Source organism: Grus americana, chromosome 6, assembly GCF_028858705.1.
Source record: "Grus americana isolate bGruAme1 chromosome 6, bGruAme1.mat, whole genome shotgun sequence".
In the NCBI taxonomy this organism is placed as follows: domain Eukaryota; kingdom Metazoa; phylum Chordata; class Aves; order Gruiformes; family Gruidae; genus Grus; species Grus americana.
In genome coordinates, this window is record NC_072857.1 from 21,342,796 (window position 1) to 21,403,743 (window position 60,948).

The 60,948-nt window shown below is 37.0% G+C and overlaps 1 protein-coding gene across 1 annotated transcript; it reads left to right on the plus strand.

Moving 5' to 3' along the window:
- The first annotated feature begins 10,699 nt into the window (after positions 1-10,699).
- On the plus strand, positions 10,700-53,738 carry XIRP2 (xin actin binding repeat containing 2). Its single transcript, XM_054829413.1, has 9 exons — positions 10,700-11,011; positions 29,043-29,196; positions 34,570-34,727; positions 36,948-37,079; positions 43,305-43,412; positions 44,440-44,616; positions 51,044-51,177; positions 52,151-53,289; positions 53,644-53,738. The coding sequence occupies exons 1-9, from the start codon at positions 10,700-10,702 to the stop codon at positions 53,736-53,738; spliced, it is 2,409 nt and encodes an 802-aa protein (XP_054685388.1).
- The last annotated feature ends 7,210 nt before the right edge of the window (positions 53,739-60,948 follow it).

Here is a 60,948-nt window from a genome sequence, read left to right on the forward strand (position 1 = left end):
AGCCAATAAAAATGACAATCTCTTCAACCATTCTGTCCTTATTAAAAGGTCTAATCCCCCTCTCTGCTGGGACAAGAAATGAAAACATTGCAGTAGAAGAGTGCCACAAACTGTTCAAAGCAAGCTGAGAATATTTAATTTCTTCTTTTTATTGTTGGATTTGTAATTTTATGTTTCTGGGCAAAACATAGATTAAGAAAGAGATATAAATAAAAATGCAAGTTACGTTTTATTTCCCAGTGCTACTCTTTACCACTTACCTATATCTCATCCATAAAAGTAGAAGCTTTATGGGAAGAGAGAGAGAAAGCTAAATAAAACCCACCAGCAACAACAACAGAACAAATTAGTGATTTGTATGTGTGTTACTCAGCATTGCTTGATCTATGCTTTTCATTGGCTCTAAATGTCAGGATTTTAACTCTGTTTCCAGAAGCTCGTCACTGTAGGCCGATAAAGTCCTAGTGAACAAGGGTTCTTCAGAGCTGATTTAGCTATGGCTTTTTCTCTTTAGTTATGTAATGTCATGTTCACTCCTTAGTAGAACTCCTCCAGGTTAAAACCTACTCATATTGTTGTTATCTTCATTGATAATGGTATTTGAAATGTTTTCCTTCCTTCAATTTTTCCTTCTAAAATCCCTATTACATATGCTTATTACTCTGACCTGTAGAACTTGTCATAATGACTCCCTGAAAACTTCTTGCCAAGTTTCTTTCACGAGATTCAGTAATTTCCTACAACCTACTGACTCTCTGTGCACATAACTGAAAACTGAACAGTACAATATGGATGTATCTGAATGCAAATATAACAATCTGAAAAAGAATATTGTGTTTCACTCTAGCTTAATTTTTACTTCAGGTGCTTCACAAAAACCATCTGGAAAGATGATGTCTCCTGGTTTTTTCCCTGCTTACTCAGCAGTACATCTGAGAAAGTATCAAGAAATGCTTTGTTCTCTCTTCAGAGTTTTAGACAGTATTAGCACTATCTCTCTCCAGGAGAAAAACAATTTATTTCTGCTACTATTAGTAATGAAATCTCTTCCACTGTCAGGATGAGAAGTGTAGCCCAAAGACAAAATAATGACAGAAGCAAGCAGTCAAGCTCAGTTCTTGATGCAGAGGAAAAGAGATTTATTTATATGAGAGACTAAATGCTCTCATCTCCTTCTGATAGTGCTCTTGCAAATTCAATGGAGACAAAGGACAGAGAGAGGTTCCTTGCAGAACACCCTGGCAGCAGATAAAGGCAGCCTGCAGTGCTGTTTCAAGTAGACCACAGAAACTGCATTCGTAAGACTAAAAAAGAAGTAAAGCAATAGACCAAAGCTGTTCCAGGCTACTGTAAAACCTAAAAGCTGTCAGCAATCCTGAATACTTAAATCTTTTAAATAACAGCTGTTTTTCCAAGTCAATTTGCCAATCCTGAGGCTACAAACCTGTCCCTTGAACTAAGTATCCTAATTCTTGCCTCTAGTCTCTATGGTAAGGCTTATCTTTGTTAAGCTTATTACTTTGGAAAAGGGCTGTAGTTTTCTGATACATCTGGTAAAACAGAAAGCAAGTACTAAACTACAGGGATAACAAATGCAAGATGCCTGTACTTCCAGGAGATACTCCTAACTTCATAATAATAATGTGATATAATATTTAAAAATATTCATATAGTCACAATAATCATAACTGTGCCACTGAAACCTTTGTTTTCCTATATGAAGACATATGGCAAACACTACTATTAGAAGAACAGAAATAATTTAAACAATATACTCTAATTAAATACTGTCTTTCTTGTGGAAAACCTGACCAGAAGTCCTTCTCATGATAGTCTCAGAAAGATGGTAGACATAACTGAAATATTCTTGTTTCGTGATCCCTCAAGTATGAAGCTCCATGCTGGCTTAGATACAGCAGTATAATGCAAAAATCCATCATGCTGAAAAGGATGTCATATGGATATTCACTAGTCATTCTTGAGAGACATAAAGAGCAAGATTAAGGCATCCTAAATATTCGTCTGGAGGGTGAGTGATTAAGCACACTGATCTTTGCTCTCTAGAGTTAGACGGGTGACCATCCGCTGTCATCAGCTGTGCTTTTAATGGATGCCACTGTCCCTTGAAATCACATAAGGATTATTTTAGGTGAATTATAATAATGGAATGATTATTAACATACTCATAACACATTCTTACCAACAAGCTAGCCAGCTGCAATTTTTCCATTTGAAAATAACCGACCAATTAAAGAGTTATCCAATTTGAATGAATCACACCATGATCCTGGGAATTTCACCCAGACATTCAATGCGTGTTGCTGAGGCTTGCTCTGTTCACATGTTAACAAACTGATACTGCTTTCTGTGCTGATTCATATAGTCCTGCCAAGATGGAGCCATAAACAGTTACATGTGGCTGCAATTCAGAGCTCCCAGAACGCTGGCTAAAGTGACAAGGTTATAAAATCCTTACTTCCATTTCACGGGCTCTATCTGTGTAGAAAAAAGCAGAATCCTATTCTGAAATACATCATCTAACTCAGCAATAATTATTTAAACTGAAGCAACAGGTATTTGGTTAAAACTCAACATTAAACCCTTTTTTCCTGCACCCTCCCCCTGCAATGTATTCCCAAGGACATTTATTAGCTGTCAGCCACATACAAATTCAGAACAGATGGTACCCCAATGTAGACAGGTAATGTGTATCTCTGGATCATCTTTTAACATATCCATGAGCACTAATTTGCTTTATTAATTCCAGTTGTGTCATTATAATTACAAACTTCTGACTTCTTTTCCTGATTCTGTCTCTCTAGGAGCAAAGAGGTCTACATAGGATTTCTCTCTGAATTTCCCATTTACAAAGAATAGGTTAACCAAAAAGAGCCACTTCCAGAGGACTCAAGTGTACATCAAATAGCCTTACAATGACTGTGCTTTAAGTAAGAGTTATCAACTATGATGATAAGCAGATAGTTATCAAATAAATTCTCATTTTAAAACATAGCTCTAACAAAACAATGTTTAGAAGAGATAAACAGATTTTCTAAAGCAAAAGCTAAATGCCATAAATTCCTCTATAGTTACAGCAGTTAGACTATTCAGTTATAAGAGATGCTTTACAAGTATATATGAACATTATGCTAGTTCACAACGACAGAACTGGGGGAGTTGGTGAGAATTATGGCAGTGTAGAAATGAGATGGATGAACCTCAGGACAGGGATTTCATGCTCAGCAGTATTTGCCATGAGCGTTCCAAACATTCAGTTTAAAACACAACATGAAGCAAAGGGCCTAATTCTCTGTTGCCTTGTAGTCATTTAGCCATGATTAAAATTGAAGGGGGGAAAAAACCTGCATGGTGATATGGCAATCCCATGTACCAACTACACAGAAATATAACTTACTGTCAAGGGCAGGATAGAGAAGATTCTGCACACAGATTTAACCACCTTTCATTAAACACTAGACTGAAGCATGGGTCATGTATAATCAACCTGCAGCATAAGTTTTATTCTAGTATAAGCTTTGTTACTATTTCAAAGGTGGTGGGGGGGTGGAAGTATTTTATAGGTACTTTAAATTACTTTGTTATTTTGTACATTTCATGGCCTGCAGTTTTTAAAGTAAGATTTCATGTCATTTTTATGAGTTACAAAACATGTGGCACAAAAGTGGATGCAAGAGGGTAGCCTTAGTGTACCCTGTACTTAGTTGAAGAGTCCTTTAGACTACTGGACAAGGAGGTTTAGCCTGAAAGTCAGAAAAGTCTCCATTATACTACAGAAAGAGAGAAAGAAAAACAAGTGTAAATCAAAGAAAACAAAGCATGGCATGCCAGAGCTGGTTGAACACTTCTGCCCAGTTGGCCATAAGAGAGAATCTGAAGTTAGCCAAGCAGTTGAGAGTAACAATGAAACGCAAGTGCTGCCTATGTTTGGGTATTTTTATTATCTACTGAATAGTCCACCCAAAAACATGTCCCTAAGAATATCAAGTCATCTGTGGAGAGGTTATAGTACAGGGTCTGGCCCTGTGTGCTCCTGGCTGGTCTCTTTGGAAAAGGAGTTCTGGGAGGCCAGGTTGTTTGTGCTGATTTGCATGTGTCCACCCATGGAGATGGTGGCCCAGCAACCCTGGAATTTGGCTGTGTCTGCCCACAGTGGTGATGGGCAGGTCAGAAGGCAGCGCCTATTGACTGCAGTCTTCACCTGCCAATGTGTGATTGTGATAGATGTGGACTGAGGACTCACTCAAAGATAATGAAAAAAACATGCACATTGGGAATAGACACAGCTGTATATGAGGGGGAAAAAAAGGAGGTAGGACTAGAGCACCTGCAGAGGTCCCTGCCAACCGAAACTATTCTGCAACTCCAAACTGGGCCACAAAAAGAGTTTGTAAGCATTCACTCTTGCTGTTCATATATCTGGTGTCAGAAGTGCCGAGTGTTGCTTAAAGGCATTTTGAAGCACCAGTGAGAATTGAATAAAGGGCTAAATACTAGAAATACATGTTAGTTTATTTATGGTTTGTAATACAAAGGCTGGTGTGTTGTGACCATCCAATTTTCCTAGCACTTAAGACTAGCTGAAAGAGGACTTTTTAAGTGGAAGCTATATGCCTGCAAGTGTTTGTGTCCGACTTTCCATGAACATATAACAAGGGATGGAAATGCACAGCTTGCCATTAGTGGAAAGTGATGCTTCTCAGCACATACAATGACCATTCTTCTATTAAAAGGTAAAGAGATGTCAGCATTGCCTTTATAAGATGCTTGGCTCATGCATCAGATTGTAAGGTTTGAGGGTTTTTTTTAAACTAATCCTCCTCAATTGACAAGTTACCTGCAATTAAAAAGTTTTAAGATTTAAAATTATTCATTTTATATGTATGTCTTCCTTTGAATTAATTTGTTCTAGACAATAAGCAGTATAGATTGGAATGCTAGCACCCATGCTACAGTAATTCCCTTGATGGGAAAAATAGCTAGAAAGGTCAAAAGCTTCTAGAGATTAATCTAAACACCTTGATTTGGGGACAGGGGAAGAAAAAGTAACAGCCCTGTAACACAGCAGAAGAAAACAGAATGAAGGGGAGAGGAAAATCTTCAAAAATCGTTCTACCTTTTTTTCCTGTATGATTTATAATGTGTACTTTTGGTACACAATGAAACCCTTGAAAAGCAATTATGTTTATTATTTAGAAAACCAGCTGCACTGGAATGTGGTATTGTTATGTGGTCTGAATGATACTGAATGTACACAGTACTGGCTTATCCGTTTTACTTATGACCTATCAATTGTACTTTTTCTCCAAACCTTTCCTAAGTACTTAAGAACCAACTGTTTTTTACTGGAAGGTGCTTTGTTTCCTGCCAAACAGCACTGAAACAAAAGCTGTTGCCTCCAGCCTTTGCCACTGCTAAGCAGTGTAAGGTGAGCACATGCAGGACAGCCAGAGGAATGGCAGAAAGCATATTTTACCTCCATGCCTCACTAAATAATACATTGGCAAGGCAGGCACGTAAGAGATTTGGTGTCTTGTAACTACTATCAGACGTGTGTCTATCAAGCTTCATGTTCGTTAGTCAAATGAGACCAATGAATTGGAGAACACTTAAATTTTTCTTCCTTTAAACTGGCACACAATGAGTGCAGCAGAGTCACAACCGGAAAACTTGACTGAGAACACCACAGCGGTAAGATAAGCTCAGTACAAATATGCAATTTAATGCCTTTTTTTTTTTTTTTAATAGGCTGTCTAGTGTGGGGTCTGATACTGCTCATGTAATAAATGAGCATGAGGGGATAAAGGGATAAAAGGACAAAAAAATAAACAAGTCTCATGAATACAAATAATGCACTTTCCTGTCCTCTCTTAATAGATGAGAAAACATGTTGATTTTGCTGGTAAGATATAAGAATTAGGGATTTACTTCCAAATATTGGAACCTTGCCACATTTGCTAGAATAGGGGTCTGCCATAATTCAGAGTTGAAACATTTCTTAAAGTTTTATTATTTAGCTATGTATATTCGTATCAGGAGAAAGGCTGGCATGTTAAATGACAGCCCAAATTAATCTATTTTCTGAAAATATGACTAGGAAATTGGAAGTGCTTTACATTTTGTAGTAATCAAGAACTATTTTAGCTCTTTCCATAGACTTGTCTGAGCTGCTTTTGTTAAGAAGTGTCTGAAATGTAAATGAAGAAATGTTACAGATACTTGAGGCTCTGCTTACCTGCAGAAGAAACTGCAAGCTTTTCAAGCAACAGTGTCAGATGTGTGTGCATAGCTATCATGTGGACATTTAAAGAGTCCTTAGGGAAGAAGAGATTATTTAGTAAAGTGGCCAGTGAATATTGCAGTTGGACTAGATGATTGTTGTAGATCCCTTCCAACTGAAATATTTTATTCTATTACTGACTAGAGAAGAACTTAGGCAGCTCTGGTCCTCTCTTTCATCCCCCTGCCTCCCTTCCCAGTATTCCCATAAATTAAGGACTCAGCTGCTTTTTGTTCTGTAGCCTCCTCTGGATCCTGGGGGTTGTTCTTCAGTGGTTTGGAAAACACATTGGGTTGAATGATATACAGTCTTCATTTGAAGGGTGTTAGTCCTTCTGTCATAATTTATCCCAAGATGGCCTATGGATCCTCATGTGAGGGATTCCTGACAATGCAGATTAACTGGAACCAGACATCCAGGGTGGGATAGAAGGGGAGCTGTCAGAGGCAAGAGCTGGATGAAGTAGTATGGGAGATCATGGAAAGGACTTCTCAAATCCTATCCTCAAAAGTTTTTTGGTTTCAGGTTTGGGTTTTTTTGATAGGTGGGGGGTTTTGTGGGTTTCGTTGTTGTTTTTTTTTTTAAATTGAGAAAGAAATCCAGCTCAATATGCAATGGCAAATAGCAACTGTTTGACAACAGACTGTTTTCTTCTGTCAGGAGAGGACTCACCAGTACAATATGCATGATTATATCATCCCATGGGGATACAGCTAATTGAACATAGCAACACTATTCACAAAAAGTTCTACAAATAAACTGTATCAATTTACTATTTTTACAATTTCTATTTACTTGTTTGCTAGTGAACAAAAGAGTTTACATGTGAGAAACATTTAAGATAGCAAGAATATGATGAAAATGCAGGTAGCCATTTTGGCAAAGGAATACACAGCAGAAGTGATAGATTTTTTTCCTCAACAGCTCTTTTAATTACTTGCATGAATATACTCATCTACCAATTGAATAAATAGCCTGTGAACAGTAGAAGAGGGCTTATCTCATTTACAGCACAAGAAGAGAAATACCATTTCAATGATCCTGCTGTGAAGACAGATTTATGAACAACTTCAGGTTTAAAAAAACCTCTGAAATTTACTGGATATCTGCAATTCATGAGTTTACAAAATCTACAGGCCTTCCTATAGCTTTTTGCTCAGGAAGAGTATACATTTATCAGATTTATTACATGCAATGTAGAATTAACATAGGCCTCTTATAAAATCGGTGGGACAGAGATTCCGAAGATCCCAGAGAAGAAACACAAAAAAAGTAAAACATACATTTTAATTGCAGTGTTTGAATGCTGTACTATCATTGGTGTCATAAAACAAACACATTCACAGAAAAGGTTTATAGGTCGCATTCACAAAGACCTACTCTTGAAGGATATCTAGCAATTTAGGTAGTTCCTTCACAAAATTCCACTATCAATTTCTGCCAGAATGACTGCTCACTAGCTAACTTAATTTGTTTGGTACTGCACTCTTCCTCTCTTCAACACATCACTTTTGGCCACAGAAGCACACCTGAGTCTCCCAAACCAGGGGAAATGAGAGGGCAATGCTCCTGGCAGACTTTTAACCTGGCTGAAAGGTTTATCCTATCACACTGATATTTTTTTTTGAAATATGTTTTTCATTTTTTATGGGCTGTTACTTGACTGTTATGAGTGGGGGTTTGGTGCAATGGGACTGAAAACATGAGTGTAACAGACTAAGTTCTGCCTTACCACAAGTCCCATACATGGGTGGGCTCCTATTCTGGAGCTCTTGGGAAGAGGATAGTCACAGACCCAGAGATGTGAATTTGCCTGCAATTTCAGCAAATTGGATAGTGTAATAAGTTTATTGTTGCTATGAGAGAATAAATCAAGATAAGTTTGGGGGAGAAGTGAACAGGCCAGACGACAAATATAGCTAGATTGCTGAGAGCTAAAAATAGCAGACACAAGGAAAAAAAAATATATATATATACTTGATAAAAGCAATATCTGTTCTCCCCTTCACTTAAATAAGATAATTTTACAGATTGCCAGTAAAAGTTAAAAACTAGAGTCAGCAGAGCCAGTATGAAATTATAATAGTGATTTAGGTTAATGTCCAAATCTGCGCTTTTCTTATTCCTTCTATTTTTTTCCTCCATTTTCATAATGGCTAAGGGTCTACAAAGCTCAGGAAACAAAATAACTGGCAATTTTAGATATTCAGTATTCATCAAATATTTTACTTGAAATAAATTCCCATTAGTATTCTACAGTGATTTAAACTACTAGGAACAGGTAAGGAAGGAAATTAGAAGATCAGAGACCAGTTTTGGAAATAGCAGTAATAAAAAAAAAAAAACCTCAAATGACCTCTAGGGTATATCAGATTCTGGTTTGGTTTTTTTGTTGCTGGTTTCCCCCCCCCCCCCCCCCCCAAGTTGCAGAGAGAGACTTTCATTAAAATATATCTTTAAGAAGTGACTTAAAGTCAATTTTATGCCTACATTCAAATTTATTCCTGACACAAATGCAAATGTTATAATGAAATCTCTCTTTCAGGTGGGGAAGTGCAGCAGATCACCAATTTTTAAACCATTGAATCACCACACAATTTCACCTCATACAAGCTAATTCAGGCATGTGAACTAAACAAATATGTTTGTTTTATCTGTTGTCTAACAGCCATAGGTCCCACACTAGACAAGGGTAAAAGAAACTACCATTCTTAGTTAAATCTATTTTGAGAGCTGCAAGGGAGAAGGAGGTGAGCTCCAGACTATTCTTGAATGACATCATAACACCTATCCTGAAAACCACTGAAAGCAACAAAAGGGTACACTAACAATGAAACAAAACATAGGAGAATGCAGGTATTGCATAAACACACTCACCTGAATAAGGAAAAGCCTGCCTCACAGTCTAAAGTAAATCCTTAGATATAGCATAAATCAGGAGTATTGCTAACATACAGCTATGGGTTAGGTTGAGCATTGTTGTGACTGGTGAATTTTAACCTAAAATGAAGAACAGCTGTTAAAGTCAGACCCATTTAGGATCTTTGATGGAACCAGACAGCTTAGAACAAGAGGTACATGTGGTAGGGGAAGGAAGTGTGTTACTCTTTTGCTTGCAGGAAAGGAAGAGCACGGGAGAGAGCTTGCACCAGTCCAGGGGAACTAGCAGGATGTTAGCCACGTTCACAACCTCGTACTGCCAAAACTTTAAAGGAGAGACGAGTCTTGGGCCAATTTCTGTATGGAAAGAAGGTGAAAGCTGTAAGCCAAGAAACTCTTTCCTGTTTTGTTCGAAGAAGGTGGACCTTGAGTTTCCTTTTTAAAATACTCTTGGAGTGCATCAGATACTCAGTGCTTCTCCTGTGTATTTTCCTCCTAAGCAAAATATTACAGACCACAGTAATTCTGGTTAAAAATTGACGCAAAAAGCCCCAAGCCCAACTCCCAACACTGCAGATTTAAACTCAAGCAAATGTAAGCATGTTAAAGGACAATTAAACACACAACAAACTTGCCCCTCTTGAAGGGAGAGGCTAATGAATTGAGATTTTAGCTAGTAGTTGGGTCTCAGTTCTTGTTAACATTTCTTTCTCTTTGCTGTTTTAAATGCATGTTCTTTCTACTCAAACTCATTTTGAATGAGATGCAAACATTTGAGTATTTGCTACAGGGCAGAAAAACCTCGAAATCAAACCTCTTGGGAGCTGATTTCAGGAAATGGATAGCGGATTTCAGCAAGTGGTGCAAAATGATAGAATAGCAATTTTCCTTCCCAAGCATACTGTAAGAAACATGGAATAAGCCTTTGTGAGAACACAGTCAACTGATCAGAAAGATTTGATATCAACGCTTAATAATTTACCTACCAGAAGAATTACAGTGCAATTAGGAGCACTGCACTGGGATGTATTTCCGGACTACCCAAGTACTCTCACAGCTAATGCCCTTCTGTCTCCTGGCTGCATTAAAATGCTGTACCTCACTCTACAATACTGACAGCTGTATCAAATCTAAAAGAAACCAGCAGTCACCTGTCACAACACCTTTCAGTACAGCACACACTGATTACCAGGCACTCATTCATTAGCCCCACTTTGTTTGAAATTCTCCCTAATTGTGTGCTTGCTGCTTTTCCATTCATGATAGACAGCAATTCTGCTGGCAAGCTGAAGAATAAAATCTCTGAACACCACCCCTCTTTAAGTAACATATTCCTGCTGTATGAACACACTGAACCATTTCACTGACTCTTACTGGATCTGGTTTTACTGGATCTCACTTTCCATTGGGAAGTGGCTTCTATCCCAGCCACCAGCCTGTGTCCTATGACCCACAAGGGCTCTTCAGCCACCTCACGGTGGCCTCTGCCAGCACAGTGCCGCCTGTACTGACCCCAGGTACATGTTGCGTTGGCAGGGCACGCTGGAGCTGGCAGACTTGCCCCTGCAGAAGGGCTCTGTGGAGCTCCTCAAGCAGAGATGGGAGTCCGCCAATGCTGCAAGACCTGGCTCCATGCTCCGGTGCTCGCCAGCCCCACGGTCCCTGGTGCCGGATAAGATCAGCTCCAGCAGCACTGTGAAGAAAGTGCCGGCAGACAGCAGGAGGGTGGATGTGTTCAAGGAGGAGACCCTAGGTGGCCCTCAGCAGATCGAGCACTTCCCCGTCACTGTGGAGGAGCTGCGGAGCCACTTTGAGGCCCTGGGTGGCAAGAAGGTAAGTGCCTGGGCTGGAAGGACACCTTGAGGGAATGGAGATGGGCCCGAGGGCTGCAGGGTGGTTTCCCCAGCCTCACACCGCCCCTCTCCTGTGCCCCACTAGGAATGGGCAGTGCCAGCCACAGCTCCCGTGAATGTCCTATGGACAATTTGGATCAGTATGTTAATACTAAGTGTTCTATAGCTTTCCTTATTCCATAATGTTATTGGTCTGGATGATTTTAATGGTTGCTGACTGGTGCTATCTGCCAACCTGTCAGGTAAGTTAGTGTGCAATTGTGCTTGGCCGGTGCTTTTTAGGGGGGGAGAAAAACAAGATATTATGGCCTGAGAGAATTCCCAAACAGTGCAAACACTCTAAAACTTTCTGAAGCAATTGCTTCTTATTCGTAGAACAGTATTGACACCCTTTCAACTGAGAAACCTGCTGTAGCTTCACCCATTGGCTTTCACTGGCATAACATGACAGGCCTGGAGAAATTGCAATATTTATTTGTCATCAGGTTTTTGTCTGAGAAATGTCTGTGATTTCTTTGAACTATTTGGGAGAAGCTAGGCTTTTTTAAGCTTAAAAAATGCTTCAGAGAAGTATAAGATACTGAAAAGGTTATTAGTAATCTTAATTAGGGCAACTTCATTTTTGTGGCTAAAATGTCTTTCACCATGTTTTACCTCTTGTGCCTGAAAACTAAAATGTCCCTGCAGGTTTTGGTTGCTGATGGAATATTTCATACCTTCTACATTGTGATTCCTCACTTCTTGTTCAGTTATCAAGTTAAAAAAAATACCTAAGTAAATAAAGTATCCTTTTTGAATAATTTTTACCCCACTTCTCTATCAAAGATATACTAAAACTTGATGTCACAAATCTGTGTTCTACCACCTTCTCACTGCTGCTGGATAACCCTGCTGGTTCATGTAGTCAGTCATTTACGCATTTAATTTTAATGCCCAGAGTGATTTAAACATGGCTTTCTGGTCCAGAAACTAGAGTTCAGAATAATGCATGCTGACTGTGATATAATTCATACACAAAATCCTTCTATTAAAAGATATTAGAAAGCTTTTTTATGTGAACAGTAAAATAAAAATTCATGTGATTCATGAAAAATCTTTCCATTGGCTTTAGACACAAAACACAAAAAATAGCAGGTACCAATAAAATAAAGGTTAAAACTTTATGGGATTATTGAGCACTTTAAAGACCATCTAAAATAGTCATAGACTGCTGCTAAGGGGCATACTCAAATGATTTTAAAATGCAGACCTCTTTTGGTTGATCCAACTTAGTAATTTTTTAATAATAGCAAAATAAACTTTTTTTTCCTATAAAGCAGAATACATTCAGCATTGCAGACATGATCATTCTTGTAGGAACAAATAGGTTCTTTTTTAATCTTAAGATAGGATCTTAAGATCAATAAGACCTCCTTATTGAGTGAGAAAGAATAATTTTTTGGGCTTAAACAGCATTCTTCACTTGACAGAACTGCAGACCTTTACTTAAACAATAATTACCAAGAAAGTAAAAGAACTCCTTTCTCCCAGTCTCAGAACTGTTACACCAATTAAACATTATGTTTTTAGGGTTTCTTTGCAAAATTCGCTCCTGCTGCACCTGGAAATGCTTTGAATTCATGTGCAGCTTAGAATATGACCATTAGTATTGTTATTTCACTGATATACTTTATAAAAATTATTTCCAAGTATATATCTTTTTGCTAGGTGTTCCTCCAAGTGAAAATTTATAATTTCTGATACAAAAGGGAAACAAAGGCTCAATAAAAAGAGTGGGAGGTGGGGAAAAAAGAATCAAGGAAGTGTTACTTCCTCGTCCTTATCATTTGTTTGCTAAGAGTGCTGCATATGAAAAGTATTTGAGTAGAGCTCTAGTTAAAATCCATTTTTTTCTCTGGCCAGCCAGAAGTCAAAAAAGGTGTACTCTCTACAGAGCATGCCTTCTTGCTAAGTCACTGAAACTCGTGAAGGAATTGCGACTGTTAAGATCAGTATCTTGCAAAGAACATTGAAAAGCAGATGGTGCTTGTAAACTGGGAAGTGTCAAGGGGTGGAAAAGCATGAGGAATGGGCCCTTTTTTCAGAATTCAAGTGGAAAAGCTTGAATTCTGTTATTCTGCTCAGGTAGGTGTCTTAGGAAATAAGATTTATATTGCCTTTGAGTATCTATTTCCCCAGCATTGTAAAACATCTTGAGGTTTCCAAGATATAATCAATATGAAATGTAGAAAAATGTAATCTGCATCATAGACTTTCACAGTGTAAGCATTACTTTGACATTTTTACTTAAAAAGAAAAATTTGAAAGTGAGTCTACAAAAAACATCTATGTCCAAGATGTAATAGCACAAAAAATATGTAGAAATTACTGATTCCCCCACCGGTAAGAGTGAATAAGCATTAAAAAAATAAAATCATGTAAGATAAAAATGATCCACAGCAATCTCAGGCTTTTCATGTATAAAGCCTGGACTTTGTATCGTATTTCAAATTAATATGCTGAAGGTATTAAAGTAGCATATTAAGCATTTGATGTGTATCTGGTTAATGACAAGGACCTAGATGTTAGAGGTGAAAAAGGCATTTATTAATATTAATGAATGTTAAGTATTTTAGTAGTTAAATATTACACCATGAGATAAGATACTTGTCAGGAAAAACAATAGTATGCCTTCGGAAGATACATTTTGACTATAATTATATCAAATAATCAGTAATACAAGAAAATACTTACATCACAATATAATGCAAGGCTATGCAAAGGTCTTAGCAAACTGATTGCTTAAGATTGGATCTCTTTCACCCATAGCACATTTCCATGGGCTGGAGGAGTGAAGGATGAGGAATGAACTGATGCATTTTCCTTGCATTTTTGTAGTGGTTTCACCTAGACGCGATAGAGAAGATTAGAACAAAGTTTGAAAAGGCTATATGTAAAACTGAGTCAAGGCCATAGAAATCACAATGGAATTTTTAAAAGTTAAACAAAATGTCTTTTAAGGCTCAGTGCCAGCTAACTATATTACAGTTACCTTATGCATAAATGAATGTGCTCATTAGCCTTATGCTTGGAAAAAGGCTGCCAACTGCTAGAACCATGCTTAAATGGACTATCTCTTGACTAATCAGACTTTCAAGACCATGGCATATCTTATTACATTATTCCATAGGAAGAATAGATTTTATTCTAAGAAGGCAAAATACTGCTGATTAAAAATTCTAAACCCTCTCATTCAGGTTGCATTTCCATTGCAATGCTGTTATTTGTATATGTACAAAATCAATACAGAAAAATCAGGACAATTAAATAATGTTAAACCATAAAGTGACTTCTAAACAATTAGATCAATCACACAAAGAACCCTCTGCTGGTTCAAAAGTGAAAGACATTCTTACAGGCAGCTGCAAATGTATTTAGACTTTTGGCATATTTTTCTTCCTGGTGAACTATATGGTGAACTATGCCCAATCGTTATTTGAGTGGAATGAACATTTCATATTGCAATAAGAGAATACAAAAGAAGAGTAAATAGAGTCATGGACTAAGTTTAATAATTTTGAAGCTAAATCACTTGGTGAAGTCAAAGTACTTCTGCCTGAGTTTATCCAAGTGGAACTTGGATGTATTTCCTTCTTGGGAGTGTCAATAAGTTAATTATTAAGCCTGTTGCTGGAGCCTTTTAATGAAAGCCTGTAGTATCAGGCCTGTCCATATCATTCCATTATTTAGAAATAAACTGATGCCCCATTCTGATAAAATTATAAGTATTTTCCCCTTTCCTATAGGAAAAAAACCTGTTTCTTAGGAAGTAATAATGTACTAAAACATCTATTTACTGTACTGACTTATCACTCCCATGAAACAACTACTTGATTTTATTAGCACTCAAAGGCATTGGAATGTTAAAGCAACTAAGGCATGTGTTTGCTGGGAAGTGATTATGTATGTTTTTCTTAAAATATGTTAAAGCATCCCAACAGAGAAAGTAATTTCATGCTTACTTTTCAGAGAAACCTATTCAAAGAACTCATTAAAACCATTCATTTAAATAATCTGGTATATGTTCATTAAACTGTGTCCTTTGCAGAAAACATATGAACTGCTGCCAGAAAGTAAATGAAGGGAACAGATGTTTAATGTAAAAGGTTAGACCTTCATTAAAATTGTTTAAACAAGCAACATCTTTTTTCCCTTAACACTCTCAGAAACGTTTATATTAATTTAGCAAAGCCATGTAATGCAGAAAAGAATGGAAACCCCACAACAACTGTAGGTCAGTTTTGTACCCTGTTAGCACTTGCATGATTTGTATTTTTGTTATGGATGAATGAAAGCAAATAGTGAGGAGTGCATGGGATGGCCAAACAATTATCGTTGCTGAAAAGCTTGATATTGAAGGGAGTGCTGTATGGTCAGCCTTCTGGATTTTGGCTTCATCTCTTTCTTAGCTCATTCTTTTTGTGACACAATGCATTCCTCCCCTTTGTTTGCATGAACTTTTTTCTAATGGCAAAAGATTCCACAACAAGGAAAGGCTACATTGTCTATGGGACTTGAATTGTAGATCATGAATAACGGTTTTGGTAAAAATTCACATTCATTTTTTTTTCTTTAAAAAAAAAAATTCTTCTGTGCTTCTACTTTCTGAGTGAATATATCAGCTCTTTACAGGTACCTTACAAATCAGCTGAAGAAACAATCCTCCTCCCACTTTGGTTATTCTTATTTAACCCATCTCTGAACGGAACTGGCTTTTCACATTTTGGAAGATGTATTACATTTTTGCCTTTCTAGAGACTGGACATGTTGTCAGAGTTCTCAGTGATCTCTGCAATGTTTTACACCAGAGAAAGCAGCTGTTCCAATGGTGGGATTGGAACTTTCCAAAGCTCCTTTGTTCACAAACAGTCCTATGAACTATTGCAGTACAGTGTATATTTATCTATATATACACACACATACATACACATATATATATAAGGGTCTTCTGTAAAGTACTGCTGTTCGTTCCTGTTTAAACAATGAATTGGCAGTGATTCACATTCCATCCCAGTGTATCACTTGCAGTCTTCAGTTCTTCTGAGCTATTTTCTCTGTGTTAGTTACACTGTTATATACCTTCATTGTATATACACCCAGAAGTAACTATTTTCTGGAGAGTGCACCTGCCTCCCTCAAGGTGTTATGCAAAACTGGATTTGAAATCAGTACAAGTGATTCACACTTGTGACAGCTCAACACCTCAGACCTTCTTCTCCACCATGCCCCTGCTAACTAGTTTCTCTAGTGGCCTGTGCCACTAGTTTCATGACTTGTCTAATTATTCAGTAATTTTGCTTAGGCCAAATGTTTGAATGTTTTCCAAATAACAAGTTTTAATATTTTCCTCTAACAGACCCTTGAGAACTCTTTTATTCTTCTGCCCTTAATCCAGCTTTACCATTTTTTGTGCTTTATTTGGAGGTGCGCACAGCAGAGCAAACAATCTGTATAGGATCTCACCTTAAAAGGGTAGAATCACCATCCACTTCTCGCAGAGAGAGATGTTACTCTTTGAGCTACAGCAACGGGGAAGACTGCTAGAAAGTAGGACAGATCAGTTGGAAAATTGAAACTTGTGTGTAACCAGTTCCTTATGAGAAATTCAATTTGGGTTTAATCTCATTTACATATAAAGTACTGTTGAGCAGGCTGTATTTTTATAAGGAACAGGATGGGATGGACTATAGTCATATGCCCGCAACTAAACTTTCCAAAGGAAGTCTCCTTTGTGCTGAGATTTAATAGATAGGGTTTTTGCCTCGCAATGTTCTTGTTGCTTACTGTTTATTCAGAATTCACAAAGATTCATCATGTATCATGTGCGGCAGATGAGGGTGGCTTATTTTTAGGATCACTTGTCCTCAACAAATTGCAATGATTTCAGGTGTAGGTCTCGTTTTTGTCTGATTATTGTCTGGCTCCATTCCCTACGTTCTTTCTGCCCTACTCTTAAAAAGACTTCTTGCCTGGTTTTTTGGCTGTTGTATTTTTAATTTAAAGAGGCACTTTTCATCTGTTATGATGAATTGAGTGTTTTGTGGAGTACAGTTAGCTAACAGAAAAAATGATTTTGACAGTGCATCAAACACTACTTCCTAGGATGACTGACTTTCCTAGGAAGGCAGTCTAAAAGTCTTTCTGGAACAGGGAAGCATTTAAATAGAAGCATTTGAAAAACACAAAGCACATTTTCTCTACAAGATTAAGTAGAAATTTTTTTATGCTATTGAACACAATCATACTTCGATCATTACGTGGTAACAGATATCCCTAAAAAGTTGTATATATACACACAAGTTTAGCAGGTATTGTAAAAGTCTAGAAAGTGAGAAAAGTGCATATCCAGAAAGGCTTTTTAGTAATAAAGGCCTTCTGACAGTTTTTGAGATATTTTCAGGACTTCTACCTGTATCACTGCAGATACGATGTTTTTCCTTTAGTTCCTTCAGCAAAGACCAGTGAAATTAAAGAGAAATATTATTTTCATTTTATTTTGTGCTAACTGAAGTTCTACAGCTGAGCTGTGGAAATGGAGTAAATGGAGGAGAATCTCATTCAATTCAGGAAAACTGAAAGAGCTAAAAGAATCAGGTTGGGTTTTTCTTCTGAAGTGCCAATATTGTAATACAAAGCTATTTGTAGTAGTAGAATAGAGCGTCTATGTATGTTTCTATATGCAACATATTGAAAATGGCACCAATGAAAGAACACTAAGTTGTATGGAAAGAAACACAATGTTGTCTCATTTTGCTCTCTGTCTTGGTTTTTTGGGAGGATTTAGGAGAAAGTGGTTTTTTTAATTTTTACTTTTCACAATGCACAGTAAACTGCAGTGGTTATGAGAAGAAATTAGATTTAGAAAGAATCTGACTTAATTTTTGTAAGCTGTTAATTGTATTCTGAACAGACAGGATATTTGATATTTCAAATATTTCTTTAGGGCCTGATTTAGCAGAAATTACTTTCTTGTAAGTTCAGGACTATAGCAGACTGACTAGTGTTTGGCTCAAGTCTCCAGAAGGCAGAGAAAAGGAGAGAAGCTCTGCCTTCCATATGTGGATGCTATCTCTAATCTGACTGTGTGCTATTAAGCAAGCACACCAAGTGAATGGAGAAATGACGAAAATGTCCCTTGGGGATTCTTAGGAAAGGCACACACACATACACACACACACACACACACACACAAAAGTCATGAAAGGTTCTTCTTTAAAGCTACAATCACTTAGAAATGACCTAGAAATTGGGTGTTGTAGAAATAACCTTTAACATTTTAAAATCTGCAGAGACCAATAAAGTTAAAACCTTTTAACTTAGAGAGCTGTATGTGATGTCCATTGAGTTTTGTACAGTTTGATCTTGAGGGTGAAGAATTGTGATTTCTGGGTCATCAAAAAAATTACCTCTCCTCTTTCCAGACCCATTAAGTCAGTAAATACCTCACTTTACCCAAGTCTATTTTTGTTGTATGGTTTCCAACCTATTAGCCAGCAGCATCAGAGCTTGATAACCTCTGTGGGAAACTGACCATAAAGCACTTGGAAAGGCACAGCTCCTTTCCACGGTCAGCGGCCAGAAAATGACGTTTGGAAAAGTATGTTTCATTTATAACATGTTCTTTAACTTCATCTCCACATTTAGTTTCATTTTAGTTTGAAATATTTTATAGACAATACTTCTTATCCTAACTAACTTCTTCTTAAGTATTTGTCATTTGTGGCAGAAAGCAACAAATCTTAAAACATTTTCACCGTCATTCTGTATGCTGGTTTTTGGAACAATTTACCAGCCTGTGGCATCTTAATCAATTCTTGAAGCATGAAAGTGATGTGGAAAGATAGGAAGTAAATAAATCCATTACTAGCGTGTCTTGGGAAACAGCACTTGGAGGGAAACGTCATATCTGGGTTAAGTTGATTAGGAAGGAAATAAGCTTGTGACGTAAAATCTGAGAAATCCACAAGTGGTAGTATGCAGGGGAGAGCAGAGAGCAGATCCATAAATTAAACAGGAGTGAAAGAGACATTGCTTGCTGCTGCAGAGTACAATGTGCAATATGTCAAATGAACAATTTCAAGTTAACAATCAAATAAGCACCTGCACCAAAACATACTCACAATTACTGACTATTTCGATAGGCTACTAAATATGTAAAATAAAATTGCCAATATGCCTATTCCTGTTATTTTTCCTCCAACCTGTATAAAGTTTGTGAGAACAAACTGTTAACAATTCTGTTATTCTCTGACAGTAACTAGTAGAAAGAGAAATGGACTCACCATGTTTTCTGAGGTTGTTGTCAGGAGTTTCATGCTATGTTCTGAATCTTCATGAAAGCAGTACAATTCCTGAGTTTTCAAGGAGAAGTATAGCATAGAATACCTTCCATCTTTATATGTCGAAGGCACAGGTAGTACCAGTATATTGGTAGATGCCAACCTGGGCTGTTATAGTACAGAAGGTACAAATGACCTGCTAAACACACTTTACTACATCAGCTGTCTTAATAGAAGGGATCCTTTTCACAAACAAGATGTCTCATGTGTGCTTCTGTTTGTGCTCCTTTAGCTCTGTATCTTCTCCCTTTTGTCAGCTCCCTTTTGCCTTTTTTGCCCTGTTATCCCTTTCAAAAAAAGTTCTGTAAAAATTGTATCCTTTTTTAGATGTTTGCTGCCGAGATTCAAAGTAACACGGTATGTTATCTTAAAGCTAAGTAATCTATAGGCATTTAAAAAATGGGAAAGAAAAATCAAAAGAAAATACCATTGACATGCATTAACTTTGTTTCTTTTTTCTCTCTTCTGTGTCATGGTGTGACGGTATGTTTGTTTCAACTGTAAGACTTGATTAACAAGATTGGAATAGTAGATGTTACTCAGGATTAAGCAGTTCGTGAACTTTGTATACCCAAGAGTGTTCAAGCTATGCACTGTCTTTCTCTGAAGCTGTTTATATGAAGTTCTGTCATAGATAATAAATATCATTGCTGGACTATGGGTATGAAAATGGTCTAGTAATACTAGTTTTGAGAATCTCCCTATTTATGCCCGCTGTCTCAGTCTCTCCATCATTTACCATAATTTATAGGTCATATTGAATTCTCTGTAGCTACATCTCTTACATAATGCCCTCTTTATACGCTCATTGTTAATCTTCCATTGTAGAATATCTGTTTCATTTTCTCTTATAACTCATTTTTAAACATCAGCCCAGTATCTGACCAAAGAAAATGCTATTTCTTAAAAATATGGAATGCTGATAATACATAATTTTTACTAGTTTTTATAGATAGTAATGTTGTGGGGGGAAAACTAATTTAAAAACACGCAATGAATGTTAGATTAAAAAGCTTTCACTTAAGATAATTAGTTGAGCCCATATAAGCATTCTATTAAAAAAAAAAAGGAAAAAAAAAAAAAAGCAGTGGGGTAAATCTTAATTTAGCTCACTGAGAAAAAAGTTTACAAGAAATTTTAAATTCAGGAGTGCTGTGGACTTTACCAAAAGTTCCCAGTATGTGTATCTCCGGTGATGTGTGAAGCAAATGACTTAGAAGGTTCAGTTGATGTGCCCTGTATTATTACTGAATAAATGAAAAATTATGGGCACTTGAACACATATTGCTTACTGTAGTTTTGGAAGCAGTATCAGAGATTACACCATATGTTTAAGTTTTTAAAATTAGTATATGTTTAATGGAAATAAACACATTCAACACTTTAAAATGTGTCAACTAGTTGGAGCTCTTACAAAGGGAGAAATTGTCTTTAGTTAGACTAAGCCTCTGCATTTTTCTTTTTGCTCTTGACTACAACAGAGGGTTCTGCCACAGTTGCTTGAACAACTAAAGGAAAATACTTCTGTCCTGCTTCTAGTGGGTTCTGGGAACTAGCATGCTCAGTATTACTGGAAAATTATCAAATGTTAGAAGACAGGCAATATTTTGGAAGGAAACAAAGTGGAAGGTCAAGAGAGATTGGTGCATGTGAGAATATGCAGCTAAAATAGAGTGCCTACTAAGAACTAGAAATATTAGTAATTTTGGAAGTCATTTGCTTCCCCACTCTGCTAGTGCTTTTGTTTCTGCTTTCTTATTTTTTATTTCCATTTCACACCACAACATACTTCTAATAATTTCCAGCTATTTAAAATAATTACAAAAATCATGAAATAGCAAATGACTGTGGAAAGTGACAACAGAAAGAACATAAATGTCTGCAGCAATACTAGCCACAAAATGATTGTGTTAGAAAACACTACTCTTAAAATCATTATTTTGTTTTGTTTAAAGGCAGAGCCATACACTGACATATTTTAAGAACCTTAACAGGTCTAAACTGATATGCCTCTGAATCTAAGTAAATTTCAGCAGGAGAGTGTGCAAAGAAAAGTGTATATTACCAGTGAATATACAAGAAAAAAGCAAAAACCGCAAGCCCGCACATGCTCTTATGAAACCCCAAATAAATAACATTTTTATCCAGTCCCACACCTGCAATTAACAATAGCACTGATAAAAATAACAGTTCTTCAATTTCCCCTGTAAGGTTGAAAACACTGAGAGTTATAAAATTACATCCCTAAATATGCATTGTAAGAGGAAAAAAGCTAATAAAGAACAAAAGTATAAACCTAGAGCTGACATGGGAATTCAGTATACAGCAGTGTTCCTTTTACAACTGCAATGCAAAGAGGGTACTAAGTTTATTGTGGAAGCTTTAAATAAAACTTTATTGTGCTAAAACAGGGTAGGATTATTTTAAAAAGTGTTGCATTTTTTTAATGTTGTGGTAAAACTTTTTTCCGATTACTTTGGAATTATTATATAAATAGAAAGGACAAGTTATGTTTGATTGAAATGTTTGGTGTATGTATGTAAACAAAAAGTGAAAAAAGCAAGAGCAGATAGAAGAGAAAAGCTACTGTGTTTAATTTTTGCTATGGTTCAAATCTTAATTTGTGCCTCCTATGTGGTGAAAGAGCATTTTATGCTGCCACAGATCATAATTTTGGAAAAAGAATTTTGACATTTTTCTTGGTTACTAATCACATTGGTTTAGAAAACAGTTTCCATGACTTGAACCAAGCCTGAAAATTGTACCCTGTTAATGCTGGTTACAAAGCTATGCTGCCTGTACCATGTCCAGTGTTTTGTTGCTGTTCTTTCTATTTCATATTCAATACAGCTGTCTCAGATCTGAACCTCTTATTCTGCATGTTTCGCTGGTAATGTATTGCCAGTGATTTATATAGATTTCTAGTACCAACTTGGTATAAATTCTGTTTGATTTGTATGTGATTTTATTTCAATTTACTTTAAAAAGCTGTAGTAAGATTTACTTCTACCAAGTTTTTTTATTTTGCAGTATTCATAAATTTTATCTTGATCTAGATTTTGACATATTGTAGCTGGCCTACTTTAAATGATGTTACTCAGTCACTGTAGTATCACATGCTTGAAAAAAGCTCATTAAAACATGTTTGGTCACTGTCAAATTATTTAACTGTGGCCTCAGTTTCCTTATGTGCTTCTAAAACACACAACTATTTTGTCCTCCAAAAATGCCAGTAGAGATGGACTATTGCACAATATTGGTTTAGGAAGGGAAGCTTCTGTAGCTGCTGTATGTCCTATAGTTCTCTATTTAATCCATTGTCCAGGTGCTGATTTAGCACAAATATTCATTATCTTACTGTGAAAACTGCTATAAAGTTTCAAATCAGCATAATACAATGAGCTGCATATAACTGATACTCCTTCCATGGGACAGAGTCTGAACAGCTCAGTAATTTAATGTATGCCAAACACTGTCAACAATTAAAAGAATTTCCCTTTTTGGCTCAAAGAATGAGGCCATTGCTTTTTAAGTAGTAAGACCAGGGACCCTGTATCAATTTTGCTGTGGTGATAAATGGCAAATCAGGGGGAGGTTTAGTAATTAAGAGTGAAATGGATAGGCATTTCAAGGCATTTTAGCCCTTCAATATTTTTTCTTAGTGTAGAGCCCCATTCTGAGATGGCAATTCTGCAAATAGATCTTCTTTTCCCTCGGGTTGACAACAAGCTCTTTTCAGGGCTTCTGTTCCATGTATACACCACTTATTTTATACCCTTCCTACAAATCAAAATACTGTCTTATTTTAAAACTGTCTGTAACAGCTGAAAAGGATAAGCATCTCTGGAGCTGGTCTGGGGATAAAACGAATGAGCAGGTTCAAGGCAGCCATAGGGGTTTTCTTAAAGCCTCTTGTGAAATTCTGTCTTAGCGAAGTGGTGCATTGCAGAGAATCAACTGAGAATCGTGGCTTTGTCTCAACAGTTTACTTAATGGCTTCATAGAGTTTATGCAGCAGGTGTTATTAGCGCTCCTCTGTAATAGTCACTTTAGGGGGTTTGTCATCAATCTTAATAATGCCATCAGCATTCCAGCAGATGGTAGACATGATTCCATGCACTCCCTGCTTCTAAATTGCACCAGAATGGGTTTCCATCATATTTTTAATTACAAATGAGAAATATATCAGAAACAGACTTGTCTCATGCTGGCATTTCCAAAGGCTTTTTCCAGGCAGGCCAGGACTATGTTGCTTTATCTTTTATTTTTCTATATTTTTACTGAGATTGAGTGATTCACAGGAGATATTATCAGCTCCTTCAGCGCTAGAATTAACCTCAAATCATTCCTGTGTACTCTCCAGTGAAGCAGACTCTTGTTTTGAATTGGAATTTGAGGCGCCAGCTTTTTGTAGGCAATAGTAAATGTTAGGATCCAGTCCAGCAAAGCCCTTAGACATTAAGTGTAACTTGAATTGCTATCGAGAACAATTATTTGAATAGCAACCCTCAAGTATTTAAAGTTACAATCATAAAGAAAAAAGCACTGATGGATCAAGATTCTATGCAACTATTTTTAAAGCAACAGATCTGATTTCTAAACACTTCTCCTACTGCTCCATTCATTTCCTACCTTATCATCCATTTACGGTTTTATTATTTTCCTTTCACCCTATGCTTTTACCCTTTCTCTGTGGGCCTGTTCCTTCTACCTACCCTTCTTTGTCATTTCTTACACATGCATTCTTTTAGTGGAGACCACAAATAAAATGAAAGTTAGGTGGTAGCTAGCTTTCCTTTAGCTAGCACATGTAACAAAAGTAGTTTAGACATGATGGGATGGGGATGAGTGCATTTTTCGAATACACTTAAAAATGTCCTTTAAAAAAAGATTAAATACTTTGAGCATTAATAGTAGCTTTTGGCAATCTATTTAATATACTGACTGCAAATTCCTCTTCCAATCCAAGGTAGTTCAATGTATGCAGAAAAGGTAGTAGTAATTTGGTAAACAGTTTTCCTCTATTTAAAACTTGATGTGTTCTGGCTTACTGACTTTTAGATTAGTGCAGGACTGGATAGCAAGTGGAAAATCTACTATCTAAATGAAGCATAGTCACTCAGTAGGCCACTGAAATTGGAATCTTTATCACTGGCATTTCTAAATGTAATGACTGCATATTCCCTGAAATTTGGCACTCCAGTGCTTAATTCTTTTCATCATGTCTAGAGTGTGAGATCAGAACATAAAAATAGCTTCTTGTGTCAACTTTTTCTGAGAAGCCCATTCAAAAATAGAATCTAATATCAGAGCCAGTACGTAAAACTGAAGTAGTTGCATGAAAGAAAGTTACTTAAATATGGTCAGATTTCACCAAAATATGTCCAAAAAAAAAAAGGAACAAGTGCTGTTAAACAAGGTGCTCCACACAACAGTCCCAACTGAATACCTGCTCCCACCAAGAACATACATATAGTTACAAAAGCCTGACATGAACTGAACCCTGCTTAAATCAGAAGGAAAACCAAATAATTCTTCTTTTAGTTTTCATTTGGCAACTTTTGAAATAGTTGCATACATTAGCTTCTAATTAAGCACCTCTTGGCACTACCGTGGTGCTTTTTCGATAAGTGGCATTTACGTTAATTCTATCCTTATTAAGCAGATTTTTTTGCTATTCACTGTCATTAGGTTATCTGGGTAGATACCCCAATAAAACAGTATGCAAATTAAACTTACACCGATTAAAAGGAGTTTATGGTAATCGTAACACCTTCCAATAACTTTTTCACAGTAGGAAATATCATTTTCTAAGAATAAATCTGAGCTCTAGCACTTCAGCTGGAGCAACAGTGCAAGAAAATCATCCTTCAGAAGCCCCACTAAGATAGGGACACTGCAAAATGGGGCTGGGGCAGCTGGAAACTGTCATATGGGCGGCACTGTGACAGTGAAAGGGAGGAACAGAATGCACATGGTCATAAATTGGTTTGTTTAGAGCAAAACATTCTGCACAGTGCTAAGCATGCAGTTCCTCTGCCCCAGACCATTGTCACTGTATATCAGAACAGCACTTTCCTTCCACAGAGACCATTAAATGGATCATTCATCTATACAGGGACTAACCATATCAGGGATTTAAAGAATATGGATAACTGTGGAACATTGTGGTAAAAGCTAAAACTGGCTATGAAAATAATGAAAACTTAATTAGAAACAACTAAAAGAGAAATAAGGTATTTAAAATTATAGATCCACTACAGTGTAAGTATATTTTGTGGACAAAAGTATTAGCAGTCCCCGAAATGTCAGGGTAATTATAGAGGAAAACATAGTTATTCTTGTTTGGGTACATTATTACAAGCAGCAGTACATAGAAATCAAAAGACAAATTAACAAAGAGATTTGGAACAATAAACACCAGTCTCAAACTACTTAATATGAAGCTACATTAAATTGCATTCAGTCACCTATAACAAAATGCTTCACGGGACTAGGATGACAAATTAATATCATGGCATGAAACTGAGAAGAGTATTCCTAGAACTGGTAACTGAGACTGTTTACTGAAATCTCCAAATTACAAAAATACCAAACCCACTGCAGTCTTGAAAAATGGGAATAATGATGCTTACTACAAAACAAAACCTGAGATTTAAACAAGGTTGCTGGTAGCAAAACTGAACAGTAAAGACAAACGGTAATATTTTATGTCTAAGCAATTTGTAAGTATTATCCCAGACTTCCAGTTTTATTTGACACATATGCTTTTCTGAACACAGGAAAATAAGCTTGAATGAAAATACCTTCTGCGATACTGGCCAACAGCTCAGAAATCTGTCCATAAAAGAATTTACATGCAAATCTCTTAAGCAGGGCCAATATTCCTGTAATTGATATTAAAAATGGTCAAAAAAGATACATTCATTTAAAAAAAAAATCCTATTAAAATAAATGTCCAAAATACTAACTTATATAAACTTTATAGGTAATGAAAATGTGAAAAAACATTATAGAAATATGCTACAAGTTAATAAAACTAATAGTTAAGAGAAATGCAAATCAAATTTATATTGGTGCATAGCTTGCAAGAATAAGAAAAAGAATCTGCAAATTCTGAAGGCTTTTAGCTGTTACTGGTAACTATAGAAAAATATATTAGAAATAAAACCAAAACTGGTTGATTTTGTTTTCAAAGATGCCAACATTGAAAATACAGTATATTTTGAGCTTGCTATTTTGTTCTAATATTGCAGAAGTTGGAACATCGTTAAAGTGATTTTCTGGTGTTGACTACTGAAAGCACAAACGATGCTGTGGTAATATGATCCTGAGGCTGTTCTTACTTATGCCAGGCACTGGCTGGTTGCAGAACCACAGAAGCAGGAGACAGACGTTCAGGCTGATCTAACAACATGCACAGCTGCATTTTTTTTATTTCTCCTCTCCCTCCCTCGCTCATCCTTCATTTCTCCTCTGCATAGCCATTTCTGCATCACAGATTGTCCGTACCAGATTTCAGACATAATGGTCAGCTCTTCAGCTGTTTTAAACCAAAATATCATAATCAATACTGGTTTGTAATTGTAACTGATAACTAACTCTGAGAAAGGGTACAAAAGGAATAGCAGTTTGAAGCCATAGCCCTTCCCACACAAAACACCCTATTCATTTCAGCCACCTGCTGTCTCCTGATACCCTTGGCACAGTATCACATTCCTCTCAGCATACCTACGTTCTGCCCAAGGTCTCTATCCTACCTGTGCTGCAACTGCGCACCTGCACTGTCATGTCTGCATTGTAACCCAGCCGGGTCACAGAACTTATCTTATTGGCACTGTGCCACCATGTCTTTTCAGAGTGGGATGTACAACCTGAAAGTATCTGACAGACTAGTGCGGAAGAGTCAGGGAGCAGAAAGATAGCTACTTTCTCCACTCCAGAAATCTTTCTCTTGCTATCACCCTCCAAAAATACTTTCCATAATAGCCAAGGAAAATATGCTGGTAACTGTAAAAGCAATTAGAGGATAATTCAAATTAGTTTTAAACCAATTATCTCCTGTAAATCTGCTAAAGTAAAGGCAACGAACCCCACAGTATTGGTTAAGATCCCCTATACCACCTTTACATCCAGACACGTTTAGCTTTTCCGATGTTTGATTGTGCCTCCTGGCCTATCTGCTAAAATTATCCACTGTATTCAAGATTACCTTTAAAGTTCAGTTCCATGTAAGAAGTAGCAGCAGTGCTCTTTTGGGGGGAGGGGCGGGGGGAGGAGGGAGACCGATGCGACAAGATGACTGATGACTGGTGATACCATAGGCATCTTTTCTGAAAAAAGAGGTTTACAATACTCATGGTAATAAAACATAGTTAGCCTCTATGGTCTAATCAGTCATTTGTTTCAATGCTGACACATCATACAAAAATCTTTCAGCTAATCTCAAGCAAAAGCTACTGTAACTCACAGAAGTAGACGGATTGTTAAAAAATTATGAGTTTCCACAAGACGTAACCTATCGTACATGTACTGGAAGGAATATTCTTGCAAAGAATGGCTACAGGTCAAGAAATGAAGTACAGCACATATTTAAGATTAAAGCTATCAGCAGCTATGAGAAAAGCAGAGATTTATTAAAGATGAGCGAAGCACAATTGTCCTTGATTGTTAATGACGGACTTATTTTAAAAGTATATTTCCAATTCTTGTTCACTGTTAGTTTCATAAAATTCAAGGTGAATGTATTAATTGATTATATGTTATATGTTACTGTGAAAATGGCTTTTACAATTTATTTTATATTATTTTCTTTGTAAGAGTTCTATTTGAGGATTCACTAAGTTGCATCACATAAAAATATTTTCCTTTTTTTTTCTTTCTTTAAATAGTTACTGGAAAATAGTCTCCAATCTAGGATAATCAATTCAGAGGTCAAATTTTGCTGCTTCTTACACATCATGCATAATATCTACATCTAAAAGCAGTTAGGAGTTACTTCAGTGAGATCATATACCAGGGTAGCATTAAACTGGTATACAATAATAAAGCTGTCTGCAAACAATAAAAAGAAAGTAGTCTAATGAAGGTAGTACATTTTGAAAAAGTATGTCATTTAAGCAATTAAAGGCCTTTCCAGCAAGATTTTGCAGAACTTTTTTGCCAAAGATTTACACAGTCACCAGACCAACCACCTACCCACTCTTTTTCTCTTTATCTGTCTCCAAGGCATCATTTGTTGGTTTTACATATTCTTACATACCAGTAAATGAAATTAATAAAATCTCCTCTGTCAACTTTTCTATGTACAAATAGTGTTTAAATGAGCAACTGGTGTCTTTTATTGCAATGCTTACCACCACTTTCCTCTTGTGGAAGAAACCACATCCAAGAAATGGCAAAAGAAAACTTCCAAGCATCACTGTCTGTTGAACTATAAACTGGGCAGCACACATGAATCTGCAAACTTCAGTGCTACAGAAAGTTACCCTATGTCATTCTGGAGAACATCTCCCCCCAAAATAGCACTCCCTTCTAATCTGCTGCCTCTTCATAGACTCTCCTCCCCCAAAAATGCACATCTGTTTCCGACCAACAGCTTTTAACACATATCCTCTTGATGTCTTCTAACAGGAAACAGAAAGTGAGAGAAGTTCACTTTCATCTACATTGAAGAGTCAGCCTGGGAGCCATTCTGTCATTCCTCTGACAGAGTCTAGTGTGAAAAGAGGGAAAGCAATCTTTGAAAAGATGTCATCAGAAAATGGCCATATCAACATTTCTGAAGGTTAGCATTACCACATTGATCTGATGTCTCTCCTTACTCTAAGGCAGTGGTCTCCAAACCTTTTTGATGGCGTACCCCTATCAGTAAAGCATTTTTGAGCATGCACTCCCAATGTTTGTGTATGTATTTATCTACAAATTGTATACTTGTACTACTCTACTAATACATTATGTACATTAGGCAACATACACACAAGGAGATATTAAAGAAGGATGATGGATAAAATAAAAAAAAAAAAATTCCTTTTAAAAGTGTTTATTTACAAAAAATATTTTCTTTCTGCAGCCCATTGGACTGTCTTGCACAGCCCCTGGGGTGTGCACATCCCACTTTGGAGACCACTGCTTGATGGTATCAAAGAGTGTATGTATCTGTGTTTTGGTTTGTTCCAACAGAGAACGAACATGGATGATACATTTTTCTGACAGAAAATCACTTATTGACTTCTGAGTGTCTAGGACTTGAGTTTATGTAAAACAACAGATTACCCAAATAAATTACATAAAAAGACTTCTCCACTCTGCCAATAAAATTAATAAGCCATCTACATAGTATCAACAAATTACTGACTCCACTCTTTTTTTGATCAGAAAATGTTTAGCCTGCATGTTTACTAATTCCAGATGAGCAGATCAAAGGGAAAAGAAAATTTCAGTGCACAAGACCTTTTCTAGCTAATGCTGCTAGGTTTATTATGCTCATTGTTCAAACTAAATACCTGATCTTTTATCAGGTTTAACTTTGAGCCATTAGTTATCTTTTTTCCTTTATTTCCTACCAAATTAGAGATTTTTAACACCTGCTCATTTCTTCTTGGAAGGATGATTATACATTATGACCATATCACCCCATAACCTTCTCTTCCATCAACTAGATACAGCTGCAATTCTCCATGTGGGAGTATTTTTTTGCGGCTTTTCTCTACATCTTCTCAAGTTTTTCAGGTATCTTTTTTATAATATGGTTGTAAGGACCTTTTTTTTTTTTTTTAAGTCTCCTTTTTTGACTCTCCTAGTTCAAAGCCCTTCTTTTTCCTCTCTAACAAGAGAATGGAATCCTCCTTTCCATACCCACTTTGCCTCTGAGTCTAAATTGGGCACAGTATGTTTCAGAAGCATTTTTTGGTCCACCAGGAATAACAAAGAATATGAACTATGTAAAAATGCACAGTCAACAATTCATGCCTCTTACAAATGAAGCTTTTTCTAAAAATGTGACAGACCCACAGGGGATAATGTTTTTCTATGTTCCTGTGAGAGCCGTAATACCCCATTTTGCATTCAGACAGTCTTAAGAGAAGTAAATTCCCTATAGACTCATTTGAGTGTTTGAAAGCACTGGTGAAAACTCTTCAATTTCTAATAGCTGGGAGTTAGACAATGAAATCTGCAACTCTGCACTTGAATAAATATTCAGGTCCTGAAAAATATAAGATAATGCTGATCCATAGATTATTTCTCCCATCACCACAAGTTTTGAATTTTCTATAACCAGTGACAATATATGTCAACTTGTTTCAATTTTTCAGCAAGAGCAATACCCTCAAACCTCTGAAGTGCTATAGAACTTTTTTGCTAAATGTTTCGATTTTGCCAAAATCTATTTTCCTCGAAGAGATATTGAGCAACATTTACAGGAAGCTCTAAAACTGAGTACCAACAACTTCCATTGTCTGCACTGAAAAACAATGAAGGCAGTGCTCATACTGCTGTTCAACCAATTGTGAAAACTTGGAGAAGCCCATAAGGGATAGCTACTGTAGTCACATCATTGGAAAAAATGGCAGAAAGCCAGAATTCTCCAGTCCTGTTATGCACAGAAGATTTGTCAAGCTCTGTTTACTTTACAGAATTCAGGTAACTTACCATTAATAAAAGAAATAAATTCTCTGAAATAGACACTATTGTATGAGTCCCATATGACAAAGGCAAACAGCTTTTTGCTGGCATACCTCAGCTTGGTGAACATAAGGCTCTTCTTACAAACTCTTATGTCACAAGCACACATTTATCCCTGAAAGAATCAGAAGATATTACACCTTTAAGTTCTCTTGAATGAGCAAATCTTAGAGCAAAATGAGCAAAATGAATGAGCAAAAGCTTAGATCATACAGTTTCTCATACCACCACAAAGAATTTTACATTATGTTATAAAACAACTAGCTTCTAAAGAGACGGCATTTCCTGTTTTAAAGCTAACAAGAGAATAGTTTCTATTACCTTCACTCCCCAGGTGGCTAATAATATGTACCTATTAAAATGTTTTTTTAAAACAGTCCATTAAATTCATTGTCCCCAAATCAGCAAGGAATTTAATCACGTCTAACTTTAAGCACCTGAGTATTCCCACTGCTCTTAATGAAACTATTCACATACTTACGATTAGGTAGAATCCAAGAATCCCTTGTTGAATCAGAACAATACCAGGAAAGTTTTTAAACTCCTAAACATTCTTGAGAATTAAAGCAATGGCTTATAAATATCATGCTGGTAATCTGTTACACAATTCAATCTGCCTTTAAAAATGAACTGACACTGTTTGGCTATGGTGGACTATCTCTCTGTGTTGCCGAAGCATACTTTCAACCTTTCCATTGTTTTGGTCAGATTTGGTTTAAAGTACAGGCTTCTTACTTGGAGAAGAGCAATTTTCTTTCTCTTCTGATTTCTACTTTTTCTGAAAACCTTCTTTTTTCCTTCCAGCTGACTTTCACTGATTCTTACTGCTGCTATTATTCTTTCTTGAACTGTAGCAATTCTTTTGTCTACCACAATTATGTGCAATATGCAAATGTACTGCATGGGATAAGAGTAATAAAAAAAAAAAAATGATCCTCATGTAAGTTATAAGAAGGGTCAGGTAAAAATACTAAGAAACCTAGTATGTTTACACTGAGATCACTCTTCCATGCATGTCTGCATCTATGTCTGATTTTTACTGAAGATTAGAGTCTCTTGTTATATCTGCTTGCTATATCTGGACCTTAAATACCTATGCCAGTTTTACAGTGAACAGGCAGAAAGGCCAGATGTGCCTTGGAATTCTACTCTGTTTGGTGGGATACCCCTTCCCCGGCACTCTGTTCTATGCCAGGTGAACAGATAGCTTTTTGGAAAGTCTCTTTTGTTGCTGAATTTCATAATGTTAAAGGGAAAGAGTAGGTACTTCAAAAGAAAATGGGATTATTTTTTCTTATCTGTATCTTCTGTGTTCTCAGCCACTGCCTTAGTAAAAGAATACAATAATCAAAAGTGAACCAACTTAGCTAAGAAGAAATGTGACTGACCAAGCACATGTTTTTGTAATGCATGTATGTATAGCAATATGTATTACAGTTAGGCTTCCAGAACAAGGAGTTGACTCTGGCAAATGCTATACAGGCCTCAGGCTCTAAAACCAGCCACCAAGTTCCACCCTATACATGTGGGGATAAACCAAAATCAGTTGTACCCCTCTACTTGCTCCAGGAAGGGATTCAGTGGAGATGGTCTCCACTGGGTAGTGTATTTCAGGAGACTGGGAAATTTGTCTTTAAAATCGACAAAACAGTTCCTAGGAGAGGATTTTGAAGACTTTTTTCTTTCTAAAGAGAAGACTAGTCCTGTAAATGGTGTTGGTTTGCACTGAATGGTAGAAAAGGTAAGTGCACTCTAGTATGTCCTTGGTGTTTTATATTCACATTATGGGAGAGCTGACACTGTACAAAGAGAAGTTACTAATTTCTTAGCAAAATTATGGCAAGCAAGTAGATTTGCTTAATTTAATAAGTCTGCAAATCACCAGCAAGATGAGAAAGCTTAAACAAATTGTACACAGTAACCATAAATATGTTATTTCAAAAAAACCTCCAGCCCTGTGCTGCAACAAAGTGACAAAGCACACTCAGAATGAGGAAGATAGGGTGGCGGCAGTGCCAGAACATATAAGAATACAAGTACAAGTAAACTGCCAATAGCTAGCAGAAAGCACGCATCTGAAGCTTCCTCTTTGACTTTCCTTTCCCGTTCGGCAATGGACTTCAGGGCTTTAGTTTGGGTACCTACTGGTTTGCATTAAAACATAGAACAGGAGGACCTATCTACACTGTTTCTTCCTGCCCCCTTCTCTCCATTTTAAGTCAGTAATTTCCTCAACTTCGAGAAATTCCAAGAAATATCATGGTTGGGGGGGAGGGCAGGGGGCAGCGTGATTTTTGGTGGGTCTTTAGAAATACTTTAGTTCAACTACAGCCTGTTTCTGCAATCTCAGAAAATACAGTTGTTTTTAAAAAAAAAACAATACAGGTTGCAACAAATTTATTCTGTCCTATTATGCAAGGACAAGGAGATATACAGATGGATTTAGGGAAGATCAGGGTGCTCTGATATCTGAAGCACAAGGACAAGGATTAAAAAATTAGATTCTGGCTGCTTTACTGAAAGTATATCTTGAAGTCTTAAAATTCCCTCACCTCCCAAAAAGAAAGGGAGTGTCCTGGTTACAGAAATCCAGTGTCATTCAACCCAGTTTTCCATGCTCTGTAGAAAAACCTTGGCAGGACAAGAACTTCCAGCCTGTGGGATTACATAAAATCTCTTCTGCCTCTGATCACAGACAATAGAGATGCTCACAACACACTTTTTTCCCCTTTTTCTGAAACAAGAAGGAAAAATATCTTTATGCTAAATTTAAGACACTTTTCTGGGTATATGGAATTCTTCTTATACAGTCATTTGAATATACAAAGCAGCAACACAAAACTTCCTAGTGCTAGTAACTCAGTGCTGCTCTTTCAGTACTCTGAACTGTTGGCTCCACATTCACTGAGGCTGAAATGCAGATGCTTATAGATTAAGTCTGTACCCCCTTGAAATAAGGTTAAAATGTAGTTAGTAATTTAGATAATTTTCAATAAGGTTTTAGTAGTACTAAACCAACTAAAACATACTCTAATGCAGTATCAGTAAGCAACTGAAATCTACAATCAACTTGGAAAGGACTCTCTGTTAAGCAAATCCATAATATAGTGTATAAAGCTAACTAGAAAATAGTATATCTAATTATAATTGGTTATTTGTAGTACCTACAATGACTTTTTACAGTATAAAATAATGCAAATGTAACACTATCAAGAAAAATATACTATGCTTGCTGTTAAAATGATATGGATTTTTTTTTTAAATCTTTTTGTTATTTCCCCAAGGAATTTCCCCCAATTTCAAAAACTTCATTGAATTAAATTTTTCTGTACTCAATAAATTCTAAATTGAAAATAAGATGCAGTTGCTAAAAAGTTAATAATGCTGCTCCTTTCTACTACTGCTTTTCTTTCAAGATTTGGAAAAAAGGTACTTGTTCCTTCTGAAAAAATACAATGTCTGTTTGTACTTACAGTGGGTTCTCGCAAACCTGTAAGAGGACTACCTAAAGAGAGCACTCCTAGGGCTGATAACACACCGCTGGATTTCCGGGAGACTGTCTCTTTAAAAGAAAGAATGGCTATGTACAAGGCTGCTGTGTCTGAGATAGAGGGTAGCAACTCCTTTCCTCACGTAAGATATCAAGGTTCTTTATCTTCTTAGCTCTGTGTTTGCTTTGCGTAGTGACATATCCTACATTCTTTGTTTATACAAGCTGACTGATGGACCGCTATGGGGATCAAAATTTGAAACCTAAATTACCAAATCTACTTAGCAAACATGTTGATGCATCAGTGTCTGTCTCTACTGAATGAGATTTTTCATGCTATACACCTTTGGTCATTTGGACAATTGCTTTTAATTCATTGGAAGTACTGTTCTTTTTATTCCGCTGTTGCGTGAACTGCACTTATTGGGACTATAGGCTTTAGACAGATTAGCAACACAGTTATTCTTTCAGCTCATAATGACAAAACCCAGCAGTTTCTGCATTACTAAAAATATTACAAAATAATAAAATCATATTCAAAAGCACATTAAGTTTAGACCTCTTGCTGTTCAAACTAAAGAATCTGAAATTGCTGTATTTTAAAATAGCAGCTCTATGAGATAAGGTGTATGAAAAAGTATTGGTTTAGAATAAAATTATTTTAAAATGGGCATTATATGAAAAAATATTTAGAAAAAAAAAATTTAATTTTGTTTTACTCATCTCTCTACATGTCTATCAATAGGGATTAGGTATTTTACAGCAAAGTTTAATATTAATACCAGGTGGCACATAAAGTGTTTGGCTAACAGAATTTATAATCTATTAAAAGAGAGCAAGACCACTTCACCACAAATGTAATCATCAGTCAGGAATATCTGAAAATCAGGTCTTCAGATCTCAGCCAGGAGAATCAGGAAAATCTGACTCAGTTCTGCAGAAATACTAAGGGGTAAAAAGTGTATTTTTACTGTATCTTAAAATCCTACCTAGAAGTTGTAGCTCTGCCCCTGTGTATCAGGAAATGGCAGCATTATGCTGGCTTGCCATGATGTTAGAATGACAATGGTCTTTGTTTACGCTAAACTTTCAGCACATGGGTAGAACATCTTTTTCTTTCTGTAAACTAGGCCAGAGTAATTTCTGTAAATCAGAAAGCATATCTGGTAAAAGAAGGACTACAATACAGCTCTTACCAGCCAGCAGCATCTTTGTCCATATGCAAGAAGAGCTGTAGAAGGATTCCCAGTCTTACCTGCACTTTGATCTTGGGAAAAGTGGTCTACAGCAGCTGAAGGGACCTTCTGGGTGTTTGGATAGTCCAGAAGCCACATGACTTCCTTATTTCCTAATTGCCTGTGTATATTTGGAACTGATTCCTGCAGTTCACATGGCTGAGAAGGTTCCAATTCCCTACTCCTGCAACCGCAAACATTGCTGAATGTAGTACTTTCTCTCAAAAAGAAAAGAACTGTGTGAAGCCTGACCCAACCTAACTACGTTAAGCACATAGAAACTACTTCATTTATATCCTGGAACTCCTGGCGATTTCTTGCTGGAATGGATAGTTGCCTGAAAAAGCAACTGCATATCTGGTTCCATTAAATGGAATTAATACATTTCCTTACAGGACCCGTAACTGCATTTACCCTTCTAAATATCTCCAAATGGCTGGAAAGGTGTGCCTGAAATGTTCATTCACTAAAATAATTACTTTTCACATTCACACATCCATGTACACATAGAATTGTGTTGCCCTTATCACAGGGGGGAAAAAAATCTGTTTTTTTTATGATCTGCTTACTTACTCATCAGCTGTAAGCACTAAACCTCAGTTCACAGAATCATAGAAAGGTTTGGGTTGGAAGGGACCCTAAACATCACCTAGTTCCAACCCCCCTGCCATGGGCAGGGACACCCTCCACTAAATCAGGTCGCTCAAAGCCCCATCCAGCCTGGCCCTGAACACTCCCAGGGAGGGGGCTAAATTCTAAAAGAACTTCATAATAAGCGGGTTCTAATTTTTCATTGTAAAATGGGCCAATGAGATTGAACAGTTAATGTTAACATATGTATATGTTTTGTATTGTGATGACAACACCTGAAAAATAACTGTCTTATTAATGTGTCTATTCTGAATGCTGATGTTAATTCATGTGTACTGTTAAAATAAGTAGGTTATACAGATTACTTCAGTGGAAGTTGCCTATAAGAGGCTACAGACATAACCAAGCGTTTCCAAATTTTCCATTTGAAAGTTATAAGCATTATAGCATACTATTATTAACTACTTTAAAAAAAAATCAGCTTGTAGAACTATGTTCTTAGTGCAAATGGAAACTGACCTTATTTTATCACTCTAGACTTCAGAGAAAACCAAGTTCTGTACCGTGCCTGGTGGCCTGGCAGCAGTGAGGAAACAATTTGAGAAAGTGCAGATGACCTCTTCACAAAAGACCTTTGCTCAGTACCAGCACCAGCACAAATCTGTACAGGTAACAACGGCATCTTTAATTCTAACAAATGAGGTATGCCCTGCTAGATAGCTCGAGGAAGAAATATGATTGTCTGCTTTACTGAAGAGTTTTCATTATCAATGAGATGTTTCACTAATGTTCATACTCATAGAATTTTCTCTTTGAGATATACTACAGGAATCATTATTTTTTTTATGCAGATGAAGACTCAATATAGGCAATGCTAGACTTACAGGAAGTAGATGAGTAAAACAGATTACTACCATTGCAGTATTTTATACTGAACCTTGTCTAGAAGACTGTAATTCATTATCAAGTATCGTGATATTTTGCATATATTGCACTTGATGTTACGTTAAGCCATTTTCTTTCAAAAGGAGTTTCCTGCTTCCATTGAATTAAATCTAATCAACTCCCCTAAACAGATCAAAAATTGCACAGAAGAACCCAGATGCTACATAAAAGTAGAACAAAGCAGCAGCTAAGTGTTATTTTAGAGAAAAAGTCTTTACTTTTTATTACTTCATTAGCATATACCATGAAAAATTGTTGTAGGAGATAATGATTTTGGACTATGTGAAATCCCCTATAATAAAAAACATTGCACAATCTGTCCTGTGCACTCTGAAAAACAGTAATGGCACAGTAAAGTGCTTTACTATCCTGCACTTCTTGGAGAGATTTTTAAGCAATATTGCTCTCCAACTTTGTAGAAGAGGACACATCTACATTCTGCCAAAGTTTCATTTTCAAGTTAAATAAGTATCATCCTATCTACCACTCATCTCTCACTTCTTACACATTAATACCAGTATCATCATTTTGTACAGACAAAAAGCAAAACTCCAGTTTATAGGGGAGAAGACAGAGTTTGTTGCAGATGTATTAAAGCATTTTTAACTAAGAAAAATCCCATAGTTGCACGTAATCATACTGGAGCATAATCCTTGGTAATAGAAAGTGTTATGCACATACTTTTCTGATGATGTGGACCAACCTAGCTGCCATTTATCTTGATGAAGAAATGCAGAACTATGTACAGAAATTATGTAACTTTTTCTGTTACTCAGAACCAATTTCATTTCTGTGATACGAAGACGCATTTCCCTGTCTAACAGTGATCTCTAGTCCTCCACAAAGCCACTATGATGGTTCCACTTCTTCAAGAAAGATGTGACCTCTAAGCATACTTATCTATGTATTTGTCCTCTGTGGCTAGTTGAGGAGGCACTCTCAAATCATCAGCAGAAATAGTCACATTCACAGGAAATAAAATCACTCAGACTATATGGAACAATCTTTAAATTTAGGTTAAATAACTTACTGCAAGACCATAAAATCCCATTTCTATCTAACGTAACTGCACTCTCATGGAAAATGGGATTATACACTTAGGTAGTTGAAAGATTATTCAAGGTCACTGAATCAATCCTGGGGCAAAACAGAGAAATCATGTAGTTTGAAGACAGATCTCCAGATATGCATAAATTCAAACTATTAATCCAAGCTAAAATAAGGAATTAATTAATTTTTTAAACAGTAATCTAAACAGCTAAATGTTTTACTACATATTCGATTATTGCATAAGGAGCGCATGGCTTTTCATTCAAAATATTGACATCAAATATGCAAAGAATAACTATTTATCTTTCTGTTTTTCTCAGGCAGCATCCATCACCCATAGCTCTCTTCATTGTAAGGGAGATTGGTTCCTTGTGAAAGGTGCCATATTACCAGTAGGATGCACTAAACTCTTGTCCAGAATGGTGAGGAGCAATGAAAACTGATCTGAGAATTGACATGTGCTCACAAACTCAACCAGAGTTTGTTTAGAGACCTGGTCTTTAATTTGACCACCGGCATCATGAGCATATTTTATCCTCAGCCACCAAGATGAGAAGAGGTCATGAGCTTCAGTGTTATTGGCCGGCAAATCCTGGCCTGGAGTGGTTTGCTACACCAGCTCAGCTAGCTAGCTGCTCAAAGTCTCACCATCCAGTGTCAGAAACAAGCCGTTTCTGGCAGGTGAGCTGAACCTCCTCCATAGGAAGGATGAGTGGAATATATTGAAAGTATCTTATATTCACTCAGCCATATAGTATCATGTGTCAGGAATGACACAGGTATAGCTACACCTCCTTCATTGAGGGTCATTTCAGACAAATTTTCTAAGATTGCTAGCATAGCAATTGTCAATTTTCTAGTGATCGCAGAGGAAAAGATTGAATAACGGGACAATGTCAGTGAATGGTGAAAACCTTACCTTTTTATGAAAATCTTCTATATAGTGCCCAAAACACCCTGAGTACATACATACAACTAAGCAAGGCTGACAAATCATAGAGGTCAAGTGCAGATAAGTGAAGTTCTTCCAAGAAATTTCTACAAGACTCTCACAGTACTGATGCGCAGATGATACTGTGCTAAGAACATAAATAGGTAAAAAAGCATAGCTTTGAGGAAGCAATGAAGATCCACACAAAGTAAATCATCAGTCATTCATTCTATCGTTACTAATTTGTAACTGAAGCTTTAGGCTCACAATTTACTTCCACTGCTGCCTAAAGGCAACCGCAAGTTTGTACATACTGATCATTTAGAACAGTAAGTTCTAAATATGCCAATACATAAATGATATATTAGCCAACTTCCCACAGAGTTTATATGATGACCATAATGTATAGTTCAATTAAAAGAAATGTTTCAAATGTGAGCGAGTAAAAGACTTTCTTGTGCTTGGACAAGCTTTTGGGCCATCTGATCCCCTTGAACAATACACAGATACATATATAGAACTGCAGACATGTTTTATGTACATATGCATATAACAGCATACATATTCTGATCCTCAAACCAATTTTATCTTTGAAAGGGAAAGTATGTTTTGTCTGTTGTCAGAACAGAAGGAAACTGCAAAAATGTCAACACAAAAAAGCAAACCTTGGTCTAAAATACACAGAACAGTTACTGAAAATTCAAATCTTGGCACATCTTGCAATAAGAATTCTATCTAAATTATTGCAGTGCAGAGGCACTAAAACTGATGTCTGGGCCACTAACAAATAACACACATGTGGCAATTACAGTTCTCTTCAGTAACAGAATCTGAATGCCTACATAAAAATGCACTCTTCTAACAAAACGTATAGAGACTTATTCTCAGATTTACATCTTTATTTTCTAAATAGTATTGGTTTAGGTTATAATAACTTATTAACCAGAGACACAACAGGACACTATAGCCCTTTGCATAAAGTACCATACAGGTATACATGGGAAGACCAGCAGCCTCCATAAAGGCTGACTTGAAACAAATGGAAGGGAATGGAGGGCGATGAAAGTCTGAAATAAAAATAAAATGATTGTAAGAAACTGTTCGTGAGCTAGCAGCACATCAACAATCATCCAGCTGACAGTGTTTTCTGAAGCTCACTCATGATATGGCATACAATAAACAAAAACTAATTTAAAGGTGACTCTTGGGCCATGGGAAAAGCAATTTTAATATTTGTCTTTTCACTCCTGCCACCAAAAATGACTTTGAGTTCTGTCGGTTCTTCCCTGCACAACTGGGGGGGGAGCTGTTCCCTCCTGACACTGCAATGCAGGATCTGGTTGATTAAATAACCTTTAAATAATGCACAGTACGGCAGGAATTGTGTATTCCACAGAAACAAATAAAGGGATCAAGTTCCCACAAGCATAACTCTTAACTAGTATTAAATCTAGAACATGGTCTTCAGCTGCAGTCCTGCATTAGAGGCACAACTTCTCCTGCTTAATAAGAGAAGAGCAACCTTATTCCATACAGATCATCAAATAATTCTACAGAATATTGTCCAAAATCTGTGGGGTCTACAGAACATGCCACCAGCTCTAATGGGGTAGACTGAATTAATCCTACCTACAGGATATCCTATCCTATATCCAACAGTTGGCCATTACAGAAGAGGCATGAAACCACAGGTCTTCCTGCTCTCCTTGTTTGGAATAATAAAGAAGCAGCATTTTACCCTCTGTCACTAGAATTTCAATTAGCCATCTTAACAGATGCACAAAACATGAGAATCTCCAAGTCCCTCTTCCTCCCTGCATGGCCAGAACAAGGCCGTGTAATTATATCATCAAAATCTGGCCCATAATGTTTAGGCTGCATTTTAGACAGCCATAGCTATCGCATTAAACGATTATAATCTTTTGCAATATGGCAACTACTTCATAAGCAGTACCAAAGTTACAGCAATAAAGCAGTAGTGACATTCAGATTAGATTTGCTTCCTGACTACATCAAGCCTAATTATATTCCTTTTTAATACCCCACGCCATTCAAAGGACACATAATGACTATCATGAACATATTTCGTGTCTCATGAATGAGCCTTTCCAGTAATGAGAGCTTGACTTACATATCTAAAACATGCATATTAGAACAGAAAAGCATATCTTAACTGAAAAAAGCATATAGATGCATAAATATATTGAAAAGCTTATCCATATAAAATGAAAAGGCATTATTAGACATACACCTACACATAGCCATTAAACATAGATGGAAAAATTTGCACGTCATCTTCTTTGAACAGCCTCTTTTCAAATTTGTACAGGGTTAGCTCTACGTCTCCTCATGTTGTGTGGCTCCATCACAACTGTTACACATGCAGAACCTGCGAGTGTAACCATGCTCTGGCTTGCTCTCCTTCAAGCCTTACCTCACTTTGGCAGTTCAAACTTTGCAGTAGATAGGATTGCTTTTGATACTGTTAATGCACTAAAGCATTTACTGGGCCAGTAATCAGAAAATTTATTCTACCTTTTGTTCATATAATTTTAATTCATCTTATAGTTGAAACAGATGATTTGGCAGCACAGAGGTGGAAAAGAATTCCTAAAGCCCATGAAGGGGATGCATGTTGTTTCTCTGCCACAGAACCAAAGAACCCTTGCTGCCTACTGTATGGCAGAAATTATGGGCCAGGCAATGGATGCTCCCCTACATTGATTCAGCAGAAATGTTAGTGAAGATGCAAGCAGTGTAAGCATTCTTTAGTTTGAAGGTGGAATAAATTCCATAAATAAATGCTTTGTCATGGGATGACTAAGGGAGAGAGCTAATTTCCTGCCTCACAATTAGCTGGATTTCAGGGAGGTGTCAGGATTTGAGATACAGGAAGCTTACAGCTCTCTGTTGCACTAAATGTATAGCAGCGATCTCAGAAACACAGTGCTGCCTCCATTCACATTCACATTACATTGAACACTTGGGAAGCTCTTGCTGGAGGGACCAGAAGCTCCTTTCATTTGAAAGGTTATTATCAGTAGAAACTAATAGGCAAGTTTCCTTCTCACAAAGGAAGAAGAAAATTTAATTTGACATGAGTGAATTTATTTGTTAGATGTCTCTGTTTGCATGCTAGTGTGCGAGAGAGGAAGCACAGAACTGATATCTTAATAATATCAATCCTTAGGATTTATTTCTTCTAATCACTAAGTCTCAAAGTACTCCATGGACACAGGTAATGTGATGTAATACAGGTTCTGTGACAGACTTTAAATAAGAATACAAATTACTGCCAGAATTTGGAGTCAAACTAAACATAGATAACCTCAGAAATTCATTTACATGGACATCTCAGGCAGCGCTTTAAACACTGAATGATATGCTCTGTTTGTTACACTGCAGTTGTCAGACTTGTAGATACAATGCTAGCCTGTATATTTTATAGGATATTCTGGTTAACCTATGGGTCAGATTTTTCACAACTGCAATTCAGCATGATTTTTGCATCAGAAGAGCTGTATAAAGCATATGCAGGAAGTCAGCATGTCTTATATAGACATATTCTTAAACTTCCTTTTACAAAGTTGCATAAGCCTCATCATACCGCTGATAGGTAACAAGTTGATGGCACAGGATGCAAAGCCAGACCAGTCTTCCTAGTCACCTTTGTCCCCTTCCAGTCTAATTATATATTGTACGTATTCATACAGCTTTTTGTATCTGCTGGTCAAAATCTGGCTGCAGTAACAGAAATTACTTGACATCTCCTGTGTTATAAAAATGCCTGTTCCAATTTTTATGGCAACAAATATCAATCATAATAACAATGGTACTGTGCTGTAAAATGACAGTTACACCACTTACATTAGAATTCATTTGTGAAAACCCTTCATAGGCAAAAAAAGAAAAGAAAAAACCAATTTACTATTAGCTGTTAATGTTCGATTATTTTTATTTGCTTTTAGGAAATGTCACGTAGCAATCAGCTCACAGTATCAAGCAGCACCAGAGAAGCTGAGTGCAATGAAATGACCTCCAAAGAAAGTCAAATGGAAGCCTCTCAAACACAAGAGGTAACTGTATCAATTAATAATTATGCCATTGGACAATTAGACTGATGCTGATACATATCTGCTTTGCTTCTTCCTCTTTTACCACTTGGTACAGCGAGATCTGGATGTTTTATTCACAGCCTCCCTTATTAGGGAGTGCATAATAATTTTTAAAGGTGTTTTATTAAGTGTTTTTAATTTATTATTGTTTTACCACAGTAATTAATTAGGTTTCCATTCATATTTTTCTTTGATGTAACATTTTAAATACAGTTGCAGAAGTATGGAAAATTCTTACATATTGCACTAAATCCTGTAGTAAAGTGAAGGTTTTGTGCACAGGTTTCTCATCACGAGCAAGTTACTCATGAGATAAAAATGGCTTCTACATTCACTCAGCACAGGGATGAAACAGGTAAGAAGTGGCATGAGAATAAAGGCTCTCAAATGAGCAATGGCAAATGTCTCTACTCGCACAAATGTACCACTACTAGCATACAAACATGACAATGCACATTGCTCTTAATTCTCAGCAAAGCACATTCATTGACTTCAACGGGACTTAAGAAACGAGTTTAGAATTTGGTATGGAAAGATGGCTTTTGCAGAAGGAGGTAGTTTTAAATATGCATTCAGTTCCCTAAAAGAACTGGGGACTTGAAGAATTGTCTGAAAACATAGGGAAACACTAGCCCGTGTATATAGAAAATTGTGGATGAGAAAGGTTCAATTTATAGCTGAACTGAATAGCCCTGCAGAATATGACCACAGTGTGAAGACACTGCTGCTGCTGCAGTTTAGTCCTGGTATTCGAATTCACGCATTATATTCTCCCACAGACCCCAGTCAACCTTTAGCCCTGCCACACCACTCAGGTATTGCAAAACAGCAGGTGATAACATGTCCCTCAACAACTATTCTGTCATTCTCACTATGGATTTCTGTTCATGATCAAGTGACTCTCTAGACTTCTGCAAGGTTAAGTACAATTTTTCTAATGTAATAATGTTTTATAATTCACTGATAAAGTCAATTTCATATGATGCAGGGTGGAGGAAAAATGATCTTTTTTATTCTTCTTCCCATTGCAGTAATCAATGCAGCTCAGAACGAAGAGCTACCAAAGACTGTAACACAGATTTTAAAACAGCAGATTGAAAGGACAGTTCAGGAAAAGGCTGTTCACTCGGACAGAGAGTCCGCAACACCTGCAAAAGAAGTAAAGGTCTGTGCTTTTAATAAGAGGGATCTTTCTTCATGCAAATTAGAAGTGGTGAAGTTAAGACATTGGTCCATTGTGCAGTCTGAATTTCTATTTTGACTAATTGTGATTAAAAATGTAACCTATGAAAGTGGTGGGAATATATGGACTTTAGGAATCCAGTGCACATAATATGAAGTACGTTAGAAGGCTCAACAAGTACTTACAGTATGTGACAAACACAATTAAAAGTAAACCTTTATAAAAATTTTTGCATTCCTGTCCTCCTCTGCTGAAGTCTCCTCTTTCCTTGTTTTGAATCTGTAAATATGTATAATTTCTGTCACCACAGATTTTCAGAAGCATAGAAAATTTCACTTTCAGAAGAAATGAAAATGAGCATAAGCCACAGCATAACTTTACATTACGCTTATAATGCAAAGTCTGCATTTGTTGCAGCAAAAGCTCCAAGACTGCTCAATCATCATTTTGCATTTTGTATAAATTCCACATTTCTTTTCACATATATGCTATGGTGCAAATAGCACAGCTCTTAGTTCAAAAGATTGGTTTTATGCATTCTGAGCAATAGGTGATGGATTCTGTCTTTCCAGATCTTATTATAATACTATTCTTGGATCCTTGCAGAACTAGCTTTTGTGAAGAACAGAAAAATTGTTTTCTATGTTACTATACTTTAAAAAAAACCCAACCACTTTTGTTCCCTAAAGATGGAAAATACATACCAAGAAATTACATTACCTTCAACAGTTACTTCATCTTCTACTACCTCAGCAAGCAGACTGCAGGAAACTTCTACACCAAGGGAAAAACAGGATGAAACTGCTACTTCTGGAATTATTTGCTCCAGATTCCATAAATATGGAAGCACAGAAAAGTTTTCCACTACTTATGTGAAAGCTCTATTGGAAATGACAGCAACTTCCCAGTCCACTGAACCGTCCAGCTCTCCAAAGCCCACTGTCTCCACAGATCTGTACCCAAAGCAAAGCAATTTATGTGAACTAAGACATTCATACAAACATTTCCACCCACAATTAAGAAAACGCTTAGAAAAACATTACCTGAGTGAGAATTCTAATATTTTAGCTGTTGAATCTGAAACACAGAATATGATGTCAGATGTGCAGCAGGCTAGATATGGCTTTGCCTTCATCATTCAGATGTTCACAAGACCAGAAAAACAATACTTAGAGTGGTGTGAAATCCAGAGGGGAGAGGTCCTCTCTATAAGATGGGTCTTTAAGAACCATCATTTTGTTCCAGTTAAAGATGACCATCCGGACCCAGATAAAGCTAGAAGCATTGCAGACCAGGAAACCATTGCAGGTGGAAATATTAAATACATAGGCTGGATGTTTCAGGCCCAGCCTCTGGATGCAGTGTGTGCACATGCTCCAGGCTCTGCAGGAACTACTCACAAGGCTCTTGCACTAGTTAGAGGAGGTGTTCAAGCAGTCACATGTATGTTTGAAATGCAGCCACTGAACTCTAGGAATAAAATTTATCACAATGAATAACAAACATCAGATGAAACTCACATCCAAGAAGTTTCTTGTGGTGCTGGAAAGACTCTGAAGCACATGCTGGAAGCACAGAACCTGTGCTCTACCCAGTGAGTGCCCTTAACTTGCTGCTGCTGAGGTCTGAGCTGAAACAGCTTAAAGGAAGTGTGAAAAGAAGCATAAAGCATTTTGAACCTCACCCGTTGTCTGTTACCAGAGACAGCTTTGGTCAAAGACTGGAGAATGAAGTTGTCCATAGAGAAGACACTGAAAAGAGGCATGTCAGGATAGCACACTGGTCGTTTGAAATGCAGCCTTTACCTGTGACCAACAAAGACCTGGTGGAAATTAAAGTGATACGTGGAATCTCAGTGGAGGATAACATGAGTGGTGCCGTGCACAAGGCAAAACAGTTAGTTGAAACACAGCCCTGGCACACAGAGGATTCAGAGGAATTAAGTCCAGCTGAAACATCGTCACAAAAACCAAACAAGCAAGATCAAGGTCCCACACAAGATGCAGCAGCCCCTGTAACACCACAGCAAAGCACACTGATTCTGAATTTGATAATAACAATAAGCAAGTAGTACAAAAATATGACATAGGAATCCAAATAGATATCCGTGAAGACAAGGCGGCTGACAAGCTGAAGACACTGGAACTGTTGTGAAAGCCTCTAGCTACTATCTCTTCCACCATTATGAGGGTTAATGCTACAAGAGCTATCCTGAAGAATTATGTAGAGCAAAATAAAAATAGATACTAAAATAAAAATAGGTATTAAAATTAGAATAGCATTGCTGTTGTATTTGAGAAATACTAACATGCTAGAAAATGTGCACAGAATGTACCTGACTTCTCATGGTTAAAATTAATGCAACATCCTCCTAACCGCAGTAGAATGTTGCCTGTATAAAATAGCTCTAGAGATAAAATAATGGTCATGTTTTGTGCACATCAGGTTTTAGTTTATTAAAGCACAAGATGTGACTTAAGACAAAATGAACTATGTTTTGGTGGGTTTCCTTTTTTGAGTAAAATTACTGACATGGTTTACAAATTAACATGTAATTTTAAAAATTTTTCTGCTATTTCCTGCAGGGCAGTTTTACCAATTGATACAGCCCTAGTCTGAATTAAGGCAGCAAACCCATTTACCTGATGCCAGAGTCCAGGTTTCACATCACTAAGGAGTGGAGCCACTCAGTATCCCTCAAAAAGCTGAGCCTGTTATTTGTTTCATATTGAAGTTAACTTTTTAAATATATCAAGTATGTGAATATATATATGAATATTTATATATGAATATAAAGTAAACATTGAAAATAAAACATGCCTTTTTTCTCATGGTGCATGTGTTACTTAAAAATTATATTAAAATAGTATTTAGATTGCAAAGTTATGCATTTGAAACATAAGAAAATATTACATATGCCATTGCATGATGAACATCAATGTTCTCTTTTTGTGCATCTATTTTGGTCACTGAATATGGATGGGATCCTGTAGGAAAACCAGATGTTACCATAGCTTTAGCCATTTGAAATACATGAACAGAATGCTTATGCTGGAACAGCAATGAAAATGGTAGAACAAAGCTAAATGCTCCTGTACCTTCGTAACTCCTAAACAGAAAGCTCTGCTTTGGGTTTCCCAACTCTGTGCGCTGAGAAGGGTGCTACCTCTGTTCATGCTAGCAGCAGAATTAAACACGAGTAGCTTGTGATCCTGTAAAATGGGGCAGAGTCTAGCAGTGGTCCAACGAAATACTTAATGTGGTGGGTTGGCCCTGGCTGGCAGCTAAGTCCACGCAAAGTCACTCCCTCACTTGCTCGCTCCCCCACAGTGGGATGGGAGAAAGAATCAGAAGAGCAAAAGCCCAGAAAACCTGTGGGTGGACATAAAGACAGTCTAATAGATAAAGCAAAGCTGGGGTGCAAGCAAAGCAAAATAAGGAGTTGATTCACTACTTCCCATCAGCAGGCAGATGTTTAGCCACTTCCCGGAAAGCCAGGCCTCAACATGCACAACACTTACTTGGGAAGACAAATGCCATAGCTCTGAACATCCCCTCTTCCTCCTCTTTTCCCTCAGCTTTTATTGCTGAGCATGATGTTAAATGGTATGGAATATCCCTCTGGTCAGTTGGGATCAGCTGTCTTGGTTGTGTCCTCTCTCAACTTCTTGCACATCCCCAGCTTGGGGCAGGGAAGGGGGTCAGAGTGGGAGGAAGAAAAGGCCTTGATGCTGTGTAATAGCTAAAACATAGCACCATATAAGCTGCTATAAAGAAAATTAACTGCATCCCAGACAGACTCAGTATACTTAAGCATGTTAAAAGTGAGTTGAAATGCCCAGTACCAGTAGAATACTGAATTCTTCATATGGTCAAGCCTCTGGATTTCGTTTTGGATGTCTTCTATCTGTTCTCTAAATATTGATGATCTGAAATAGTAGGCCAGCCTTTCCCTCACTGATTTTGTAGGACCGTTTTGGTGTGGTGGCTCGACCTGCCAGACCCCCGTCCAGTCACTCTCTCATTCCCCCTCCTCAACAAGACAGGGAGAGAAAACAGGATGAAAAAGCTCATGGGACAAAATGAAGACAGGGAGATCACTGACCAATTACTTTCACAGGCAAAATAGACTTGACTTGGGGAAAATTAATTTATTGCTAATTAAAATAGATTTAGATAGTGAGAAACAAAGACAAACACTAAACCACCTCCCCTCCTGCTCCCTTTTCCCAGGCTCAACTTTACTCCTTCACTCCTGACTCTTCTACCTCCTGCCCCTGCCCACAGCAGCACAAGAGGGGATGGGGAATGGGGGACTGGGGTCAGTCCACACCAGTCCATCTCTGCTGCTCCCTCCTCCTCACACTTTTCTCCTGCTCCAGCACAGGCTGTTTGCAGGCTGTAATTCCTTCTGGGAATACCCACCTGCTCTGGTGTGGTGTCCTCCACAGGCTACAGGGTGGGTGACTGCTCCAGCAGGGTCCTCTCCACAGGCTGTGAGGAAACACCTGCTCCCCCGGTCTCCTCAACAGGCTGCAGGGGAATGTCTTCTTCTCCTTCTTCTCTGAGTTTGGTGTTCACAGGGTTGTTTCTTATGATTTTTCCCTCAGTCCTCGCTGCACGTGCAGCATTTTGCCCCTTTTTGAATACATTTTCCCAGAGGCCCCACCAGCGTGGGTGAGGGGCTCAGCTGTGCCCTGCAGTGGGTGCGCTGGAGCCTGCTGGAACCAGCTGCGTCCAGCAGGGGGCAGCCCCGGCCTCTCCCCTGCAGCCCCCAGCTACCAAAACCTCGCCATTGACACCCAATACGTGATTCATTTTCATGAAGAATATTGGCTCCACTAATCAGTCCTGGAAGCTGCTTTGAGATAAACTCCCCTTAAATTCCCTCTTTTTCTCTTCTCTTGACTGTTGCCTTCTGAGGCACAACGCTATCGACTATCCAACTAAATGAAGTATAACCACCCAGCGAGACAGTTTTCCACGAGACATATCATCCTTTTCCCCCTCCCAGTTACTGTATCCCTTTCCGTATCACAAAGCTTGTGCCTTTCCTCTCCTCCCTTTTTACATTTGGAATACACAAAGTCTTAGTACCTAAGACTATTAAGCTGATTCCTCATGTCTGGCCGCTGCCGCCACCGCCAACACAGGCAGTCCGTGCCGTGCGAGGTGGGAGGCACGTCGAGAACGGTGCGCTCCACACCTGCCCAGCCTCTCTTTGTCACCCTGTTTGGAGACTAAGTTGAGGCTGCATTTTAGGCTTTCTATTGCACGACCAACAATTCTTTAGGGGATTTTACTGGTGGTTTATTCTTTTTGCAAGTTCTACCTTATTTTGAAGATATTTAATTTTCAGCATTTTTCACAGCTCTCATTATGGCCACTAGAGACATGTGGCAACTAAAGCTGTAACTATAAAATCTACACCACTTTCTGTCTTCATTTGTGAATCACTATAAAATCAATACCGGCAGGCAAACCAAAACCAGACAGAATGCTGAAAGGGGCCAAATTTTCTGCTGATGTCGAGGGACATCACTATTGTCAATGGAGATATATTTATACAAGCAATTATTTGGTCCACCCTATTTGTATTTGTCTGCTAGTATGGTTTTCATAGCAATTCAGAAATCAAGACAGAAGAACAGCATGCTTTTTTCCAAGCCCAACACATTGCCAGTTATTTCCTTCTGCCCCTTACTGGTATGAAATAAACCTTCTATTTATGCTTTGTACTTTACAAAGAACTAGTTTCCTTTATAAATAATTATACTTCATAAAAGAAAGCATTTGATATAGTTATGTAATATAACTGTAGCTAACTCAGTCTTAAAAATTAACTGAAGAAAGTATCAGGTCTGAAAATGGAAATTGTAAAAATCACTAATACTTATGTCCATAGCATATCTGGACCATATGAGTGTACACTCGGCAGGTTACCACAGAAGTGGAACTCCCTGATGTACTTTTGGCATGATTAAGCAAAACTTCCTCATCAGAATTTCAAACATCTGCCCCCTGTTTATTGATCTCTAAATCACCTTGTAGATTCAAAGATTATACATACATTATACTCAATTCCATCTATACTTGTAAACCTTTTTTTATCCTATCTCATTTCACAATATAAATATTTATTACAAAGAAATGGGAAATATTGTACCTGGTGTAGTGAACAGTCCTTTCAAATGTATGGATTTCTGAAAAGGGAAAGGTGAGTAGTTTTTCACTTTCAAAGTATTACTGTTAGCTGAACAAAAATGAAGCCCTAAAATTGACAGCTGAGATACCAGTTAATGAATAAAGAAAACTACAGTTTCAACAAAACATACGGACTGATACAATTAAAAATAAATCACAATATGTGGCTTAAACTAACTCATAACTTTTTAATATGTCGTTCTAGAAACTGCAGATTCAGGAAAATGAAACATGCAGACTCTGTCAACAGAGAGTTTACCCAATGGAATGCCTAGTTGCCGACAAGCAGAATTTTCATAAATCATGTTTTCGATGTCACCACTGTGGCAGTCAATTAAGGTGAGAAGTAACTGCATGTTCACTCACAGAATTCTGCATTTGACTATAAATACAGCCAGTGAAATTATTTTCAACTGGGCTATTCAGCCTGTAGGATGTTGGGCTGACAGCGAAGTAACCTGGGTTCCCCTTTTCTTCTCTGCTACTGACATCTGCATGTGATGTGGAACAAGTCCTTTAAATTCTCTAAAGAACTGCTTCATCCTGGTACCTTCCAAACTCTTCTGAGTATGACTTCCTATTGACTGTTCCAGATCTTCACGAGAGCTCATGAACTGGAAGCACTAGACACAGAAACTTGGGTGGAATTTAAGACATCTGAACACAGATCAAATTTTCTCTCACTTTTCCCCATCCATAAAATGAATGATGATGGTTCCCTGCATTAGCAAACCACTCTTGTAACCTTTATATGAAATGCAGTATTTATTGCTCTATCAGACTGCAAAGGCTAACAGTTCTAACACCACTGACATTAGTTACACACATTTCCTTTACTTCATTTAGGAGCAGAATCCAAATATAATTAAACACAAATTTCTATAATTTGCACAAAGGCTAAAAAAAAATTGGCACTGTATTTTCTCCACCTATTTTGTAGAAAAAGAGGATTTGGTCCTTAATATGATGAAGAAAAAGGTCCCAAGAACCCTGAAGTGCTGTGGAACATTCCTATTTGAGGCTTCTGCTGTACAACAACTGATTATGTTCTTTCTTAAACCCTAAAGCATGACTCTTCTCCTTCATTTTGACTTTGAAACCATATGGAAATTTGCAATTAAAGGTTTTAGATACTTTTCGTGTGTGTGTGTGGTCAAAATTGGCCAATACACTGAATTTGTTCTCTTTTTGCTCTTCCTTTCTTTATATATACTGTCATGTAGGGGTACTTGAAATACCAAGTAAAGTGTAAAACTCACAGTAGATTTATGATATGTAAAAGTATAAAATATTTTTTTTTTCCATTTGGCAGCTTGGGAAATTATGCATCTCTCCATGGAAAAATATATTGTAAACCCCATTTTAAGCAACTTTTCAAATCAAAAGGAAATTATGATGAAGGTTTTGGACACAAACAGCATAAAGAATTATGGAATTCTAAAGATCAATGTAGCTCAGTTGGCAGTATCCATGCTGAAGAAACAAATCCCATTAGTAGTATACCTGTTGATCCTAAACCAATTACAGAAATTGATCAAGACTTGTACCCAGGCACTGAAGGTATTCATCCTGGTATTTTGGATAATAATTTGAAAAAATCCACAGAAAGAGGCAAATTAAAGATGACGTGGCCTCCTTCAACAGACGATGCAACACCTAAGAAAACATTTTCTATTGAAGAAATGGCTAAAGTAAATAAGCCAAAGTGGCCCCCAGAAGGTTTTGCTCAAGAAGATTCTAGTTTACATACAAATAAATCTCTGGGCAATAAAACGGATTCTCAGAAAAAAAATGTTGTGAGAGAGCAAAATAAAAATGACACTGCAAATGCACAACAAAATCAGCACTCATCCTTTAGCTCTCTGTCTGAAAAAGAAGCTACAAATATCTGTAAAGCAAAGAAAAATGAAGCAGGCAATAAAGGAAAAGATGAGGAAGCTGGGAACATGCAAGATAAGCTGAATAAAACAGGAGGGTCACAAAACAAGGAGGAAAGCAGAAAGGATACTAATGAAGGTGATAATGTGATCATGCATAGTGCTGGGAAGGAGCGAGAGAAAAAAATTAATGAAACTGATGATTCAGAAGTTGTACAGGTTACTAACATTGATGATGTAACAGCGCAAAAGAATCACAAAGAATTCAGCTTGAATAACAATAACAATAACAATTATGCCACTTTTTCACATCTAAACATTTGTAGGCAGGAGAAAACTCTCTCAACTACATCTAAGCCAATGACAGCACTAAGCCATGCAATTTGCACTGTATCGCAGGATGCCTTTGCAAAGCTGGAAAATGGGTCTGGAAATGAAGAAGTATTGGAGATGTATGAATCTCATGACAGCTATTCTAGCAATTCTGTAACTGTTTCACGGGATGAACAGAACTCAGAAGATGAAGATGCTGTTACCTCTAACGGTCTTGCTCAATTTAATAGAGATGCCCCTTGTCAGAAGTCTCATACTAATAGCACATTAGTTTTAAAGGAGGCAACTAACACAACATTCTCTGCTGATACTGAGTTGAATGCATTGGAAAAGAATCAAAATACGACCAAAACTTAAATACTATTTTATCTGATGCTCTGAAAACATCTCTTCTTAAAAAAAGACAACCTGGTTTTAGGTTGTGGTCTAATAGACTCTGTAGACATAACTAAAAATTCCTGCAGCCCATATTCAAAAGAACATGGGAATTATCACACAAAACTGAATGATATTAATGCCTGTCAAGGTGAAATAATCGAAGTGTCAAAGAATGACATAAACACAAGCTTAGATTTACTGAGCTCAAGATAAACAGCTGTTCCATCATTCCAAGGCAAGAAAGTCAAGTTCAAACAGCTCACTGTAGAGGAACAAATTAAAATAAATAGATTCTATAGTGAAAATGAATAAAACAGCTAAATGATCAGCTACATCTGTCACATTATAAAGTATGTGGTAAATAGTTATTTCTTAAGTCCAGTTATTATAGTCCATCTTGAAGAATTTATTATCCAGAGATTATGTAGGAAAATTTGTATTATATACTGTCAATTACTCAGACGTTATTACTTAGTTTATATTTAAGGCAATGAAGATGCATAAAATAGATTTTTTTTTCAGTCTGTAATTAAAACAACTTGTCCCTCTATGTTCCTGAACATTGCAAGAAATATTTTACTACATGACTGTCCTGAAGAAACATAGTAATTCAATTTTACTGTTTATCATTTGTAACAAATAAAGATGTGAAGCACCTGGTATGCACAAAACAAGAAATATTTCCATAGATTTTTTTTCTTATATATTATTATTATAGCTGAGCTGTTGCTCCATGACATATTATGTACATTTGTTGTGTTAGCTCATACTAGAAGATTTAGGTTTGGGTTGGGGTTTTTTGAGTTTGGGGTTTTTGGGGGTTTTTTTGCAATATCATGCAGTACTTAGTTTGAAATGGACCCGTTATTGTATAGTAACCACAAGTGGTTGGTGAATAGTACTGGGTTTGCAATATTCCTAGAGCTGCTACTATGGCATTATACTGCATGACAGAAAAAAAAGCGTGTAAATTTTAACACAGGATAAAACCAAACATCCTAGGCTGAACTGGGACAAGGTTTGGGAACACTGGACAAGTAAGACTAGTGGTTGTTTCAGTAACAAATTCAAAGTAATTTAACTGAAGCGGCTCTACAGTTTCATGTTTAAACCTGTACAAACTTGTGCAGATTTAGCACTTTTTTTCCTTAACATGTTTATGGATTAACATTTGCTCTCTTAGCACTATTCCAGCTTGCATGAAACAGCACCATATCATTTAACTGTTGACAATGCATAATAAAAAAGCACTTTACAAAAAGTAAAAAGTATTTTTTGAAGTTTTTTTTAATATGAATGTATACATATGATTTTCCTTAAACAGTTTGTGAAATTCTTCATTTGATAATTAAAGTGTTTGTCAGAGTGAAAGGGAAGGAAAATCAAAATACAGTTTTCAAAATAATTTCTGAAGTATCTGACAGAGACAGGGGTTTGGAGTAATTTACAGAAAACACAGGTTGATGTGAAAACATTTAAGAAATTATTGTGCAAAGTTCTAGAACAAAATATCTGCTGCACTACAACTCATTACCCAAAGCAATGGGACTGTGGGTAAACGGGATATCCACATGTGACTCTTCTTCTATACCTATGTAGAAACAACTATATAGTACACACACATGAGAAAAGCTATAAATAGTATTTCTTCCACAAGAATACTTCAAGAGAGTGAAGCCTCCTCTTTTTGTATCATGCTTCACTCCTCTGAAGTATTCTCATGAAAGGCAGAAATATAGGAAAGACCCTTAAAATGAATGTGCTCAGAAGAATAATTAGCCATCATGCAAGGCACTCAGACATCACTGCATTTGATAACTTTGTTAAAAAGCATTACCCTATAGGCCATTGTGAACATTTTAAAAAAATTTTGGCAAGATATCTCTCTCTCTCTTCTTCCTCCTCCTTCCCCCATTTGGTTGTAACCATGATAAATTATTTTTAAAAACCCAAGAGATTAGTAAATAGATCTAAATGACTTTGCTTTTTTGAGTAACACATCTAAAAACAACATGAACAAAATTCCTGATAAGACAACAAGAAAAAAATCTCAGAAAATGCAAGCCTCAGAAAAATCATTGGAATTTGTCTAAAATATTTAGAGCTCTACATGGACTAAACTTTTAAATCTCCCCCATTCCCCAAAATTTCTTATTAGGTATAAGATCAATTTTGACTGTATTAGTCAGGAAAGAGGGATGATCTTGAGGGTGAAATGGTGGGTGTTTGTTTATGTACACATACATAGGTGTGATCATATGCAAGTTAATAATTCAAGTGAAAAGCTACTATGATTGCAACATTTGTACCTGAAGTACATTCCTGTGCCAATTTTAATTCTCCTGCATATTCTGATGAATTTAAATGTGTATCCCACAATTTAGAGAAATAACAGGTATCAGTTATGATAATAAAAAGTCACTTACACCAAGAAATTAATGACTCTGAAAATATCCTTACAAAATACAGACCTTTTTGCTTCCCCTAAACAAAATGAAAATACCACCAAAAATGAGTCACAGAAAAAGCGTGTTCCCTTTGGCCAGCTAGAGATGACTGAAAAAAAAGCTTTGATGAAATAGTAGGAAAAAAAGCAGGACTACAGGGAAAATTTTATTCCCAGAGGGAATAAAATATAAAAATCAATATATATAGATGACATACCGTATGGGGCAAATCTCCTTGGATATTCCATGATTGGGATTCTGCTTAGCATGGGACAGACACAGAAGTGCAGAGCCTTCCTCTAGTGCATTCATTAGCTTTGACGTCTCTTCTCTCAGTGGGTGGCCTTTTTGCTTCCTCCAGTAGTGAGGATGAATGTCAAGGAAAAATTAAATTATATTGCATAATTATTTCTTTGAAACACAAGCCAGGTGTCCCATCATACTGTCTTGGAGTTCTCACACAAATCATAAGGATGACGCCCTGTAAACCTGTTCTAGAAAACTAATAGCCATGGGTAATAAAAAGTTGCCAAAGAATGTAAATTATTTGGGGGGAAAAAAAAAAAAGTAGAACTGAGTCACCCTGATGTATACATACATTACCACTACAGAAGTCACACTCTGGAGAGAATGCATATAATCTCTCTGAAAATGAGATTGGGATAAAAGCTGTAGCTAGAAAGTAGCAACCTTATAGATTTTAAATAAAATGCTAAATGAATAGTAACTCCTTAGCTACCAAAAAGCCTCGTGCATTTTGGGGAAACCGTAAGGATTTACTGCAGCCAAGGAGCTGGTCTTTATGGTTTTAAAAGAACTAGCATCCATTAGAGCTGTACTTTTGTGAGAGAAAGTTGTTATCTTAAGTTTAAATATCCTTAAGTTGACCTTTAGGCTTTCTAAGTTTTAGTACCCAAGTTTAAATAACTGGTCATCAGTTTGTAAAAGTCCCATTCTGTGAGGAGAGGCTTGATGGCTCCTGAGAGGAATCATGGTACCGAACCCCCCATTCTCTCAGCAGGATAACTTCCTCTGGCTACTCCTAGGTTTCACGCCCTAGCTCACGGACAGGATATTCTGCAATGCCTAGGAATGGGACCTTACAGTCCTGGAGGGCAGAGCTGATCCATTTCCAGCACAGCTGCAGCCAAGCACTGTTCAACAGCAAAACTGCACTGGCAAGTTGCAGTGAAATGAAACTTCTCCGCATCTTATTTAGCACAGGAGACTTGCAGTCTGAGGAGTGTATTTTCACTAGCTATTATTGGCTAGTGAAGATGCTCTACTGCTTTTAGAAGACAGCAGGGTTCATCTATTCTTCTATACTCAAAAGCACCAATTAGAGAGATTAAAAAGCCTGATTTAATGTCTTGTTAAGGAGCTTCTGAATTTCTGGGCCAGCACTGGACTTTAGAGGACTTCTAAATTTGCGGTCCCTTTGCAACTTCATTAACATAATTGGCACGAAGACTTACTTAGAGCTACTTAAATTGTTTTTATAGATGCAGCATAACATGTGATCCCTTTGGAGTCTTTGTAGAATCAGAGGCATCCTCAAAACTATAGAGGGACCTAAATAACACTTTTACTATACTGCTGAAGTGGACTCCTAGGCGAAGGACTTGCTGAAAGCAAATGCTTGATTACTGCAAGAAGTGTACTTATCTTGTCTGTCTTCTGTTAAGCATTTATGTCCTTTATATATATTAATAGGCATACCTACATTAATATCTTAAAAGACATAGTGCTCAGCATGGACATTAAAACCTTGCTAAGGATCTGCTTTATTCTAACACAGAACATTTCTTGCAATATCACTCCCATAAATAATTATAGTTCAGGCCTTATTTTCAAAGTGCAGGATAATTATCAGAATTACTTATATAAATTTGGGTCACTTCAATCAAGTACACCTCCAACTGTTAGGTATAATTGCAAAAACATTAACTACCTTGGATACACTCATAACAAACAGGAAAACATGAAATCAAAAAGAGACAGATTAAAACCTTTGTCACTTTTCATGCTTTCATCCATTAAGAAGCCCCTAAGTTAAATCCTTTGGGTGAACTTTACTGACTTTCACAAGCAGCATTTCACCTTATTTGTGGGTTACATTTGATGATTTTGACATGAAAAGCATTTTTAAATGTTTTAAAGAGAAGAACTGTGTTAAAATGGGCTTAGGAACATAATCAGACTGACCTTACTTTTGGGCTTTCTAAAACATTAAATGACAATTTAACCATGAAAGATCTGAATTTTCAGCATAGTCCTTAAACAAAAAATATGGCAGCTGTGGACTGCTTCAGGAAAAGAGGTGAAAAATTCAGTCTTACCTCTCCATGGACCTATTTCCTATACCTTACTCACCTCCCCTCTCTTAGGGTAGGGTTTGGGAGAGAGTAAGAGAGAATAAAGTCTTCACATGTATTATGAATATGTTTTTCATTAACTAAGTGCATTACAATTTTATTAAAAATAGACATGAAAAATCTACTACACATTTGCAGTGGGTGATTTTCAAAATCTCACAATCTGGTTAAATAATAAAAAACCTCCTAGAAAAACCTCAAAGGGACATCTACGTGAGGACAGCTAATTTCAAACCCACTTTACCTTTTGGCTCTTGACACTGTAACCATCACTATCAGAATCCATTTTAAATTACCTTTAGATTGATGTAATGATACATGTGACAGATGCTGACAAGGAATAACATTCTATCATAATGGGTACCTCTGAAAGAGCCATTCCTTCCCCACAAAAACTGCATATTCCAAACTGAAAAGAAGGCTGGTTTTCCAGTCACCCTTATTGTAGAAAAAAACCACCACATTCTTCATTTCGTGATGAATAAAGTCACCTCTCAAGAAAAAAGGAAGATGATTTTTCAGTACAAAAGGTGAAATACTTAAAAACTTATGGGTGAATGGAGGTATAGCTGTACCATGAGGGGATGGAATGGTAAAGAAAGTACTTCAATATACTGTTTAGTAAATTAGATTATATCGTCTTAATTGTAATACTGGTGCACATACAAAAAGAATAACTAACCTATAAGAAACAGTCTCTCTCACCACTTAGAATATGCTTCCAGTTTCTCTCTGTGATCACAGTTAACAGCTCTACAGGATAATAGATAAAAAAGAAGAAATAGAAAGCTATGAATTCAGCATGTATAGCTGGACACAAGAAGTAATTTTGCAGTTCCAATCTTAAGAGGTTTTGTACAGCTTTTCATAAAGCAGTATGAGTAGAAATAACACGTACAGTGTCATATACTGTTTAGAATCTTTTTTTCTTTATTGTCTCCTATAAGCTGCTGTTCTAATTTGTTGGGATGGTACTCTTGTATTGAAGGCTACAGATTGAGTCTTGGTAGCTTTGACTGAGGAAACTATTTTGCCAAAGTGGGCAGTGGTTTTTATGTGCCTGGAGAGAAGGTAATGAAAAGTAGCTCTAACAGGCTCTGGCAGCTATCCATGCTGACAGCACGCCATAAGACAGAAACAGCATGGACTCAGCTTCTTGGGCCAGAATGTGAAGCCCAAATAACTTCAAAACAAAGTATTATGACAACAACAAAGAATACCTTTATATGTTCCTGGAGGCATCATGATTTCAACATTTGGCTAATAATATATGGCAAACTAGAGTTGAAAATAGTGTTATAAAGTAACGTACTGCAGAGTGCTCCAGTATCTTAATTGTTTTTGTTAAAGAAAGTATATGTGCACTATAGACAGCAAGACAGAAAAATGAGGAAAAAAATGAATAGTGATAATTTACCTTATTTGTGAAAGCCTGTGAAAGAAAATTCAGCTCTATAAAATTCTGCTGAACAGCTTCCAACAAATTCGGTGAGGCTAGGATTAGGTCTCCAGACATTTATGTTCTGTGATGACATTTCAACACTACTGCAGCACTGCAGAAAACAAACCATTTCCTTTAACCAGCTACAAATTTCATCATTACTTCCAAGAGACAGAGATGAGACAGCAATAAAGAGCATTATGTTTCTGTGCTCTGGCTATTTCTATTTGATAAAGTAGATTATTATGGTCAAATGTTGTGGAGGGATGGTGAAAGCAGCCATGAAGACAATCTGTATTTGCCAGTCCTCCACCAGCCCCACAACTGAGGGGAAACATACATGTCTTTATGTGGTCACTCTTAAGCTCTACACCAAGTTATCCACAGTGAAGGACTTAACACCATCTCCCAAATACCTGAGATAAATAATATATGAATCAAAACAAATTCCTTAAGTGCATATGGCCACCCTGATCAAAACATATTTTTTAATTTCTATAGTAACCACTGTAAAGACTAACCTCAGTTAGTTTTTGTCGTCTTAGGGAAAATTTCCTGTGCTAATTTCATGTCTGTCCAGTAAACTTCTTGTATCATACTAAGGAACTGCTGTTTCACTGGGGATGTTCAATGTCACCAATGTCACCTTGACAGAGGAACATTCAGTAACATGGGTCCTTGTATGCATTTGTTTGCAGCTGAAGGTCAGGTGCTTACGTTGCCCCTGTTAAGACATTAACCAGTCTCCATCTGGAACTTGTTCCATCTAGAAACTCAAAAACAGGAAGGCAGAAAACAGAATTAACTATGGGAAATTTCTTTGTTGACACCAACTACGAGTATTGTGCTTATACAGTGTCCTGTCTAGAAAAGGCCTTCTGAACTGATAAACAACCTGCATGTGGATGGAAGAAACCTGCACTCAGTGCCAGAGTGGAATTACCACAATCCTCTTTAGTAGCTTCAAATTAACGTTCATTGAGAACTTCCTAGGAATGGTTTTTTTCAAATGAAGATTTGGCTACACAGAAAAGGTGGCTAATGGATGTAACTCTGCACCTCCTGTACTTTAACTGAGTTTGTTCCACTTGTATGTACATGTATTACTATATGTACTAATATCTACTATATTATTGATTCATTATTATGTGACCGTAATTTTTTAAAATTAAGCATAATTCACAGGGTCGTGAAATAAGGTCAAATGGACAACCTTAATTTTACCATCTGCTAACATCCGAGTGCTTGATTTTGAAACT

Excerpts from the sequence above, each read along its gene's own strand:
- XIRP2 (XM_054829413.1), top strand. The coding sequence starts at position 10,700 with ATGTTGCGTTGGCAGGGCACGCTGGAGCTGGCAGACTTGCCCCTGCAG. Across the intron at positions 29,197-34,569 it reads CCATATCAACATTTCTGAAG|TGGGTTCTCGCAAACCTGTA; the intron begins GTTAGCATTACC and ends TTGTACTTACAG. Across the intron at positions 53,290-53,643 it reads ATTTAATAGAGATGCCCCTT|CTGTTCCATCATTCCAAGGC; the intron begins GTCAGAAGTCTC and ends CAAGATAAACAG.